The 72089-nt window shown below is 53.0% G+C and overlaps 2 protein-coding genes across 2 annotated transcripts; both read right to left on the bottom strand.

Moving 5' to 3' along the window:
* Positions 1–9362: 9362 nt before the first annotated feature.
* On the bottom strand, positions 9363–10304 carry LOC309446618 (olfactory receptor 14J1-like; the record flags this gene model as incomplete). Its single annotated transcript, XM_082066483.1, has 1 exon — positions 9363–10304. One exon carries the CDS (start codon positions 10302–10304, stop codon positions 9363–9365), a length of 942 nt encoding a protein of 313 aa, XP_081922609.1.
* Positions 10305–20337: 10033 nt separating this feature from the next.
* Positions 20338–33932, bottom strand: LOC309446620 (antigen WC1.1-like; the record flags this gene model as incomplete). The annotated part of the gene is made up of 12 exons (XM_082066484.1): positions 20338–20399; positions 20883–21035; positions 21220–21303; positions 21711–21806; positions 22630–22767; positions 23495–23809; positions 24336–24650; positions 24989–25303; positions 25388–25714; positions 26231–26545; positions 32607–32921; positions 33866–33932. 12 exons carry the CDS (start codon positions 33930–33932, stop codon positions 20338–20340), a joined length of 2502 nt encoding a protein of 833 aa, XP_081922610.1.
* Positions 33933–72089: the final 38157 nt, after the last annotated feature.

Below are 72089 nucleotides of genomic sequence, written 5' to 3' on the forward strand. Positions count from 1 at the left end.
CTCTGTGAGTCTGTGACTCTGTGTCTCTGTGACACAGTGACTGTGCCTCTGTGACTCTGAAACTTTGTGACACTGTGACTGTGACTGAGACTCTTTGAATGTGACACTGAGACTCTGTGACACAGTGACCCTGTGACTGTGACACTGTAACTCTGTGACTCTGTGAACTGTGACACTGTGACACTGTGACGCTGTGACACTGACTGTGACTCTGTGACTCTGACTCTGTGACTCTGTGACTCTGACTCTGTGAATCTGTGACTTTTTGACACTGTGACTGTGACTGAGACTCTTTCACTATGACACTGTGTCTCTATGTCTCTGTGACACTCTGACACAGTGAATGTGACTCTGTGACTCTGACTCTGTGACACTGTGACTCTGTGACTCTGTAACTGTGACTCTGACTCTGTGACTGTGACTCTGATTCTGTGACTGTATCTTTGTGACACTGTGACAGTGACTGAGAGTCTTTGACTGTGACACTGAGACTGTTACACGGTGACCCTGTGACTCTGTGAATCTGTGAATGACACTCTCTGACTGTGAATGTGACTCTGACTCTGTGACTCTGTGACTGTTCGTTTGACTCTGACTCTGTGACTTTGTGACACTTTTACTGTGACTGAGACACTTTGACTGAGACTCTGTGATACAGTGACCCTGTGACTCTGAGACACTGTGACTCTGTGACTTTGTGACACTTTGACTGTGACTGAGACTCTGTGACACAGTGACCCTGTGACTCTGTGACACTGTGACTCTGTGACTATGGGACACTGTCACACTGCGACACTGTGACTGTGACTCTGTGATTCTGACTCTGTGACTCTGGGACTGTGACTCTGGGACTCTGGGACTCTATGACTGTGAAAGTAAATCTGTGATTCTGTGATGCTGTGACTTTGATTCGGTGACTCTGTGACTCTGATTCTGTGACTCTGCGACTTTGTGACACTGTAACTGTGCCTGAGACTCTTTGACTATGACATTGTGTCTCTATGACTCCGTGACACTGTGACACAGTGACTGTGATTCTGTGACTCTGACTCTGTGACTGAGACTATAATTTTGTGACTGTGATACTGCAACTCTGTGACTCTGTGAGTCTGTGATTGTGACTCTGTGACACTGTGACACTGTGACACTGTTTCTGTGACTCTGACACTGTGACTCTGTGACTTTCTGACACTGGGACTGGGACTCTTTGTGACACTGTGTCTCTATGACTCTGTGATTGAGACAGTGACTGTGACACTGTGACTGTGTCTTTGTGACTGACTCTGTGACTGTGTGACGGTTAATGTGACTCTGTGACTGTTATTGTGACTCTGTGAATCTGTGACTTTTGACATGTGACTGTGACTGAGATTCTTTGACTGTGACACTGAGACCCTGTGACCCTGTGACCCTGTGACCCTGTGACCCTGTGACACTGGGACTGTGAACAAGACTGTCACTGTGACACTGTGTCTCTATGACTCTTTGACAGTGTGAAACTGTGACTCTGACTCTGTGACTCTGTGACACTGTGACTGTGACTGAGACTATTTGACTGTGACACTCAGACTCTGTGACACTAAGACTCTGTGACTCTGTGAGTCTGATTCTGTGACCCTGTGACTCTGTGACACTGTGATGCGGTGACTCTGACACTGTGACTCTGTGGCTCTGTGACACTGTGACTGTGACTCTGTGACTGTTACTGTGACTCTGTGACTCTGTGAGTCTGTGACTCTAACTCTGTGACTCTGTTACTCTGTGACTTTGTGACACTGTTACTGTGACTGAGACTCTTTGACTGTGACACTGAGACTCTGTGACACTGAGACTCTGTGACACTGTGACCCTGTGACTGTGACTCTGTGACTCTTACACTGTGACACTGTGACTCTGTGACTCTGTGACTCTGACTCTGTGACTTTGTGACGCTGTGACTGTGACTGAGACTCTGACTGTCACACTGAGACTCTGTGACACAGTTACCCTGTGAGTCTGTGACATTGTGACTCTGTGACTCTGTGACTCTGACACTGTGACTCTGTGACAGTATGACACTGGGACTATGACTCTGTCACTGACTCTGTGACTCTGTGACTGATTCTGTGACTCTGTGACTTTTTGACACTGTGACTCTTTGACTGTGACACTGTGCCTCTATGACTCTGTGACTCTGTGACACAATGACTGTGACTCTGTGTCTTTGTGAGTCTGTGACTGTGACTCTGTGACTGTTGTGTCTCTGTGACTATGTAACTATGACTGAGAGTCTATGACTGTGACTCTGTGACTCTGACTCTGTGACTCTGACTGTTAATGTCACTCTGTGACACTGTGACCCTGTGACCGTGAAACTGAGACTCTGAGACACTGTCACCCTGTGACTCTGTGACTCTGTGACACATGGAGACTGTGATTCTGTAACTGTGTGACTCTGTGACTGAGACTCTATGACTGTGACTCTATGACTGTGACTCTGACTCTGTGACTCTGTGACAGGAATTAGCTGGGCTCATTTGGAGAGCTTTAAACTAGGCTCAAAGGGGGATGGGGTTGAAGCTGGGCTTGTCCCAGTGGGGCAGCATTCTAGAACGGATGAGGACCAGGTGGCCTCCTGTACCCCTAGGGAGAAATCGGTGTGCTCAGCATGCTCCCTGAAATGCCTGTATACCAATGCACGCAGCATGGGGAATAAGCAGGAGGAGTTAGAATCCTGTGTTCGATCAAAGGTTGGGATCTAGTGGCAATTACAGAAACATGGTGGGACAGTTCACATGACTGGAATGTGGTCACGGATGGCTGTGCCCTTTTCAGGAAAGACAGGCCAGCCAGGCATGGTGGTGGAGTTGCTCTCTATGTGAGAGAGCAGCTACAATGTACTAAATTCTGCCCAGGAGCGGATGACGAGCGAGTTGAGAGTGTATGGGTCAGGATCAAGGGGCAGGCTGGCAGGGCTGACACTGTTGTGGGCGTCTATTACAGGCCACCAGATCAGGCTGAGGAAGTTGATGAGGCCTTCTATGGGCAGCTGAGAGTGGCCTCACAGTCACAGGCCCTGGTTGTTGTGGGTGATTTTGACTTCCCTGATGTTTGCTGGAAGGACCATTCAGCCAGCCAGCCACAGGCCAGGAGGTTCCTCCAGCGCATTGATGAGAACTTCCTCATGCAGATGGTGGAGGAGCCGACTAGGAGAGGAGCACTGCTGGATCTCATCCTCACTAACAAGGAGGGTCTGGCCGAAGCAGTAAAGGTTGAGGGCTGCCTGGGTTGCAATGACCACGAGATGGTGGAGTTCAGCATCTTGTGTGGCAGGAACAGAATAGCAAGTAGAATTGCAACCCTGGACTTTAGCAGGGCTGACTTTGGCCTTTTCAAGCAATTGCTGGGGGAAATCCCATGGGCAAGACTGCTTGAAGGAAAAGGGGCCCAAGATAGCTGGGTGGCATTCAGAGATTGCTTCTTCCACACTCAGGATCAGAGCATCCCCACACGTAGGAAGTCAAGGAAGGGAGGCAGGAGGCCTGCGTGGTTGAATAGGGATCTGTTGGGTATGCTCAAGCAGAAGAGGAGAGTTTACAGGTCATGGAAGCAGGGGCTGGCCACTTGGGAGGAACATAAGGCTGCTGTTAGAGGATGTAGGAAGGCAGCTAGGATAGCCAAGGCCTCCTTAGAATGACAGCTGGCAAGAGGGGTCAAGGACAGCAAAAAGAACTTTTTCAAATACATAGCAGATAAAACTAATACCAGAGGCAATGTAGGCCCACTGATGAATGGGGTGGGTGCCCTGGTGGCAGAAGATACAGAGAAGGCAGAATTACTGAACGCCTTCTTTGTCTCTGTCTACTCTGCTGGAGGCTGTCCTGAGGAGCCCTGTACCCCTGAGACCCCGGATGAAGCCAGGTCAATGGAGGAGTTTGCTTTAGTTGATGAGGACTGGGTTAGGGAACAATTAAATAGTCTGGACATCCATAAATCCATGGGTCCAGATGGGATGCACCCGCGGGTGCTGAGGGAGCTGGCTGAAGTCATTGCTGGACCGCTCTCCATCATCTTTGCCAAGTCTTGGGAAACGGGAGAGGTGCCTGAGGACTGGAGGAAAGGAAATGTCACTCCAGTCTTCAAAAAGGGCAAGAAGGAGGACCCGGGTAATTACAGACTGGTCAGCCTCACCTCCGTCCCTGGGAAAGTAATGGAACAGCTTGTCCTTGGTGCCATCTCAAGGCATATCAAGGATAAGAGTGTTATTAGGGGCAGTCAGCATGGCTTTACCAAGGGTAAGTCATGCTTGACCAACCTCATAGCCTTTTATGAGAATGTAACAAGGTGGATGGATGATGGCAGAGTGGTGTATAGGTCTACCTTGACTTCAGTAAAGCCTTTGACACAGTCTCCCACAGCATCCTCACAGCTGAGTTGAGGAGGTGTGGTCTGGATAATAGAATAGTGAGGTGGGTTGCAAACTGGCTTAGGGAGAGAAGCCAGAGAGTGGTAGCCAATGGTGCAGAGTCTAGTTGGAGGCCAGTATCTAGTGGAGTGCCTCAGGGGTCAGTACTGGGGCCAATATTATTCAATATATTCATTAACGATTTAGATGAGGGAATAGAGTGCACTATCAGCAAGTTTGCTGATGACACCAAGCTGGGAGGAGTGGCTGACACGCCAGAAGGCTGTGCTGCCATCCAGCGGGACCTGGACAGGCTGGAGAGTTGGGTGGGGAATAACCTGATGAAATTTAACAAGGGAAAGTGTAGAGTCCTGCATCTGGGCAGGAACAACCCCACGTTCCAGTACAGGTTGGGAAATTACATATTAGAGAGCAGTGTAGGGGAAAGGGACCTGGGGGCCCTGGTGGACGACAGGATGACCATGAGCCAGCACTGTGCCCTTGTGGCCAGGAAGGCCAATGGCATCCTGGGGTGTATTAGAAGCGGGGTGGTTAGTAGATCGAGAGAGGTCCTCCTTCCCCTCTACTCTGCCCTGGTGAGACCACATCTGGAATATTGTGTCCAGTTCTGGGCCCCTCAGTTCAAGAAGGACAGGGAACTGCTGGAAAGGGTCCAGCGTAGGGCAACAAAGATGATTAAGGGAGTGGAGCATCTCCCTTATGAAGAAAGACTGAGGGAGCTGGAGCTCTTTAGTTTGGAGAAGAGGAGACTAAGGGGGGACCTTATTAATGTTTATAAATATATAAAAGGTGAGCGCCACGAGGATGGAGCCAGGCTCTTCTCGGTGGCAAACAATGATAGGACAAGGAGTAATGGGATCAAGCTGGAACACAAGAGGTTCCACTTAAATTTGAGAAGAAACTTCTTCTCAGTAAAGGTGACAGAGCACTGGAACAGGCTGCCCAGGGGGGCTGTGGAGTCTCCTTCTCTGCAGACATTCAAAACCCGCCTGGACATGTTCCTGTGTGACCTCACCTGGGCGTTCCTGCTCCAGCAGGGGGATTGGACTGGATGATCTTTTGAGGTCCCTTCCAGTCCCAAACATACTGTGATACTGTGATACTGTGATCTTCCCCTCCTTCTCCCCTTGTGAGGAAGCTGTATCCACCATGAGGTCTCCTTTGAGTCTTTTCTTCAGCTCTGATGCTCAGAAACCCCTTGGTTTGCTTTCTGAAGCAGAAAGGAGAAGCCATGACCTGCAGGCAATGGGAAGGGGGACCCTGTCCCTCACACGCGGCTCAGAGCTCTTCCTGGGACCATGGGATGTGGGTGTGCAAGGCCCAGGGAAGGACAACACTGGTACAACAACTTCCAGCTTCCCCATGGGGCTGCAAGGAGGCACCGAGGCCCCAGTGCCATGAGGACAACATGTCTTCTCCTGGGCCTCAGTGGCAGAGACAACTGCCATGGCCAAGGGGACACAGACCTGGGTTCTGTGGGTCCCTTCCAGCCTTACAGCGCCCTTTGCCATCTCCACCACAGGCTGTTCTACACGGTCCTACCCCTGCCCCTCTTTCCCTGCAGGCTGCAGACACCCATCTCGCTTCCCCACCTGCTCTCACCCCAGCATTTCTGCACCTTCACTGCTGTGTCTGCACCCTCACTGGCTGCTCTTTGGAACACAAACCATGGGCTGATCCAGCTCCCTCTGGGTGACCTCTTGCCCCACAGCACTGACCTTCCAGTGACATTTCTTACTCCTCATATACTGTCCCCTTCACAGCCACATGATTCTGACTGGATTATGAGTGTCTGAGATGCAACTGACCTCAAAACACCGTACCCCTCTATCATCCGCCGTATGGCCTAGGTCCTGACCAGATAAAAGTAAGCTAGTTTTATTAAATTAAAAAAATATATTTCCTTCTAAATATCTGAGTGGAGAAACTTTCTTTGCAGTAACTGTTATTTTTAATTTGACATCGTTTACTTCTCCTCTTCTGCCTTTTTTTTTTTCTTCAGAGATTCCATGTTCAAAAACATGTCCAGGGGAAAGATCCATTGAATCATAGAGTCAGTCAGGTTTGAAGAGAGCCCTGAACATCTTCTTGTTTCACTCTCCTTCCCAAAGCAGGGTGACCAGGTGAGGTTTTTCAAGGTCTCTGCTCAGCTTTGCATCATCTCCATCACATCACAGAAGGGACAATAAAGACCTTTAGCAGTTTTGGCCCAAATGCTTGTCACTGATGGATGCCACAGGTAACTGCACAGAGGACACTGCATCACAGATGATATTTGTGCTTGATGTTTCAGTGAACTTCTCACCAAGCATCCAGTTCTTCAGCCCAGACAGCACCAATCCGGCTATAAGGACACCATGGGAGACCATGTCCAAGGCCTGGCACAATTTGTCACACACAACATGCTTTTCTCTCCCTGGCCCATTTTGGTTCACAAGTCTCTTTCTTGTCCTTCAAGTGCCTGCAGATGGCTGCAGGAGGACTTGTCCCATCACCTTCCCAGGGACAGAGACAATCTGACCAGCCTGTGATTCTCCCCATTCTCCTTCCTGCCTTTCTTGAAGATGGGTTTGACGGATGCCAGGACCTCCTTGATTGCACTGTCATTTTGAAAACACAATCCAGAATCACAGGGCAACTGAGGTGAATCTCACTGGGTCAGTGGGGTTTGTTCCCAGAGTCACACACAGAAATGTAAGAGTTGTGCCAGGCGTCCATAACTGAGTTGGCTTTGTGGACTCTCATCTGAGGTAGAATCATAGAACCAAAGAATACTCTGATTGGAAGAGACCCTTGGGATCACTGAGTCCAACCATAACCCAGCTCTCGCACTAAACCATGTCCCTGAGAACCTCGTCCAAGCCCCTTTTAAAGCCCTCCAGGGATGGTGACTCCCCCCGCTGCCCTGGGCAGCCTGCTCGAATGCCTGACAATGCTTTCCGGGAAATATTTTGTTCTTAATATCCAATATAAACCTCCTCTGGTGCAACTTGAGGCCATTTCCTCTTGTCCTATCCCTTGTTACTTGGGAGAAGAGACCAACACCCTCCATGTTCCAACCTCCTTTCAGGCAGTTGTGGACAGCGAGCAGGTCTCCCCTCAGCCTCCTGTTCCCCAGGCTGAACAGCCCCAGCTCCCTCAACCGTTCCTCATCACGCTTGTGCTCCAGACACTGAACAGCTTCGTCACCTCCTCTGCAATCTCTCTAGTGCCTCACTGTCCTTCTCAAGATGAAGGACCCAAAACTGAACACAGGATTTGAGGTGCAGCCACACTAGTGCTGAGTGCAGCGGCAAAATCACTTCTTTAGTCCTGCTGGCCACACTATTCCTGATACAAGCCAGGATGCTGTTGGTCTTTTTGGCCACCTGAGAACACGCTGGCTCCTGTTCAGCCACTGTCAGTCAACACCTACAGATCCCTTTCTACCAGGCAGCTTTCCAGGCACTCTTCCCTGAGCCTGTAGCGTTCATAGAGTTGTTGTGACCCAAGTGCAGGACCCAGCACTTGGCCTTGTTAAACCTCAGACATCTGGCCTCAGCCCCATGATCCAGCAGGTCCAGATCTCTAGGCATGGCCATCTTCATGTCCCAAGTCATGAGGAATGGACATGGGGACCTCAGTTCAAGGCAGAACATCCTAGTGCTGCATTCAGGCCTTCATGGAACCTGCAAGAAAAGCTGATGGTGTTTGTACTGAGTCGGGTTCATCTTACGTACATGATATGCATGCTCATATCTCATCCATACAATGGAAACATTGGCTTCTGACCTACTCATTCAGTGTCCTTGTGTTGAGGGATGAACAACCTCTCTCAGCTGGGGTGAAGGGCCAGTGCAGGAAAAGGTGGTTTTGAGGGGCTGGTCTGTGGTGACTGTGCTGGGCCAGTTTCCCCAGGTTGTCCCATGACCATGGGCACACCCCAGCCCCTGCTCTGCTGGTGCTTCAGGGCTCTCCCAGGAGGCCTGGCTGGGAGAGGACACTGCTGTGTGCCAGCCCTGCACACTCACACACTTCAGCCATTCACTGGTATTTTCTTGTCTGGGGCATTTGCCAGTTCAGCCCTCCCACCCCCTCCTGAATTGTGCCACCCCCCTGCCCTCTCCCCAGCCGAGCCCGGCAGAGCAGCCACACTGGAACTGGAACTGGTCCCACAGCAGTGGGGACCAGTGAGAATGAAGGACAGTGAGAATGTTCATCCAGCCAGCATGCTGAGTGGGTCTCCAGCACAGGCAGCTTGCAGACCCAGGTCCAGACTGGCTCCCCAGGACAGCATGAGACATTTGGCCTAGGAGATCCTCAGGAAGGTCCTGCGGCCACAGTGCCAGGGCCACCTGCCCCAAGCTGCCACCTACAGCAAAGGGTTTCTCTTTCCATGTCTTTCCTGCAAACATACAGTGCCCCATTCTTCTCCTGGAACATCCCGTCTCCCCACAGAGCCCTTTCCCAAGAGAGCTGAGCTATGCTGACCTGGCCAGCTGTTCCTGCCCCGCTTCCCACACTCCATACAGCTCCGACCTGGCGGTGCTGCTCTGCAGAGCAAGTGAGCTGTGGTGCCCAGGGCCATGGGGTGAGTCCGCAGATTCACGCTGGTCAGGATGGGAGGAAGACCCAGCTCAGGGTGGCTCCTGCTCACTCCCCCTCCACACACAAACATGGTTCCTGCAGCCCCAGAGGTCTCAGAGGGAGGATTCTGGGCAAACAAGGCACTGCAGTGTCCTTTATTTCATTTATACACACAGAGAGTACAGCTCTTTATTTAGAAAAAGACAACGGGTCACACCAGACATGTAGATACGGACATAGATATAAGATGAAAAACAATTTTACTTGTGGGTAGCATTAATACAACAAAGAATACCCAAAACCAAAGAAAAAAAAAAAAAAAAACAAACGTACAAAACTCAGGTTGAACTAGTAATGCGTTATATTACAAGTGACATGCAGAAGCGGGAGGTCACTTCATTACAGCTTTTGAAAAGCAAAGAGTCATCACTTTCCTTATAGACTCCTTGAGCTCCTGGTTCCTCATGCTGTAGGTGAGGGGGTTCACTGCTGGAGGCACCACCGAGTACAGAACAGACACCACCAGGTCCAGGGATGGGGAGGAAATGGATGAGGTTTTCAGGTAGGCAAACATGGCAGTGCTGATGAACAGAGAGACCACGGCCAGGTGAGGGAGGCAGGTGGAAAAGGCTTTGTGCCGTCCCTGCTCAGAGGGGATCCTCAGCACGGCCCTCAAGATCTGCACATAGAACAGGATGATGAACACAAAAGAGCCAAATGCTAAACAGACACTGACCACAATAAGCCCAAGTTCCCTGAGGTAGGAGTGTGAGCAGGAGAGCTTGAGGATCTGGGGGATTTCACAGAAGAACTGGCCCAGGGCATTGCCCTTGCACAAGGGCAGTGAAAATGTATTGGCCGTGTGCAGCAGAGCAGTGAGAAACCCAGTGGCCCAGGCAGCTGCTGCCATGTGGACACAAGCTCTGCTGCCCAGGAGAGTCCCGTAGTGCAGGGGTTTGCAGATGGCAACGTAGCGGTCGTAGGACATGATGGTGAGCATAGAATACTCCGCTGTGATGAAGGAGACAAACAAAAAGAGCTGTGCAGCACATCCTTCATATGGGATGGCCCTGGTGTCCCACAGGGAATTGACCATGACTTTCGGGACAGTGGTGGAGATGCAGCCCAGGTCGAGGAGGGCGAGGTTGAGCAGGAAGAAGTACATGGGGGTGTGCAGGTGCTGGTCCCAGGCTATGGTGGTGATGATGAGGCCGTTGCCCAGGAAGGCAGCCAGGTAGATGCCCAGGAAGAGACAGAAGTGCAAGAGCTGCAGCTCCCGTGTGTCTGTGAACGGCAGGAGGAGGAACTGGGTGATGGAGCTGCTGTTGGACATTTGCTGCCTCTGGGCATGAGGACCTGTGCAAGGAGGAAAAGACAGTGACAAGTTAGAGGAGAATAAACAGGCTGTTTCTCATGGAAAACCCCCTCCCTGATGATGGGATGTATCTGCTCATTCTCTCTTTCTACCAATTGAGAAAAACAGTTCATCACAGTTTAAAATGCAGCTTGGGCATCTGGTTTCCATGAACACACGTCTGGGGCAAAATCCACTGAACTGGTGTCAGAACAAAAACTGACCCACACTCGCACCCCAACCCCAGAGAGCAAGAGCACCAGGCACAGGTGGAGAAACAGGGAAGGACACTGCAGTGCTATCAGAAAATAAAGCAGGGACAGAAAGGCAGATGGACATGCTGTGGAACCTTCTCCTGACCCGGCTGTGCTGCTGCAGCTCACATAATGACACTGGGGAGCAAGTACTTTTAGCACTTTTTTTGAGTACCCCGTTCCAGGAACCCTTCACCTGGAGGTCCAGCTGCTGAGGTGGAGACTCGTGACCTGGACCCCATGGCTTTGGGGCAGAGGGTCTGCTGGGGAGGAGAGGAGACGAGGGGTTGCACTGGGAAATGTGTCTGAACTGCAGGGAATGGCAGGGGAGCCTGAATCCCGTCTCAAGCATTTCAGGTTGTAGTTACCTCTCCCTGCCTATGTCTGTGCTGCCTGCAGCTGTGTCTCTGTCCCTGGTCTGCTCCCTGTCAGTGTCACAGACCCCGTCCCACCCGCTGTGTGCTCAGCTCTGTCCTGCTCACACCTCTTGGCACTGCCCAGGGGCAGCTCTGTGTGTGCAGGGGCTCAGGAGCAGCTCAGACCAGTCCTAATGAGAACTGGGGTCTCAGTGTCTTCTCCAAAGAGAGAAATAAATCCCCATCGCCCACTGCACACCCAGACAACCAAGAGTGGAAAACTGAAAGCACAGACTCCTTCCCTTGTGGCTGTTGCTGTATGGATGTCGTCGTTCAGAAGGACCCCCTGCCATGTCTGTGGGGGGATCTGGAGCTCTGAGCAGCCCTGACCCACACAGCCCCCTTCAACCCCACAAGCTCCCTGCCTGCCCTGCCGGGGGTCGCTCCTTCCCCCCACAGCTGCTGCCATGGGATCTCCCGGGCAGGCTGAGCGCTGACCCTGGCAGGCGGCAGAGTCCCTGCCCGGCACAGCCCTGGGGTGCAGGGACCCTGCTCTGCAGGACAGCCCTGGGCACCCCTGGGTGCTCACCCGGCTTCACAGCTGTTCAACATGGCCTGACAAGAGCCCCGTCCTTACAGATCCCACAAGCTGTGCCTGTGCCAGTTTTAGGAGATGCCTCCAGGAGCTACAGCTGCACTGCCCTGCACCAGAGACTTACCTTGGCAAAGGCTGCAAAGGTTTCTCCTCCAGTGAGCTCTCAGTCATCCTCCCAGTCCTGACCACCTTTAATCTCTCTCTGCCTTGCTCGTCTCCTGAGATCCCCAGGCAGAGCCCTCAGCCCTGCTGCGTGTGCAGAGGAGCTGCTCCTGGGCAGAGCTGTCTCTCTGCAGCGCTGCCGCTGCCATGAGCTCCCTGTGTCCCAGGAGCCCAGCACAGCTCAGCAGCACAGGAGCAGCCCAAGGCACTTTAATGACCCCTCTGGTGGGTTTGGTGCTGAGTCCATGAACTTCAGACCCTGGAGGAAGGTGATGAAACTTCTCAAGAAGTCAAAGTTAGATTCAAACTCCAAAGTTTCTTGTAATGTTAATGGGTCCCACTGAGGGAACCTTCTGAGAAACAATATCCAGGTTCAGTTAGAGAAGAAAACTGGAGGTCATGAAAAGCACAGTAAAGGTGGCTCTGATGCTGAGTAAACCTGGTTGTGTTTCTTTAACCAAAAGACAAGCCCTGACCCCCAGCCCTGGGAAATCAGATCCTGTCCCTCCGACGTTGCCCAGGGCCCTTCCTGGGACAGGGTGATGTGGGGCTGTGCAAGGCCAAGGGCAGGACTATGGTCCCACACCTCCCAGGTTCCTGGCTGGGGACAAGGAGGCCATGAAGCCCCTGTGCTGCAAGGACAAGGTGTCTCCTCACAGGCATCAGAGGTGCAGACAACAGCCATAGCCAAGGGGAGAAGGAGCTCATGTCTGGTGGGGCTTTCAGCCTCTTTACATCCCTTGATCATCTCCATGACAGCCTGTCCTGTACTGTGGCATCCCCTGCACCTCTATCCCTGCAGGCTGGAGACATCCCCCCTGCTGCCCCACCTTGCTCTTGTCTGAGCATCTTCTTTCCTTTGCTGAGATCTCTCCATCCTCCCCAGCTGGTCCTTGAAGCACAAAGCCTTGGGCTGATGCAGACTCCCTCTGCTGACCTGCTCCACCACAGCACTGCCCTTCCACTCCCATTCCTTTCTGCTCATGTCCAGCCTGGACCTCCCCAGCTGCACTTTGGGCCATTATTTCTTTCTCAAGCTCTTTCCCACTATGCAGAAAACCTCCACCATCTCTGAAACCACCCTTCAAGCACTCTCAGGCTACTCCTGCACTGCTGCAGCCTCCCCAGCGCTGCTGGGCCAAAGCAGCCCAGGTCCCTCAGCACCCCACACCATGTGCACAAGGTGCTGAACCTGCCTTGGCACAGCCCTGCACTCTCCAGTTCCTCCCTGCTTCTCCAAACTGGGAAGTCGCACACTGGCACACACCCGTGTGTGTGGGTCACACCAGTGCTGAACCGAATGGGATGAGAACTGCAGGTGTCTGGGTCCCCACGCTCCTCCTCATGCAGCCCCGTGTGCAGCTGCCTTGTTCATGGTGAGCGTGCACCATGGGCTGGTGTGGGGACCTTGCAGTGCCCAGGCCCTTCTCCTCAGGGTCACTGAGAACTCGTCATTTCACCTTGTCAATATTCAGAGATTTCTGATGGGCGAACACCAGATATTCACAAGGTCTGGACTCTCCCTTGACTGAAGTTCCATTTGCTCAGCTATTAAAGTGTGGAGAGTTTTTGGGCCATGTGCTGTGAACAAGCCAGCGCTTGATGTGGCTGTGATGCAGGCTAGCACCTGCACGGATGTTTTTCCTAGAGACACCAAAGACTGAAAGGAAGTAAACAGAAGCTGGTCTGCCCTCAACCCAGGCTGCAGGAGGGGCTGCCATGGACAGTGCCCTGCAGCTAATCACCATAGTTGCGGGGGGAAGAGTGACTGCAAGTGTAACCAATCGTAGCCTGTGCTTGCTGCATGGCCTTTCAGTATAGAGTATATAAGGGTTGGAAAAACGTGGTCTGGCGAACATTGATATTCAGTGTTGTTAAGAGTACTTTAAAGGGTATTGATGTTAAATTCATATTGAATTAGACTCATTACTCTCGCCAGCCTGCCCGTCGTGCTCAAAGAGGTCCTGCCAGCAATTTTGCATTCTCCACATCGTCTCACGACATTAAAGTTTGCACGCAGATGGCTTATCCTGATGAGGGTGTCTCTCCCAACATAACAGCATGAGGCATTACAGGACACTATAAATATCATCTCCTGGGGAAAAAGTGGGGTCTTGGGTGTCTGATACTCATAATGCCAGAGGTCTGGAGTCAAAGGGATAGCTTCCCTTCATGTGGAATGTGTGGAGCTCTGCCTGGGGACAGACAATGTCAGCTGAACGTTGAGGAGTCAGCATGAGAGGGCAGAACAACATGGGCAGTGTTGTGGTGACTGGACATCAGCTACAGACTCATTGGTGAGGAAGAGGAATGAGATGAGGCCTCCTTCAGACAAATGAAAGAAGCCTCATGTTTCCAGGGCTGTGTCCTCATGGCAGACCTGAGATATCAGAATATCTACAAGGTACCAGCCATCCAGGAGGGTTTTGGAGCCCATTGACAACATTTCCTGACACGGGTGACTGAGGATTCGGTGGGGTGAGGTGCCCTGTGGGACTTCACACTTACAAACCAGAAAGAGTTGGTCAGGATGAAGCTGCAGGGCACAAAGGCAGCACACAGGAGGTGGAAGCAGGGGAAGCTTCAAAGGAGGAATTTAGAAACCTTGGCCATGGATGTGGGGATGATGACAAAGCTGGCCTGGACTTGATACCTGCAGGGGAGGCTGAGGGCAGCAAGATGAGCTGACATTGCTTCCTTACAGTAAAATAGTAGACAAGGTGAACGTGGGTCTGCTGCTGAACTTCATAGGAGTAGAATCAGACAGGACTGAGGTTCTTCATGGCTTCTTTGCCTCCATCTTCACCAGCAAGGTCTCCTGGGACCTTTGTTGCTGAAGTCAGGAGTCTGGAGAACACCCAGCAGTGGATGGGGCTCAAGTCAGGGGTGACCTGAGCAAACTCAGACACCGTTACAGAACAGGAGATGGGTCACTTGACCAGCTCCCTGAACACAAGTATCGCTGTGCTGTGGCACCTGAGATTCCCAGGAACACCCACCTTTTGGTGCAGAGGAGTGTGACTCCTCTTGAGCTATCCTGGCCTGTCTACTGTCTCAAGTGGTGTGTCAGGTACCCACTTTTCTGACATATTTTTTTGTCTACATGAGGAAATACTCCAGATCAATCATAATCGGAGATTGCTGATACCACCTCTTCTGGAAATGTGGAGGAGGGACAGGGGGAAGGAAATATAAGAAATTTGGCTTTATTGCTATTTATGATGGAAATGCTCTCTGTTTGGCTATTCCTGAAATCTCTCTAATCACCCACACCAGACTTGAAGCCTTTAGGAAAATGATGCACAGAGCCTTGGCTTGTAAGAGCATTTTCGATGTTAATGAGCCCTCTGTTGCCATGATCCTGAACTGCAGATACTGAAAGAATGAACAAGCGTCTAATGAAGTGAAAGGCAGAAGCAAACCCCAAGTTCTGAGGGTGTTTTGGACCCCACGAAGGGCCATCACTGACACAGCTGTGAAGGAAACAACCAGTGCAGGTCCCTGTCCCTGGAGAGTGGCGAAGGAAAGACTTGGAGACACTGGTTACAGGTGGTGAGGGCCATGTGGAGGTGGCTCTGATACTGAGGTGCAGAATGACCTTACAACCCTTGAAGTTGTAACGAAGGTATGTATTTTACCTATTTACGATATCAGACACACGGGGAATCATTTCACCTCATATGTGTGTATTTCCAGTAGCTGTGAGGTTGGTTAAATGCAGGAAAATGTTACATATTCATGAAAGTTCTAGGAACACCTGTACATATTCATAGGAGTTAAGGGTTAGCTCTCTGTTAGCTCTTTAAGTCTTTAAGTGTTAGTTCTTTAAGTGTTAATTAGTTAATTGTTAATTCCTTGTATCAGGCTGGTGGAGGTGAAGTCACCCTGCCCAGGGTGGGGAGGATGTGGCTGCCAGCACCTCAGTACCACCCTGGTGTGTACATGGGGACAGGCACAGTGGGGCACAAAAGGTGCTAAGGAGCCACCACTGCCCTGTTGGAGGCTCTGGATCTCAGGGGGATGTGCAACTGCCATGGTGGGGCATTGTGATGTCACAAAGAGCCCCGCACAGGCACCCCTTTAAATACGGGGCAGGGAGGCGGTCACCCCACCGTGGCCTGGTCCCGGTGAAAGAGGTGGCGTGGCCACTCTCACCACCACTGTGTCCCATCCCTGGAAACTGTGAGGCCACTAAGAGCCAAAACTTCCCATTCCTGGACACCTTGGGGCACTCAGGGTAAAATTTCCTGTCCCTGGACCCATTAGGGCACCAAGACCTAAAATGTCCCATCCCTGGACCCCTTGGGCCACCAAGAGCCAGAATGCCCCATGCCAGACCCCAGATATCCTATCTCTGGAGACTTTGGGCCACTAGGACCTAAAATGTCCCATCCCTGGATCCAAGATGTTCCATCCCTAGACACTTTAGGCCACACAGGCCCAGAAGGACCCCATGAAGCCACCAAGACCCAGGTTGACCCATCCTTGGAAACTTTGGGGAAACCAAGTCCTAAGATGTCCCATCCTTGCATCGAAGATTTCTCATGCCTGGAGACTTTGGGCCATCTAGGCCAAAGTGTCCCATCCTTGAACCGTGTGAAGCCACCAACACCCAAGATGTCCCATCCATGGACACTTAGGGCCACCAAGATGCAGGATGTCCCATCCCTGCACCCAAGATGTCCCATCTCCAGCCCCCTTGGGCTACCAAGGTCAAGATGTCCCATCCCTGGACCCTGTGAGGCCACCAAGACCCAGGATGTCTCATCTCTGGACCCCTTAAACCACCAAGACCTAAGCCCATCCCTGGACACTTTGGGCCACACAGACTTATAATGTCCATACTCTGGATCCAAGATGTCCCATTTGCAGCCATCTCGGGCCACCAAGACCTTAAATGTCCCAACCCTTGGATCCCTTAGACCACCCAAGCCATCCCTGAACCCCTTAGGCCACCAAGACCTATAATGTCCCATCTCTGGACCCCTAGGGCTACCGCAAGCCAAGTTGTCCCATGTCAGACCTCCAGTGTCCTATCCCTGGAAACTTTGGGCCACTCAGATCAAGATGTCCCATCTCTGCTCCCAAGATGTCCCATCCCTGGACACTTTGGGCCAACAAGATGTAGGATTTCCCATCTCTGGAATCTTTGGGCCACCAATACCTAAAATGTTCTATCCCTGGACCCCTTAGATCACCAAGAGTTAAGATGTCCCATCCCTGGACACTTTGGGGACACCAAGACCCAGGATGTCCCATCTCTGGACCCAAGATGTCCCATCTCCAGCCCCCTTGGGCCACCAAGACCTAAAGTTCCCCAGCCCATGGACCACCCAGGCCAACATGTCAATTCTGTGGATACTTTGGCCACCAAGACCAAGATGTCCCGTCTCTGGACCCCTTTTGGCTACCAAGACCAGCATGTCCTATATCCAGCCACCTTGGGCCACCAAAACGATGTCCCATCTCTGGACCACTTGGGCCACCGAGAGCCCGGATGTCCCATCTCTGGACATTGTGAGGCCACCAAGACCCCAGATATCTCATCCCTGGAGCCAGATTGTCCCATCTCCAGCCCCCTTAAGCCATCAAGAGCCAAAATTTCTCATCCCTTTATCCCTTGCATTACTCAGGGCAAGATGTCCCATCCCTGGGGCCCTTAGGCCACCAAGACCTAAAATGTTGCATCCATCCAATGGGTTGTGGGGGATCTCCAATGGGTTTAGGGATCTCCAATGGGCTGGGGAATCTCCAATGGGTGGGGGGGATCTCCATGGGGTTGGAGGATCTCCAATGGGTTTGGGAAGATCTCCAGTGGGTTAGGGGGATCTCCAGTGAATTGGAGGACCTGCAATGGGTTTGGGGGGCTCTCCAGTGGGTTTGGGGGGATCTCCAATGGGTTTGGGGATCTCCAGTGGGTTGGGGGGGATCTCCTATGGGTTGGGTTAGGGGATCTCCAATGGGTTTTGGGGGATCTCCAATGGGATCTCCCATGGTTGGATTGAGGGACATCCAGTGGGCTGAGGGGTCTCCCATGGGTTTGGGGGGGATCTCCAATGTGTTTGGGGGAATCTCCAGTGGGTTGGGGGGGATCTCCAATGGGTTGGGGGATCTCCAATGGGTTGGGAGATCTCCAATGGGTTGGGAGATCTCCAAGGGGTTTTGGGGGGATCTCCAGTGCATTCAGGGATTTCCAAAGGGTTGGGTTGGGGGATCTCCAATGCATTGGGGGGATCTCCCATGCGTTTGGGGGGTCTCCATTGGGTTGGGGAATCTCCAATGGGATTGGGGGGATATCCAGTGGGTTGGGGGATCTCCAATGGGTTTGGGAGGACCTCCAGTGGGTTAGGGGGATCTCCAGTGAATTGGAGGACCTGCAATGGGTTTGGGGGGAGCTCCAATGGGTTTGGGGAACTCCAATGGGTTTGGGGGGCTCTCCAGTGGGTTTGGGGGGATCTCCAATGGGTTTGGGGATCTCCAGTGGGTTGGGGGTGATCTCTCTATGGGTTGGGTTAGGGGATCTCCAATGGGTTTGGGGGGATCTCCCATGGTTGGATTGAGGGATATCCAGTGGGCCGGGGGGTCTCCCATGGGTTTGGGAGGGATCTCCAATGTGTTTGGGGGGATCTCCAGTGGGTTGGGGGGGATCTCCAATGGGTTGGGGGATCTCCAATGGGTTGAGAGATCTCCAAGGGGTTTGGGGGGATCTCCAGTGGGTTCAGGGATCTCCGAAGGGTTGGGTTAGGGGATCTCCAATGCGTTGGGGGGATCTCCAATGGCTTGGGGGATCACCAATGGGTTGGGGGTATCTCTAGTGGATTGGGGGATCTCCAATGGGTTGAGGGGATATCCAGTGGGTTGTGGGAACTCCCATGGTTTTGGGGGGTCTCCAATGGGTTTGAGGGGATCTCCAATGGGTTGAGGGGTCTCCCATGGTTGGGTTGGGGGGGTCTCCAATGGGTTGGGGGATCGCCAATGGGTTAAGGAATCTCCCATAGTTGGGTTTGGGGGATCTCCAATGGGTTGGGGGGATATCCAATGGGTTGGGGGATCTCCAATGATTTGGGGGATCTCCAGTGGGTTGGGGGATTGTGAGAGTTGGTCTGAAGATGGAGCAGTATTTGCCTGACCATCACCATCAAGAACTGAGAGAACTGAGGCCCTGACTGAAAGAACAGAAGGACAATGACTTGGAGAGAGGCCCGAGGAGAAGCATTGTGTTGAACTGGTTTCTCCAGTACGGGGGGGGCTCCTGCTTACAATGGCTGCTGTGTGGACTTTGCTGCTGCTTCAGCCAAACCAGCCCCCGCCTCCTGAAAGCTATTGTCATGAGGGTCTCTTTGACCCAGGGACAATAGCTGCCATCCAGAAGATGTGTTCTCACCTGCAGCCTCAGTTACACGTGTCCCTCACCTGCTCCCTCAATCAATGGCCAACGAAAAGGAGCATGCCCAGCAGCTCGCCAAGGGTCCTGAGGTCACCCAGTGGACCAGAGAGAGACCCCTGAATGCTGGACATGTTGGCAAAAGAAAGCGTGGATCTTTCGAGCCTGCGCAGTACGAGCCTGGGTTGCGAAATCAAGGCGGAGACTGGCCTAAAACAATAGGAGCAAGGGGGGGTGAAGAAGGATAAAAGGTGACTCCAGAATGGACACTGTTGAAGACCTTCCCACCAGAGGATCCTGAACCACGGCGGAGAACCGGCAGGACCAGAGGGACCAGAGGGACGCTTCTGGAACTGGACTGGTGATAAACGCAACCTCATTTCTCATCTTTACCTTTACTTTTCCCCGTTTCTTTCCCCTTTCTCTTTCTTACTCTCTCTCTATCACGTGCCGCTTTACGGGCAAATTAATAAAGTAACGCTATTTGATTGAATTATAATCCCTTGGTTTTTTGGTCACCTTAATTTTGCACTCTGAGATCAAGTTAGAAGAACCATCACGAGTCCATCATCGAATGGACCGTGACACCCGCCCGCTCCCATCCCTCCCGTACCTGCACACAAGCGCTGCCCCGACACAAACCTGCGCTGACACCCCGGCGAGGCAGCAGGAGGGCAGGGCGGGGGCTGCAAGCAGCAGGAGGACGGGGTCCCAGGGCTGCCGTGGGGCCTCACAGCCCCTGCTCAGGAAGAACACGGCTCTGTGGCTGTGACAAGAGTGCTCGGGGTCTGTGACGGCCCAAGGCAGCAGGAGCAGCCCATGGAGACTGTGGCCCTGGCAGAGCCAGAGGAGAGGGAACCCCAGCCCTGCGTGTCCCAGAAAGTGGCTCCGCACCCTGTGCCGGGCACTGGGGAGCACAGCTGCCTGCTGACCATCGTGGGAGGTGATCTGGGGTGTGATCCCCTCTGGGGCATCTGGAGTTTAAAGGGCACGGTGATGACCTTAGGGCTCACATCTGTGGGGTCACAGCCAGGACTTACCCTGGCACAGCAGCTCTGTCATGGCCTCTGCACTGTGGGACCAGCCTGGCCCAGGCAGGGCCTGGGGAAAGAGCAGCTGGGGAATCTTGGGGTGAAGAGATGGGCACTGGGGAGCATCATGGGACCTGTTAGAGAGTCATTTTGACTAGGAACTGCCTGTGGCAAGCAGGATGGAAACCACCCCAGGGGTGTTTTTTGGTCTCTGCTGCCCCTGATCAAACTCAGGAAGATTTCCTGACGCCTGGGCAGACACAAACCAGCTCCAAGTCAAAGTCCACCAACACTTTCAATAAGAACAAATATGATACACAGTGGAAAAAAGGGGAAAGTAGAGGAAACTCTGTGCTGTTTGTGCTGCCCATGGGCAAAGGGAGGCAGTTCCCAGTGCCACCCAGCTCTGTCACAGCCTTTGTGTGTCACACATGTGCCAGAGAGATCTCTTCAGCGTCATCATAGCCCGTGCTCCCCGGGGACAGGGACGCGGTGTCTCCTTCAGCTCCAGGGACCCCGGCACTTCCCTGGGAGCACAGGCTGCCCCCTGCAAGCAGCAATGCCGGACATTGCAGCTCACCCCATGGGGTCTGTGCATCACCTTCCCCCCTGCTCCTCACCACACTCAGCTCCTTCTCCCACCCTTCAGTCCCTCCACGGGAAACTCCTGGGGCAGGTTCCCCCTTCCCGGGAGGTTTAGGTCTCAGTGCAGCAGCAACCAGGGTGGCAGTGGGATGGCACCCCAGGAACCAGCAGCGCTGAGTTTCCCTCTCACCTCTGGGTGCATCGCTGGGTCCTTCTCCCTCCGCTGGCACCCTGGGCATTTCCTGAGCTCCCTGTCCAGGGTCATCGTCCTCCCCAGGGTGAGAAACCTCCCTGGCATCAACAGAGCCATCCACTGGGTCACCCCCAGGCAGAACAGGAACATCTGAAAAGAGAGGGGAGCTGGTGACAGTGAGAAGATACATCCTGCAGAGCAGAGGATGGGAGGAGCTGGGGTTGGCAGCAGCACAGGAGACCCCCAGGTCTTCCCCTTCTCTGATGGTGACACTCAGTGACACGTCTGTCCTTCACTTGTCTGCAGGCAGATCACCCCCTTCCTACTTCATTACCTGGTGCTGATCCCAGACCATCCTCCTCCTCTCGGTGCCCAGGGTAGGGCTGCAGCTGGGTCAGGGACTGCTCTGAAGAGGAGCCTGGAGAGATGTGCAGTGAGAGTTATGGGGCGAGCCCACTGACCTTGTTCGTGGCCAGTGCTGCTGGGGAAGGGGGGACCCACAGAGCTGGGGCTGCATGGGGAGGAGGGCTGGGAATTCACCCTGCTCCCCTGGGACAAGCCCTGTCTCAAAGGTGCTCCCAGAGCTGCCCCAGGACAGCTCTTCCCTCACTCGTCAACGGGTGCAGGGGCAGGAAGAGTGGGGCTGTGCAGCTGCGATGGGCAAAGCGGGTTGGGAGGCAGCTCCTCTCCCGGGCCCAGGGCTGGGGTGCTCTCCCCACAGACCACACAGCCCCAGCACTGCAGGGACCACGGGCTGGGGGCTTCAGGGGATCAGCCCTGGGGAGGGGCCAGGGGAAAGGGTCCTGCAGATGTGCCCACACCCACCTGAGTGACCAAACCTTGCCTGCTTTTCCCACGCTGGGCTGTGACCGATCTCCTCGTACACGGCCTCGGGGAAGAGCTCCTGGGCTGTCCTGGAGCCTGGGGACAGAGGCAAAGCTGGCATGGAGCAGGCAGAGGGGCAATGGGACCCCACTGTGCTCCCCAAAACTGTTCCTTGTCCCAGCCCAGGACTGCTCCAACAGCACAGCCCCAGGGTGCTGTCCAGGAACAGCTGCCACATCCCCAGTGAGGGCCACATCACTGTGGAGATGATCTGGGGTAGCATCACCCTCACATCTGCCCCTTGGAGACAGCGCTCGAGCCCCTCTGGCCCCTGGGTCACCCCCTTGTCTGACCCCAGAGCAGCTCCCGTGTTTCCCCTCCACCTGGAGCCGACCCCTGTCTGCCCCACGAGTCCGTAGCAGGGCCCCTGTCCTACCAAGGGCAGACAGGGCTGGGCAGAGGGTCAGCCTGGGGCCTGACTCCATGGAGATGGGCCCTGCTGCCCTGTGTTCCTCCTGTCTTCTCCTTTGCCCCAGAGCACCCTCCAGCACTACCCAGAGCACTGCCAGCCTTGGCCATCTCCCCCAGAATAACTTCTCCCCAAGGACGACATCTCCCCCAGTATAACATCTTCCCCAGGATAACTTCTCCCCCAGGATAACTTCTCCTCCAGGATAACATCTCCTACAGTCCTGCTCTGCCATGTCTCTCCTTGCCCCATCTCTTGCTCCCACCACCTCTGGGCTCTCTCCAGCCCTTTGCTGCTGGTGCCCTATGGCCAGAGAGTCAATGGGGTGTGTGGGACAGGTGGCAGCACACAGTCTCCTCCCCTCAGCTCTGCTTATGCCCCTTACTGACCCCCCGCAGCACCCCCAGCCCTTCCAGGAGGCATCACTGGGAGCTCTGTGGAAGGACCCACCTCTGCGCCCAGCCCTGGCCCTGAGCGCTTGCCTGGCCAGCAGGGCCAGGAGCAGGCAGAGAAGGGCCCCCAGGATGATGCAGATGATGACGGGCACTGAGATTCTCTCACTGACAGTCGGACGGCCCCGGGTGGGATCTGCACAGGCAAGAACATGGAAGAACAGCACCAGCCCTGGGAGAGGTGGAGGCAGCACCAGACCTGACCCCCATCACACAAGGCAGCAGAGAGTGGAGGGCCCCAGGGGGGATGATGGAGAAGCTTCCACCCTGCTGACTGAATTTCACCCCCTCCTCAACCCCCACACAACCACTCCCTCCTGGGAGTTTCATGCTCCAGCAAGGAGCCCCTTGCACCCCACTGTGGGTCAGAGCCCGGCCCTGGGATACCCAGCCCTGGGGAGGACGAGTTACCTGCTCGGGGTGGGGATGCTGCTGTCCTGGGTGCAGCTGCAGAGGAGGAAAAGGAGAGCTGGGCTGAGAGGGTGGGAGTGCACGTACCAGGGAGCCTCCCCTGCAACACCCCAGTGTGTGTCTGTAGTGTCCCTGACACATCCCACCCCAATTGCCCCTCCCGTAGTGCTAGAAAGGGACCCAGGACAGGGCCCAGGGCCTCTGCTCTGGGCGGCGGGCAGGGTGGCACAGGCAGCCGGGGATGGATGGTCCTGGAGCTGCAGGGCCCCACGGCAGTGGCCCAAGGACACCCAGTTCCACCGAGGCTGCTCCCTGCTTGGCACCAGGCTGCTGAACCCCACAGGAACGTTCCTGCTCTCGGGAGCTCAGGGGCTGTGCCAGGACCAAGCGGGTGAAAGGCCTTTCCCAGCTCCCTGACAATACCTGACCAAGGGGTCCCAGCCCCCGCTCACCCGAGCAGCGCACGGCAGCGTCTTCCTTATGCCGGCAAGCACGTCCGTCCCCAGGCCGGGCCCAGCAGTCCTGCAGAGACGACTCCGTCCCCCGGCACTCCACCCGCTCCAGCCAGATGGGGCCCTGGCCCACCCCAAAAGCAGCCTCATGCAGGGCAGACACTGCGGGGCCACAGCCCAGCTGCCTGCACACCACCTGGGCATCCTGCATGTCCCAGGAGTCATCGCACACTGTCCCCCAGGAGCCGCGATGCCAGAGCTCCACTCTGCCCGAGCACCCGTCCTCGCCTCCCACGGCACGGATCTTCTCCCTGTCTGGAGAAGGCAAAGAGCTCCCATGGCACTCAGACAGCAGAGGAGCCAGGCAAGAGGAGCACGAGGAGGAGCAGCTCCCTACCTGTGCAGCTGCTGGAGTTGGGGCACGGGGCCAAAGGCTCTGGGGGCATTTCTGGGCGTCCCCCTGAAGAAGGAAACACTGTGGTGAAGGGGCTGGCTCAGGGGATTGTGCAGAAGAGAGCGGGGCTGAGCTCTGCTTGTGCCTGTGTGTGCCATCTTGGTCACAGAGCAGCAGGAGGGTGTCCATGGAGGGGAGACTCCTCTGAACCCTCTCTGGTCTCTGCTGAGACCACTTGGAGATGTCGCTGCTCCCCCAGGCGCTGCTGGGTGGCAACTGCTCCCGGACATGTGGGACACTGAGAACTGTGGTCACATCTGTGCCACCAGCAGCACAAGAGTCTGACATGGCAAGGAAAACCCCTCCAAGCTCTTTCTCTGCATTTGGCCATGCCCAGAGGGGAGCAGAAGCTGGGGTGGCACCGGTGCCCGAGTGGCTCAGAGTTACCATTGCAGGTGATGTGGGTCTCTTCTCGCAGGCTATCGCACGACTGTGGGTCCCAGGGGGTAGATGGACACTGCCAAAAAGAGATGTTTCCCTCTCCACACTGCACGTAATCCAGCCAGGCAGTGCCAGACACCCTGCCATAGGGCAGGCCTGCTTCCAGGGATCCTCCGTCCCCGCAGCCCAGCTCCTTGCACACCAGTGACACTGTGTCAGGAGTCATCGAGTTGGAGCAAACACTCCCCCATGTCCCGTTGTAGAAAACCTGGAGGCGCCCGGAGCAGCCGTCACTGTTCTCCAGCCTCAGGGCCACGAACTCTGGGAGGAAAGGCAGCAAGAGAACAGGCTGGTGTGGGGCTGTGGGAGCCAGGACACCCCTGCGCTCCCCAGGCCCCCAGCCAGGCAGGGCAGGGCCAGCAAGTCCCCCTCGCACCCAGGGCATAGAGAAGTCCCTGATGGACACAGCCCCTGCTCTCCCTGCTCACCCTGGGGGACACTGAGCTCCCCAGGGACCCCGCTGAACTGAGGACACCCGTGCATGGGTGTACGTAGCAGGGCTCAGGCAGGGGCTCAGCCAGAGACAGCCTTGGCCATGCCCGGCTTTCCCTGCGTCCTGGCCCCCCGGGAACCATCCCGGCACAGCTCCCGGCACACACCTGAGCACATGACGCCCGCGTCCTCTTTGTGCCCGCAGTCGTGCTGCCCCCAGGGCCCGGCAGCGCAGTCCCAGAGAGCAGCTTCGGCCCCGGAGCAGTTCACACCGTCCAGCCAGATCCGCCCGGAGCCTTCCCCGAAGCGAGCAGAGCCGGCCGCCTCCACCGCCCCTCCGCAGCCCAGCTGGTGGCAAACGACGGCGGCATCAGACAGGTCCCAGCCATCGTCACAGACGGTCCCCCAGCTGCCCTGGTAGTAGATCTCCACTCTCCCTGCGCAGCGACCGGGCCCGTTCACCAGCCGGACCCGCCGGCTCCCTGCAGTGGGGAGAAAGCCCAGGAGCTGTCAGGGGGTGGCTGCCCCCCACCCCATCATCTGGGGGCTCGTGCAGCGCCGCTCACCCCAGCAAATGACTCCCACGTCCTCCACAACCCCTCCCAGCAGGGCACTCCCGGGCAGGGAGGTGTTGCAGAGGGTCAGGCTGGCCTCGTGCCCTGCGCACCGGACCCCTCGCAGCCCCACGGGGCCCGTCCCTCGCTCAGGCTTTGGGGGGCTGTAGGCTTTTTCTGCCTCTCCACACTGCAGCTGCCGGCACACCACGCTGGCCTCCCGCACGTCCCACTGGTCGTCCAACACTCTGCCCCACGTCCCGCGCTGGAAGATCTCCACTCGCCCGTCGCACCGGCTCCCGCCGCCCACCAGCCGCAGGGACGCAGAGTCGGCCGGGCCTGGCGAGAGCAGAGGAGCCACAGCCATCAGTGGCACCGGGCAGCACGGCAGCCCCTGGGGAGGAGGGCAAGGGGGGTGTCCGACCAAACAGGGCGAGAGCGAGCCCTGTGCTGACAAGAAGCGAGGGCAAAGCCCAGGCCCTGTCTGCAGCTCACACCGGGTCTGCGGCTGCGGGTGGTGGGATGAGGCTCTGCAGGGCTCTCTGTGGGGATGGGATGTGTTTGTCTGCAGCCACAGGGATGGAGCAGAGCCCCACCAGCCTGTCCTGGGCTCATCCTATGGAACCCGGGCTGGGCAGTGGTACCAGGGCCTAAGGCGCTGCCCTGGGGACAGGTGTCTGTGTCTGTTCAGACCTCAGCTCTCCCAGAGCAGAGCGGTCAGTCTGAGCAGGGAAAGCCCCCCAGGGATCCTCCAGGGAGAAATTCAGCCTGGTGCTGCCATGGGACCCCTGCTTGGGGTGGCCGTGTCTCACACAAAGGGAAACAGAGCTAATGCACCGTTTTCCCAGCACTCACCTGAGCAAATGACAGCAGCGTTGTTCCCGGGGGAGCACGGGGAGGCCCCCAGGGTGGCCACTGGGCACTGTCCCAGGTGGGCTTCAGTCCCGTCACAGTGGAATGAGTCTCTCCAGACAGGGCCAGTCTCTCTCCCAAAATGCTCTCCTCCAGGAATGGACTCCGCAAACCCACAGTTGAGTTGACGACACAGAACGTGGGCATCCGAGAGATCCCAGCGGGAGGCACAGAGGGTCCCCCAGCTCCCCAGCACCTGGACCTCCACCCTCCCCGCACACACTGTGCTGCCGTTCACCAGCCTGAACCCTGTGTACTCTGGGGACAGAGGAGGAGAGAATCACAGAATCACATAATGTTAGGGATTGGAAGGGACCTCAAAGCTCATCCAGTCCAACCCTCCCGCTGGAGCAGGAACACCCAGATGAGGTTACACAGGAAGGTGTCCAGGTGGGTTTTGAATGTCTCCGGAGCAGGAGACTCCACAACCACCCTGGGCATCCTGGTCCAGTGTTCTGTTACCCTCACTGCAGACCACGCTCCCTCAGTTTAGCTATGAGGATGCTGTGGGAGACTGTGTCAAATGCCTTATTCAAGTCAAGGTAGACCACATCCACCACTCTGCCATCATCCATCCACCTTGTTATGTCCTCATAACACTCAATGAGGTTGGTGAAGCACGACTTCCCCTTGGTTAAGCCATGTTGACTGCCCCTAATGACCCTCTTATCCTTGATATGCCTTGAGATGACACCAAGGAGAAGTTGTTCCATCAGTTTCCCAGGGACAGAGGTGAGGCTGACCGGTCTATAGTTACCCGGGTCCTCCTTCTTGCCCTTTTTGAAGACTGGAGTGACATTTGCTTTCCTCCAATCCTCGGGCACCTCTCCCGTCTCCCAAGACTTGGCAAAGATGATGGAGAGCGGTCCAGCAATGACCTCAGCCAGCTCCCTCAGCACCCGCGGGTGCATCTCATCCCGATCCATGGATTTATGGATGTCCAGATTGCCTAACTGCTCCCTAACCCAGTCCTCATCAACCCAGGCAAACTCCTCCATTGTCCTGCCTTCCTCTGGGGCCTCAGTGGTGCAGGGCTCCTAGGACAGCCATGGGAGAGTAGACAGAGACAAAGAAGCATTCAGAGAGGGCAGGTTGGTGCTTTTGTACCCTTGGTAGCTGGTAGAAAGGCCAGAGGGACAGAGGCCCTTCTTCTCCTTCTGCATGGTTTTCATGCTGCAGACTGTCCCATGACCCCTCCGGCCCTACACCCACCCAGCACAGTCCTTGCTCTGTCCCCAACCCCCGGCACAGCCCCAGCATTCAGCACCCCACCCCGAGTCCTCACGTGTGCAGCTGACAGCAGCGCTGTTCATCTGGGGGCAGGCCTGGTCCCTGGAGGACCCCGTGGGGCAGGAGGACAGGAGGGACTCATTCCCCACACACTGCAGCTCTCCATCCCACACGGGACCAGCCCCTTCTCCAAAGTGACCTCCTCCAGACACAGGCAGGGCCCCGCCGCACTGCAGCTCCCTGCAGACCAGCTCAGCAGCCTTGGGGCCAAAGCGGGAACCACAAACAGTTTTCCACTGGTTCCCATCACGGATCTGCACACGTCCTGAGCAGCGGCTCTTCCCGTCCACCAGACGGACAAATCCTGGAAAAAAACACCAAAAAACCTGGGAGTTCCCGGAGCCCTCTGGCACTTACTTGCCCACTTCCCACATCATCTCGAAGGAATCCCTGGACAAACCGCACATTGCACATCCCAGCAGAAGCTGTTGGGGGAGTGTTGGTGCCACAAACACGTCCAAGGCTCCTCCGCCCCTTCTCTACAGCACCAGAGCACTCGAGGTGTGTGTCTGCCACACACTCACAGCCACAGGTGTGCTCAGACAAAGGGTCCCACACAAGGTCCTCTGTGCTGCCCGGCACGCTCCCCCAGCACTGCAGCCATGTGAGCCGTTGGGGTCCAGGAGAACTGGCCCAGATGATGACGAAGCTGCAGCTGCTCAGCGCCTGCAGAGCCTGGGCCAGGAAGGACCATCATCACCTGGGTGCCACCAGAGGCTCACTCTGATCCCAGGGTGTTCCTGGGCTGTTGGGAAATTCCTTTTAGGTGGGAGATGTCCCAGAGCACAGAAATGGAGCAGCTGTTATCACAGCTGGTGCTTTCCAGAGCCCTCCCCTGCCTGCTCCAGGGGGATGTTCTCATCCAGGGACACCGTGCTCTGCCCAGGGGTGCACAGGTCCAAGGCCAATGGCCAGGCTGGGGACAGGAGACCCACATGTCCCCCTGGCCTCCCGCTGCCTCAGAGGGTGACAGCAGCACAGACGAGAGTCAGTAAGTGCTGGCAAAGAGCCTGTTTCATGGGTCAGTGGGGGGAGCTGTAGGCAGGCAGGAGGGGCCTGGCAGCAGGTCAGCGCTGCCTGCATGGGGTCCTGTCCCCACAGGGCTGTCACAGCTTTCCCCAGGGACCAGTTACACCAGCAATGACAGTTCCATCTCAGCAGCATGATTGCCATACTGGGCCCTACTCCAGCATGTTTGTTGCTCCCTATGGCACAGCCAGTGCCCTTCCATCATCCCAGCACCAAAGGTAGGGAACAAACTGACCCCTTACCTGAACACGTCACTCCAGCGTCGAAATTGTGCACACAGTTATGTTCACCCCATCCTGCATGTTTACAGTCAGACAGGGCAGATTCGGTGCCATTACAGCCAACATCATCCATCCAAATGGGGCCAGATCCTGGCCCAAAGCGTCCATACTGAGGAGCTCCAATAGCAGATCCACAGCCCAGCTGCTTACAAACCACTGCTGCATCGTTCATGCCCCAGTAGTCACCACACACGGTCCCCCACTGTCCCCGGTGTTTCACCTCCACTCTCCCAGCACAGCGCCTGCCACCATCCGCCAGCCTCACCTCCACAGCACCTTCAAACACTGACACGGGACCAGTCAGATCAGCGTCAAGCCCCAGCACTGTGGGTGTCAGGGTGGGAGCCCCCTCCCGTCCAGGCTGTCCCCAGTATGGTGCAGAGGTCCCTTCTATCCCCATGGACCGTGCAAGGCTGGGGTGAGCAGCTCCAGCCCTGCTGGGTCATTTGTGACTCTAGAGCTTTCAGCACTTCCTTCTACCCTAACAGACCCTTCAACCTGCCCCTGGCCCAGGCCCACCTAGAGCACCCACTCCTCCCCAGCCAGCACCCTGGGAAGAGACCTGTCCCCAGGGATCCCCAAGCACACGCTGCTGCTTCTCCCAGGGCCCCCAGCTCAGCTGGGCCACAGTCTACCCGGGGCAACTCCCAGCTCATCATCTCAGGCCTTTGTGTATCCCCTGTGGAGCAACATGTTGATCCCAGGGAGGCCTACCGGCCCATGTCCCTTTTTTGTCCTTGGGCATCAGCCCAGTCCTGCCCTTGTCTGTGATCCCCAGGAGGGTCACGCCTCTGCCAGCCTGTGGGAAGAGATGCCCCAGTTCCCCTGTCTCCACAATCCCAAACTGTCCCCTCCTCACGCTGGGTTTCATCCCAGCGTTCAGCACCCCACCCCGAGTCCTCACGTGTGCAGCTGACAGCAGCGCTGTTCATCTGGGGGCAGGCCTGGTCCCTGGAGGACCCCGTGGGGCAGGAGGACAGGAGGGACTCATTCCCCACCCGCTGAAGCTCTCCATCCCACATGGGACCAGCCCCTTCTCCAAAGTGACCTCCTCCAGACACAGGCAGGGCCACGCCGCACTGCAGCTCCCTGCAGACCAGCTCAGCAGCCTTGGGGCCAAAGCGGGAACCACAAACAGTTTTCCACTGGTTCCCATCACGGATCTGCACACGTCCTGAGCAGCGGCTCTTCCCGTCCACCAGACGGACAAATCCTGGAAAAAAACACCAAAAAACCTGGGAGTTCCCGGAGCCCTCTGGCACTTACTTGCCCACTTCCCACATCATCTCCAAGGAATCCCTGGACAAACCGCACATTGCACATCCCAGCAGAAGCTGTTGGGGGAGTGTTGGTGCCACAAACACGTCCAAGGCTCCTCCGCCCCTTCTCTACAGCACCAGAGCACTCGAGGTGTGTGTCTGCCACACACTCACAGACACAGGTGTGCTCAGACAAAGGGTCCCACACACGGTCCTCTGTGCTGCCCGGCACGCTCCACCAGCACCGCAGCCGTGTGAGCCGTTGGGGTCCAGGAGAACTGGCCCAGATGATGACGAAGATGCAGCTGCTCAGCCCCTGCAGAGCCCAGGCAGGACCATCATCACCTGGTGCAACCAGAGGCTCACTCTGATCCCAGGGTGTTCCTGGGCTGTTGGGAGGTTCCTTTTAGGTGGGAGATGTCCCAGAGCACAGAAATGGAGCAGCTGTTATCACAGCTGGTGCTTTCCAGAGCCCTCCCCTGCCTGCTCCAGGGGGATGTTCTCATCCAGGGACACCGTGCTCTGCCCAGGGGTGCACAGGTCCAAGGCCAATGGTCAGGCTGGGGACAGGAGACCCGCATGTCCCCCTGGCCTCCCGCTGCCTCAGAGGGTGACAGCAGCACAGACGAGAGTCAGTAAGTGCTGGTATAGACCCTATTTCATGGGTCAGTGTGGGGAGCTGTGGGCAGGCAGGGGGAGCTGTGGGCAGGCAGGAGGGGCTGGGCAGCAAGTCAGCGCTGCTGGCATGGGGTCCTGTCCCCACAGGGCTTTCTCAGCTTTCCCCAAGGACCGGTCACAGCAGCAATGATAGTTCCAGCTCAGCAGCATGACTGGGCACACTGAGCCCAGGTCCAGCATGTTTGTTTTTTTTTCCTGAGGGCGTAGAGATGTCCCTTCCCCAATCCTATCCCCAGAGTTAGGTATTACGCTGACTTCTTACCTGAACATGTTACTCCAGCATCAAAACTGTGACCACAGTCATGTTCACCCCATCCTGCGTGTTTGCAGTCCGACAGGGAAGATTCGGATCCATCACAGCCGACATCATCAATCCAAATGGGGCCAGATCCCGGCCCAAAGTGTCCATACTGAGGAGCTCCAATAGCAGATCCACAGCCCAGCTGCTTACAAACCACTGCTGCATCGTTCATGCTCCAGTAGTCACCACACACAGTCCCCCACTGTCCCCGGTGTTTCACCTCCACTCTCCCGGCACAGCGCCTGCCGCCATCCGCCAGCCTCACCTCTGCAGCACCTTCAAACACTGACACGGCACCAGTCAGATCAGCGTCAAGCCCCAGTACTGTGGGTGTCAGGATAGAGCCCCCTCCCTTCCAGGCTGTTCCCAGTATGGTGCAGAGATCCCTTCTATCCCTATGGACCGTGCAAGGCTGGGGTGAGCAGCTCCAGCCCTGCTGGGTCATTTGTGACTCTAGAGCTTTCAGCACTTCCTTCTACCCTAACAGACCCTTCAACCTGCCCCTGGCCCAGGCCCACCTAGAGCACCCACTCCTCCCCAGCCAGCACCCTGGGAAGAGACCTGTCCCCAGGGATCCCCAAGCACACGCTGCTGCTTCTCCCAGGGCCCCAAGTTCCCCTGGACCACAGTCTGCCCTGAGTACTTCCAGCTCATCATCTCAGGCCTTTGTGTATCCCCTGTGGAGCAACATGTTGATCCCAGGGAGTCCTACCAGCCCATTGCCCGCTTTGTCCTGGGGCATCAGCCCAGCCCTGCCCTTGTCTGTGATCCCCAGGAGGGTCACGTCTCTACCAGTCTGTGGGAACAGATGCCCCAGTTCCCCTGTCTCCACAGCACCAACTGTCCCCTCCTCACGCTGGGTTTCATCCCAGCGTTCAGCACCCCACCCCGAGTCCTCACGTGTGCAGCTGACAGCAGCGCTGTTCATCTGGGGGCAGGCCTGGTCCCTGGAGGACCCCGTGGGGCAGGAGGACAGGAGGGACTCATTCCCCACACACTGCAGCTCTCCATCCCACATGGGACCAGCCCCTTCTCCAAAGTGACCTCCTCCAGACACAGGCAGGGCCACGCCACACTGCAGCTCCCTGCAGACCACCTCAGCAGCCTTGGGGCCAAAGCGGGAACCACAAACAGTTTTCCACTGGTCCCCATCACAGATCTGCACACGTCCTGAGCAGCGGCTCTTCCCGTCCACCAGACGGACAAATCCTGGAAAAAAACACCAAAAAGCAAATCATACAACCCTGTGGTGAGGCAGGAGGGGTTGGGCAGCTGGTCAGCGCTGCCCGCACGGGGTCCTGTGCCCACAGGGCTGTCACAGCATTCCCCAAGGACCAGTTGCACCAGCAATGACTGTCCCAGCTCAGCAGACTTGTTGGCCACATTTGGACCTGCTCCAGCACGTTTGCTGCTTCCTGAGAGCACAGCCGGGTCCTTCCATCATTCCCAACCCCAAAGGTGGGAACAGGCTGACCCCTTACCTGAACACGTCACTCCAGCATCCTCAAAATGAACACAATTGTGTTCACCCCATCCTTCATGTTTGCAGTCAGACAGGGCAGATTCAGTGCCATTACAGCCAACATCATCCATCCAAATGGGGCCAGATCCTGCCCCAAAGTGTCCATACTGAGGAGCTCCAACAGCAGACCCGCAGCCCAGCTGCTTACAAACCACTGCTGCATCGTTCATGCCCCAGTAGTCACCACACACGGTCCCCCACTGTCCCCGGTGTTTCACCTCCACTCTCCCGGCACAGCGCCTGCCACCGTCCGCCAGCCTCACCTCCGCAGCACCTTCAAACACCAACACGGGATGAGTCAGGAGAGCACCGAGCCCAGTCCTGCAGCTCTGGGGGAACCTCCTGCCTGGGCAGAGTCAGAGGCACCATGGTGGGAGCCCCCTCCCCTGCAGGTCCCCAGAGCAGTGTGAGGTCCATCTGTCCCCACAGCTGCACAATGATGGGGGTGCCCATGTCCAGCCCTGCTCGATCATTCTCCATCCCACCACACAAGGCACCTCTTCCCACCCCAATGGCCACGTACCCCCCACCCATGCCCACCCACACACTGCCCAGCTCTGCACAGGGCACCCACTGCCCCCAGCCCAGCACCCCCTGAACAGCCTCGTGTACCCAGGCCTGCAGCTTCCCATGTAAACCACCTGTCCCAGCACCATCCAAACCAACCCCATCCCCAGGGCGTTCCCTGTTCCCACTGAGATGATCCAGAGGATCTCACATTCCCTCCTCTCCCGTGGCATCAGCCCTGGGCCAGCCCCCCCAGGAAGGACATGTCTCTACTGCAGATGTCCCCGTCCTCTCTCTGGGGGGCAGAAACTGCCCTCATGGGGTCAGGTTTCCCTTTGAACAAGGGGCAGTGAGCAGCACACAAACCCTCTGGGGCAGCCCAGAGGTTGGCAGTGCCCTGGGGATCTCTGGGTGCTGCCATTGCCAGTGAGGCCACCACTGGTCCAGAGGCAGAGTGCTGGGAACAAGGGGTCCCCAAAGGTACCCCAGGACAGGGGGCTGTGAATCCAGCCAGGCACAGAACACTGGAGCCCCGGAAAAGGAGATACTGTCTCTCACCCAGACAGGCACAGGGAAAGGCACAGGCTCCGTGGATCTGAGAACCTTCTGCCCCCTGTCTCAACAGCAGCTGCAAAGGAACCCCATTCCCAGACCCATGACCACACTGGTACCCACTGGCCCTGGGCGGTGGGACAATGAGTCAGCACTTACCCCTGCACAGCTGTACCCAGAGGAGCAGCCACAGCGTCTGAGGGGACACGAGTCCCTCTGTGCCCATCCTGAGCCTCCTGCCCTGATGGCACAGCCCTCTGTGCCGCACTCCCTGCCACAGCTCCAGGGACTCGTGGGACCAATGATGACGGGAGGGCAATATATCTCTGCAGATGCCCCCAGTTACAGGAGGAGCCAATCGAAGCAGCAGCACCTTTTTAGACATTATCGGGAGCTATCTCCCCTCCGACACGGCCCAGTCCTCCAATGAACTTCTCCAGCGCCGTTCATGACCATATATGAGGGACGGCTCCGCTGCAGGTGTCACAGCACTGCAATGGTAGAACATCACAGGACAGGGCTGGTTGTAGTGGGGGAAACAGTTTTTCACCCCTTGAGCTCTGAGTGTGGACCAGGAGCACTGAGCATGTGCTGCGATGGGGACATCCAAGAGCCAGAGGTGAGAGTGTCCAGTCACCCCGGTGCCATAAGACCCAGGGGTCTGGGACTGCACCGGGGCTGTGTCAGGAAGGGAAGGAAACAGCCCCTGTGACAGAGCCCGCTGTGCGGGGAGCAGCAGCTGGGAAAGGGCCTTAGCCCAGGGCAGAGCCCCATCCCAGGAGCGCTGGCTCACCCGCCGCTCCCTGGAGAGCCCGCGGAAGGTCCCTCACAGGAGCTGGAGCTGGGACACGTCCCTGTCCTGGCAGCAGACGTGCAGCCCAGAGGCTCAGACGTGTCCCTGACTGTCAGCGAGTCACCGAGGGGCCGTTATTCCCCACGGGTGGATCAGAGCTGCAGCCTGCAGGTGCACAAACCACAGCCCCCGCGCTCCCCCCGTGGCGCCCGGGCAGGAAGTCTGTGGTTTCCTCCTGGCGCCGTGCCCGGCACATCCCTGCGGTGCCCCCGAGACACCCCCAGCCCGACGGCTGCAGCCAGGGCTGCAGGGGCTGCTCCTTCGGCCTCGCAGGCGCGGGGCTGGGCAGCTCCTGTGCCTGCTGGGGACCCTGTGACAGCACATGGACGGTCGGCACCGAGCTCCATGGCCATGGGGTGTCACCAGTGACGTGAGCACTGCTGCTCCTACTGCCACTGCTGTGTGCTCATTGGTTACACTGACAGTGACCTCACACCCTCTACTGCCACTGCTGTGTGCTCATTGGTTACACTGACAATGACCTCACACCCTCTACTGCCACTGCTGTGTGCTCGTTGGTTATACTGACAATGACCTCACACCCTCTACTGCCACTGCTGTGTGCTCATTGGTTATACTGACAGTGACCTCACAGCCTCTACTGCCATCGTTGTGTGCTCATTGGTTATACTGACAGTGACCTCACACCCTCCACTGCCACTGCTGTGTGATCATTGGTTATACTGACAGTGACCTCACAGCCTCTACTGCCACTGCTGTGTGCTCATTGCTTACACTGACAGTGACCTCACACCCTCTACTGCCACTGCTGTGTGCTCATTGGTTACACTGACAGTGACCTCACACCCTCTACTGCCACTGCTGTGTGCTCATTGGTTACACTGACAGTGACCTCACACCCTCTACTGCCACCGCTGTGTGCTCATTGGTTACTCTGACAGTGACCTCACCAGCCCCTCTAAGGACGTGCACCTGGTCCTGGCCTATCAGCCGTTCAGCCAGGAGCAACATCACTGCCCCTTGTGCTACCATTGGTTGTCACCCAGAAGAGCCTGGATCCATCCTCCTGACACTCCCCCTTTCCATATTGATCCCCATGAATGAGTCACCCCTGAGTCTCCTCTTGTCCACCTCCAGAGCCCCAGCTCCCTCAGCCTTTCCTCACATGGGAGATGCTCCACTCCCTTCAGCATCTTGGTGGCTGCGCTGGACTCTCTCCAGCAGTTCCCTGTCCTGCTGGAACTGAGGGGCCACAACTGGACACAGTATTCCAGATGGGGTCTCACTAGGGCAGAGGATAGGGGCAGGAGAACCTCTCTGACCTACTGACCATCCCCTTCTAACCCACCCCAGGTACCATTGGTCTTTATGGTCTCCCATCCAAGCACTGACGGGGCCCAACTCTGCGTAGCTTCACAGATCAGGCGAGATGGGGCGTTCTCAGGGTGCTATGGCTGTATATATATATGGTCTCCCATCCAAGCACTGGGCGGGCCTGACCCTGCTTAGCTTCCCAGAGCAGATGAGATGGGATGTTCTCAGGGTGATGTGGCTGCATATATTATATGTATATATATATTTTCCTCAAGTATATTCTGGTAGTATCCAAACTAAACCCTTTTTTCAAGGGCAGAGTAGAGGGACAGGTGAACCTCTCTGACCTACTGACCACTCCCTACTAATCCCCGCCAGGCACCATTGGCTTCCTGGCCACAAGGTCTCCCATCCAAGTACTAACCGGGCCCGACCCTGCTTAGCTTCCCAGATCAGCCATTCTCAGGGTGATATGGCTGTATATATCATATATATGTATATGATCCCCAAGCATATCCTGATAGTAACTGAACTAAACCCTTTATTAAAGGGCAGAGTAGAGGGGCAGGAGAACCTCTCTGACCTACTGACCACCCCCTTCTAACCCATCCCAGGTCCCACTGGCTTCCTAGACACAAGGACCCAGTACTGGCTCATGGTCACCCTGCTGTCCCCAGGACCCCCAGGTCCCTTTCCCCTATGCTGCTCTCTAATAGGTCATTCCCCAACTTAGATTGGAAACTGGGGTTGTTCCTGCCCAGATACAAGACTCTACTGAGACCCCAGGGACCTCACCAGCACAACCTGTTTGCTCTGTGCACATGTTGGGGTGACCCCATGTGGCAGCACCCACCCAATCACTTGCTCACACCCCACCAGTGGGATTGGGCAGGAACTGGAAGGGCAGAAGCAAGAAAGAAAACCTCATGGGTCAAGATAAAGACCATTTAATAAGTGGAGAAATAGTTACTGACAGCAGGAGATACATATGCCCAGCCTGTCTCTGAGCAAAGGATGTTTTGAAGAACCCACCTGCCTCCTCAGTTTTATTGCTGACCCTGACATCATATGGTGTGGAATATCCCTTTGGTCAGTTGGGGTCAGCTCTCCTGGCTTCGTCCCCTCCAGCCAGGATCTGGGATCCTGTATCTAGGTAGCTGTATCTCAGCATCCTAGATACAATATCCAAGATACAGTATCCCAGATACAACATTCCAGATACAGCATCCTAGATACATCATCCTAGATACAGCATCCCAGATACAGCATCCCAGGTACAGTATCCTAGATACAGTATCCCAGATACAGCATCCCAGATAGAGCATCCTAGGTACAGTTTCCCAGATACATCATCCTAGATACAGCATCCCAGATACAGCATCCTAGAGTCAGCATCCCAGATACAGCATCCCAGATACGGAATCCCAGATACAACATTCCAGATACAGCATCCTAGATACAGCATCCCAAATACAGCATCCCCGATACAGTATCCTAGATACAGCATCCCAGATACAGCATACTAGATACAGCATCCAAGATACAGCATCCCAGATACAGCATCCGAGGTACAGTATCCCAAATAAGCATCCAGATACAGCATCACAGATGCACATCCTTGATACAACATCCCAGATACAGCACACTAGGTACATCATCCTAGATATAGCATCCGAGATACAGCATCCTAAACACAGTATCCTAGATACAACATCTGAGATACAGCATCCCAGATACAGCATCCCTGATACAGCATCCTAGATACAGTATCCCAGATACAGCATCCCAGATACAGCATCCTTGATACAGTATCCCACATACAGTATTCCAGATACAGTATCCCACATACAGTATTCCAGAGACAGTATCCCAGATACAGCAGCCGAGATACAGCATCCAAGATACAGCATCCCAGATACATCATCCCGGACACAGCATCCCGTATACATCATCCTAGATACAGTATCTGCTATGCAGCATCCAAGATACAGCATCCCAGATACAGCATCCTATATACATCATCCTAGGTACAGCATCCTAGATACAGCATCCTAGATACAGCATCCCAGATACAGCATCCTAGATACACCATCCCGTATACAGCATCCAAGATACTACATCCCAAATACAGCATCCTAGATACAGCATCAGGGATACAGCATACCAGATACAGCATTCTAGATATAGCATCCCAGATACAGTATCCCAGATACAGCATCCCAGATACAGCATCCTCAATACACCATCCCAGATACACCATCCCAGATACAGCATCCCAGATAGAGCATCCAAGATACAGCATCCCTGATACATCATCCTAGATACATCATCCTAGATACAGCATCTGAGATACAGCATCCCATATACAGCATCCTAGATACAGCATCCCAGATACAGCATCCCAGATACAGCATCCTAGATACTACATCCCAGATACAGCATCCCAGATAGACCATCCTAGATACAGCATCCCGGATACAGCATACTAAGTACATCATCCTAGATATAGCATGCTAGATACAGAATCTAAGATACAGCATCCTAGATACAGCATCCTAGATACAGCATCCCAGATACAGCATCCTAGATAGAGTATCCAAGATACAGCATCCCAGATACAGCATCCTCATACAGCATCCCAGATACAGCATCCCAGATACACACTCCTGGATACAGCATCCTAGGTAAAGCATCCAAGATACAGCATCCTAGATACAGCATCCTAGACACAGCATCCTAGGTACAGAATCCAAGGTACAGCATCCTAGATACAGTATCCCAGATACAGTATACTAGGCACAGAATCCCAGATACAGTATTCTAGACAGAGTATTCCTGACACAGCATCCCAGATACAGCATCCCAGATACAACATTCTAGATAGAGTATCCCAGATACAGCATCCCAGATACAGCATCCTAGATACAGTATCCTAGATACAGTATCCCAGATACAGCATTTCAGATGCAGCGTCCTGGATAGAGCATCCAAGATACAGCATCCCAGATACGGTATCCCAAACAGAGAATCCAGATACAGCATCCCAGATACAGCATACAAGGTACATCATCCTAGATATAGCATCCTTGATACAGCATCCTAGATACTGCATCCCAGATACAGCATCCCAGATACAGCATCCTCGATACAGCATCCTAGATACAGCCTCCTAGATAGATCATCCTACATACAGTATCCCATATACAGCATCCCAGATACAGCATCCTAGGTACAGCATCCTGGACACAGCATCCCAGATACAGCATCCCGGATACAGCATCCCAGATACAACATCCAAGATACAGCATCCCAGATACAGCATACTAAGTACATCACCCTAGATATAGCATCCTAGATACAGCATCTAAGATACAGCATCCTAGATACAGCATCCCAGATACAGCATCCTAGATACAGTATCCGAGATACAGCATCCAAGATACAGCATCCTCAATACAGCACCCCAGATAGAGCATCCCATATACACCATCTTAGATACAGTATCCTAGATACAGCATCCTAGATCCAGAATCCCAGATACAGTATCCGAGACATAGTATTCGTATTACAGCATCCTAGATACATCATCCTAGATACAGCATCCGAGATACAGCATCCCAGATACAGCAACCTAGATACAGCATCCCAGATACAGCATCCCATATACATCATCCAAGATACAGCATCCTGGATACAGTATCCTAGATACAGCATCCTAGATACAGCCTCCTAGATACATCATCCTAGGTACAGCATCCAAGATAAATCATCCCAGATACTGCGTCCCAGATCCTGCATCCTAGATACAGCATCCTTGATACAGAAGCCCAGATTCAGCATACTGTATACAGCATCTCAGATGCAGCATCCTACATACAGCATCCCAGATACAGTATCCCAAATAGAGCATCCAGATACAGTATCCCAGATACAGCATCCTAGATACAGCATCCTAGATACAGCATCCTAGATACTGTATCTGTCGAGGGTTAAAATTGCAGGGTGACAATAAAACCCTGGCAGATGTATTGTTAACCCCCTCTCCCCCCCCACTTTCCCCCTTTTTGCCCCTCCCTCTTCCCCCTTCCTACTACGGACAGGCGATCGGGTGTGAAAGAAGGACAGAGAGAAGAGAGTTGGAAAAATTAACTATGTTTTACTAATGCTACTAATAAGAATAGAGAAAATAATACAAAATATACAAAACCAATCTTGAAAGTCTCAGCAACTGCAGAGCTGGCACCCAAAGTCCTAGATTAGACTCTGCAGCCAACCGGAGCTGGATTCAGTCTGTCACTAGGCCTCAGTTCGCAGGGACGACCAGCAAGGTCCTCTCCTAATGTCGGCCAGAGCAGAAAGGAAAAAAGCAAAGGCAAAAGGGCAAAAGGGACGAGATCCTCGTGATCTCCCCCTTTTACATGAAGTATTCACGTGAATGGAATGTTATACACAGTTGGTCAGTTTCTTGGTCACCGGTTTCTCGTCGCCCCTCTCACGAGATGTCCATCCATGCTTATCAATAAGTTTGCATTCCATTGCTAGGTTTACCAAAACATGTGTCTGGTTCTCCAGGAAAATGCAGCTAATGTGAAGGCTTTAGCTGACAGGCAAAATCACTAAAAGAGAAACTTGTTTTTAACAAAACCAGGACACTGAGAGAACTGGGTCTGTTTGGCCTGGAGAAGAGAAGCTGACAGGAGATCGTGTTTATGCTGCTAAATATCGCCAGGGTGGGTGTGAAGACGATGGGCCCGACTCTTTTCAGTGGTGCCCAATGACAGGGTGAGAGACAACGGGCACAGAATGACACACAGGAGGTTCTGTCTCGACAGGAGGAGAAACTTCTTTACTGTGAGGGTGCCAGAGCCCTGGAACAGGCTGCCTAGAGAGGATGAAGAGTCTCCTCCTCTGGAAACACTCAGAACACACGTAGATGCCATTCTGTGCCATCTGCTCTGGTGAACCCGGTCTAGCAGGTGGGTTGGACTAGGTGATCTCTAGACGTCCTTCCCAACCCCAACCAGTCTGTGATTCCGTGTTGAGTTTCTCAAGAGACAAGAGGCCCTGCAGAGGCATCTGGACAGACTGGAGCATTGGACAATGACGAATGGGTTGATGTGTAACAAGCCCAAATGCCGGTTCTGCCCCTGGGAGGGGGCAACAGCTGCACAAGTCTAAACGGGGAGAGGAGCGTCTGGAGAGCAGCCCTGCAGAAAGGGATCTGGGGTGCTGGGGGGCAGCAGCTCAGGAGCCAGCAGTGTGCCCGGGCTCGGAGAGGGCAAACGGCGTCTTGGGGACGTCAAACACAGCCCGACCAGCCAGCCAAGAGAAGGGATTGTCCCACTGGGTCCAGGCTTGGTGCAGCCTCACCTGGAGCACTGTGTGTCGGGCTGGGCCCCACCATTTGAGAAGGACTTGAATGTCCTTGCATGCGTCCAGAGGAGAGGAGCAGCTCCCCCTGGCTCCAGCCCGGACGCTTCTGCAAGCTGGGAGCAACCCCGGTCCTGACACCAGCCTGGTGGGGAACAGCTCCAAAGCCCTGCACATGTGTAGGTTCAGAGCCTTGAACAGCAGCACCTACAGCTGCAAAACCTTCTCCCTGATCCTGGCATAAGCCGTTCCCAAGGCTCTCATGGCTCACTCATTGCTGGTGACAGCTTTGCTGTTGGGGACACCGCTCTCCAGCAACTCATGAACCAACCCCACTGGTGCCCAGTGCCATATCTCTGCAAGTGGGACCCCTCTGCGCACAGGGACCCCCTGTCCCCGGGGTGGCCGTGCCAGCACCCCCAGCCACCCCCAGCCCCAGGAACCCAGAGCGAGCGGAAACCACAGCTCTGCAGATACAAGAAAATGACAGAGAGCACAGGTCTGAAAAAACATACATCAATATATTTACCAAAACAAACAAGCACTCAAAGAAACAAAACTATGTACAGAAAAAAAACCTACAGATAAGTACAAAAATCCCTAAAACTCCTGTCTACTGTATAACCCACCCACCAACATTACTGCAGCGGCTGCAGGCAGTGGCTGGGGAGCATGTTCCTATCCGGCTGCTGGTACGTCCATCTGTGATCATCAGCTATGCATCCACATCCATTGCCTCCTCGATCTCTGCATCTACCTCCATTTCTTCCTCTGTCCCTTCGTCCACGTCCATCATCTCTTCCTCCACCATCACATCAACCTCCATCTGTTCTTCCACCATCACATCTACGTCCATCTTCTCCTCCATCTCTCCTTCCTTGATCCCAGCAGCCGGACATGCAGCTCCCCAGCAAGAGCTGGTGTATCCTAAGCCAAAATACAAGCAGAAAAGTGCATTGGTCCTGCCCTCACCAGCCCAGTGCACCTGTGGGACGGGGGTCTCAGCACCCCTGACCCCTCTCACTGCCCAGGGAGAGCTGTGGTGTGACAGGACCCCATGGTACGTCCCCAGCAGTAGCTGCCTGGAGTTTGGGCAGCTCCTGGGCCACCAGCACCCACGGGCCAGCACCTGCAGCCAGTGGATCCTGCGCTTTGTGCCCTTCAGCAGCTTTGGGAGTGACGCAGTCTTGCAGATGTGCGGGAGCAGAGAGGGCAGGGGTGAGCAGCCATGTCCCTGCCCTGTGGGGTGCCCCAGGCACAGACCCCAGCCCCACACCTGCCTCGGGACCCAGAAGCTCCTTACCTTGCACAGGTGGGGTTTTTGCCTCTGCGCTGCTCCCCGGGCAGGGCTGGGCTGCCCTGGCTCCAGCCTGGAAAGGGGCAGAGGAGGCACGGGCTCAGGCTCCGGGCAGCACCAGCTGCTCCCGCTGAGCATCCCTCTGACACGAGCCCGGGGTGCCCTGGGCTCCCATGGGGACGTGTCCCCCAGGCAGGGATGCTCAATTTCAGCAGGGGACGAGCAGCCCAGAAGGGCTTCTCCCAGCCCGTGGCCTCGCAGGGGTGGGTGGAGAGTACGAGCTGAGCTCCTGGCCCTGAGCTCCCCAGAGTGGGGTCCCATGCTACGCCACCCCCCAGGCAGTGGGGGCTGTACCTCCAGCAGCGCAGTTTTCCTCTTCTTCAAGACCTTCATAACAATAAAAAGTGGGAAGGGAAAGACGGGACTGAGTTGGTGGGAGCAGGTGAGAAGGTTGGATTTTGCAGCCAAGGCACGGGGAATGGGATACAAGGGCTGGACTGGGAACAGGGCAAGTGGTAAGAAAGTGAAAAGGGAAGACAGGATGGGCTTTGCTCAGTGCTGGTGGGATTCTCTCTGTTGTGGTCGTTGCCGGGCACCAGCGCTGCGGATGGAACACGGGCCGTGACATCACACCTGGGTGCATGGGCACTCTGGTTTGGCTGCGCAGCAGGGATGGGGATGACACCCCTCAGTGGTGGTTATGGAGGTACTACTCTACCCCCTCCACCGAATTTTTAATCCCAACCAGTTCTACTTCCATGCAGCCTTGAGCGGTTCTTCCCAACCGTCCCGTCATGCCCGGCAGCCATCCTCACCCCTCAGCTCTGCAGATACAAGAAAATGACAGAGAGCACAGGTCTGAAAAAACATAAATCAATATATTTACCAAAACAAACAAACACCCAAAGAAACAAAACTATGTACAGAAAAAAAAACATGAAATACAACAAACCACAAAAGTCCCTCTCTAATGCACAACCCACCCACAAAGCCCAACAACATCATTACACCGTCTGCAGGCAGTGGCTGGGGGAACACAGGGGACCTGGAGGGGACATGAGGATCACGGGGGGGACACATCTCCCACTTTTCCCTCCCTGCGCCACAATTTACCCCCAATTCCCTCCGGTTTTAGAATCCCCGAATAATTTGGGTTGGAAAAGACCCAACCGTTCCCCTGACACCCGAAATCAAAACACCCGATGCTGATTTACCACGAATCCCTTTGGGCCTCAAGCATTTTATTCCCTGCGACCGACCCCTGGATGAAACACTCGGATGCTCAAGTTCTCGCGTTTGCAGCAAAATCCCCATTTTGCCCTGTTTTTGTTTCTCAAACTGGGATGAACTCCCCGGGGGAGTTTCGGGGGTTTCGCTGCCGCTTAATGGGGATAAACTGGGCATTTTTATCAGCGTGAATTTCCTTAATTGAGATCTTCCCCACAATGCGTTTACGTCTGTTGGTTCCAGTGGGAGAATCTTGATCTGACACAATTTATTTAAACAACGTGAAAAGGCGTCTGTGCCGGCCCTGCTCAGAGGGGAGCGTCAACACCATCTGCACGATCAAAACACCCCCAAAAAAGCAAAAAGCAAACGAGACGCAAGCACAAAAATCCTGACTTCACGTCCCTGAGCTTGAGGATCTGGGGGATTTCCCAGAAAAATGGCATCGGGAGAGGCTGGAAATGCCGCCGTCACCTCAGGGCTGAAGGACGCCATGGATCGAGCTCCTTTTCCAGAGTTATTGTCAGAAAATGCAGGTGTTTCGGTGAGAAAAACTGCACTTAAGCTGGGCTTAGCGGCGCCAGCAGCAGAGGGACCACAGGATTGGCCTCTGTCTTGGCTGATTCGTCCTGGTGGTGAGGAGGAGCATGGTCTGAACTGCCAGGGCACGGGTGGAGGGGTCAGGGTCCCGCTCCAGGATCCTGAGGGCTGGAGGGAGAGAAATGGAGCCGAATTGAACCCCCACGTCTGCAGAGACACCCCCGGTGTCCCCCCGAGCCGGCCTGACCGGCCAGGAGAGAGCGGCTGCGCAGGAATGCCCAAAATCAGCCAATTAGCCAACTGTTTTGGGTGGAAAAGCCCCTCAAGGTCATCGAGTCCATTAACCCAACCCCGGCACTAAAACGTCCCCAAGAACCCCGTCTGTTCACCCTCCAGGGATGGTGACTCCAGCACTGCCCTGGGCAGCCTGTTCCAGCGCCCCACAGCCCTTTGGGGAAGAAATCACCCCCAATTTCCACCCTCACCCTCCTTCTCCAGCCCCTCACCAGCTCCGTTCCTTCCTCTCAGCTTGCTCCAGCTTCTCAGGGTTTTCTTGGCGTGAGGTGATCCCAACACCCCTGGGGCCGCCAGTTGAGCCCTGAGGTGATTCTGGTGCCATTTTGAGCCCTGAGGTGATTTTATGCCCCTGGGGCCACCATTTTGTGTTTTGAGGTGATTTTATGCCCCATGGCCACCATTTTGAGCCCTAAGATGATCTTCATGCCACCATTTTGTGCCCTGAGGGGATCCTGATGCCCCTTGGGCAGATTCTTTGTGTTTTGAGGCAATTTTATGCTCCTGGCACTGCTGTTTTTTGTGCTGAGGTGATTTTGTGTGCCTGGGGCCACCTTTTGGAGCCCTGAGGTGACTCTGGTGACATTTTGAGCCCTGAGGTGATTTTGGTGCCATTTTGAGCCCTGAAGTGATTTTGTTTCCTCCATGTTGAGCCCTGAGGTGATTCTGGTGCCCCTGGGGACGCCATTTTGTGTTTGTTTTGAAGTGAGTTTAGTGCCATATTGTGCTTTGAGGTACCGGTGCTGGGGGGCCCTGAGTCCCTTTCCCAAACACACCAGGTGTCCCCTCACCGTGACGTTTTTCAGCAGCTCATAGGAGCGGCAGAAGGTCTCCAGGCCCTTTGGCGTGGTGTCGTTCTTGCTGAAGTTGCACAGCTCGCAGACGTTGTCGAGGAACCTCAGCTTCTCCTCCACGCTGTTTGCTGGGCTCTCGATGAACTTCACAATGAAGTCCAAGTTGTCTCTCCAGAACTCGTACACCGGTAACCAGCTGGTGTCTGGTAATGGACAGCAGGGAGGGCTGTGGAGAAGCCGCGTCCTGCTGGCCCCGCGGCCTCTGGGCAGGAGCCGTGTCCCCTCTGTCCCCGCTGTCCCCGCTGTCCCCTCTGGCCCCTCACTCACGCGGCAGCAGCCGGAACCTGGTCACCTCGTCAGGCTGCCGTCAGGGTCTGATGGCCTGGGGAACATTCGCCTCCTCCCAGGCCACCCGGGGCGGCTGGGGGGTCTCTGCTCCATCTCATGGGGAACCTTTGGTGAAAAGAAAAAGCTTTGGCAAAAAGAAAAGTCTTCAGGATTTGAGATGCACTCGGGAGCTCCTTGCCAGGGAAAGATGTGAGATGCTCCTGGGAGATCCTCGCCACGAAGAGGCGTGAATTGAGATCAAGAGCTCCTCGCCACGAAAACATGTGAAATGAGCTCGGGAGCTCCTCGCCACAAAAAGACGTGGGATGAGCTCGGGAGCTCCTCACACGAATCTGCCACCGGCAGCTCGAGTCGGGTTGTGGTTGGACTCAATCCGAAGGTCTTGTCCAACCCAAACGAGTCTGTGACTCTAAAGAGACGTGGGCTGCGCTCCGGGCTCGCGCTGGTCCCGTCGCCGTCCTGCCACAAAGTGCAGCCGGGCCCGGCGCCGTGGTGACCACAGGCAGTGTCACCAGTGAGGTGACAAAGGGCCCCATTGTCACCCCACAGGGGACCGCTGGGGATCTCCAGCCAAGCCGAGGATGGAGCAGGTGACACACGGGGGGTCCAGGAGGGTTGGAGGCTCCAAACTGCTCTGGGCTCAAAGGAAAGAATCAAAGAGTCATAGAATCGCGGAATAAAGGAATCGTAGAACCTTGGAGTCATAGAATCTTGAATTGAAGAATCAGGGAATCAAGGCATCATAATATCCCAGAATCAAAGAATTGTAGAATCACATAGTCATAGAATCAGGGAATAACAGAATCATGGAATTACAGAATCACAGGATTGTAGAGTCATAGAATCACAGAAGCAAAAAAAAAAACCCAAACCCATATCACAGAGTCATAGAATGAAATAACTGTAGAATCAAAAAAATCAAAGAATCATAGAATCAAAGAATCGTAGAATCAATCAAAGAATCGTAGAGTCTTAGAATCAAAGAATCATAATTTCCTAGAATCAATAAATTATAGAATCAATAAATTATAGAATCAAAAAAATCAAAGAATAAAAACATCAAAGAATAAAAAAATCAAATAATCACAGAATAATCAAATCACAGAAACACGGAATCATAGAATCACAGAATTATAGAATCAAAGACTCAAAGAATCAAAGAATTCTAGAATTGCAGAAACATAGAATCATGTAATGATAGAATCGCAGAATCACAGAATCAAAGAATCGAAGAATCACAGAAGAATCAAATTGATCAAGAATCACAGAACCATCAAATCTTGTGTCCCCGTCTGCCCCCACCTGGACATGTGGTTGTGGGGAGGACACAGCCCCATTTTGAGGGGGGGCCCCTGTATCGTTGGTAGCACCGAGCTGGGGCGAGGGGGGGGAGGGGCGGGGCTGACCCCCCCAAAACTGAGGGGGCCCCCCCCAAAGTGGGGACCACCCCGGGCTGACACTTTTGTTGCCAAAACCCCTCACATTCCCCCCCAAAAAGAGACACATTTTCCTCGTAATATAGATGTAAATGGACCAGCCCCCCACCTGTGGAAACTGAGGAATGGCGGGGGCCTCCCCCCAAAAAAAACCCTCCCGAGGGTCCCCCCACCCCGGTGGGTCCCCCCCCCCACAAGCACAAGCGCCTCCCCAGCTTGGGGATGCCTCTCTGTGCTGTACAGAGGGATGGGGGGACCCCCAGGAATGAACCCCAAAAATGGAGGGGGGGGCAAAGAGACAAGGACACCCCCCGCTCAGAGCTTGAGGACCCCCGCGGGATCTGGGGACCCTCCCCCAAGTTTTGGGGACCCCCCCAAAGTCTGGGGACTCCTGTTCAATTTGGGAACTCCCCAGTATTTAGCCCCCCCCCATATTTTGGGGACATCCCCCCAGGGCTTCAGGATCCCCCCCCAGGGATCTGGGGAACTCTCCCCAAATTTTGTGGACTTCTCTGGGCTCTGCAACTCCCCCGAATTTGGGGATCCCCTCTATGGTTTGAGGGGACCCCCACAAGGCTTTGGGATCCTCCCTTGGGATCTAGGGAACCCCCCAAGTTGTGGGGATCCCCCCTCAGACTTTGGGGGACCCCCCCAGTATTTACACACACACACATATTTTGGGGATCCCCTCAAGCTCCTGGTCAGGGGGGTCACGGGGTCCGGCCCCCCTCCAGGTTTTGGGGTGTTCCTCCCTTATCCCAGGGCAGGGGGGACACCCCACAACCCACTGGCCACTTGGGAACCCCCACATTTGGGGGGAAGGAGAATTTCCCCCCTCCCCCTTGGATCTTGGGGTCTCTCCCCTCCAGGTTTGGGGGGGCCACTTTCCCCTCCCCCGAAGTCCCCCCCAAAATTCTGCCAAACCAGCTTTGGGTCGAGTGCGTCAAACCAACGAAACTGGAGGAACCCCAGGGGACAACGGGGCCATCAAGGGCCATCAGAGGCCACCATTGGGACAGCCAGATGGCCGTGGCCACCACGGGGACGGTCACCATCAGGGGACACCACGGGGGACAGCCAGGGCCACCAGGGTCACCGCAGGGGTGGCCGTGGCCACTGGGGACGTGAGCAGGGTCACCGTGGGGTCAGGGCCACCACAGGGACAGTCGGGGCCACCGTGGGGTCAAGGCCACCGCGGGGTCAGGGTCACCACGGGGTCAAGGCCACCGTGGGAACGGTTGCGGACGGGAACCAAACAAGGTGACACCAGTTCTTGGCACCGTGTCAGACCCATCAACTCTGTGTGAAGGGGGGACACGGGGAACCTGGAGGGCACATGAGGGTCACAGCGGGGGGCACGTCCCCACTTTTCCCCCCTTTCCCCCCCATGACCCAGAGAGACGTATCAGCTTCTACGTTTACATAACAGACCTCCCTGTCAACACGGCTGTGTCAGGAAGTCAAGGATCCGCAGCACTCTAAGATCTGCAGCCTTTCCCTGTGCGTTTGGGGAGCACTGGACATGGCAGTCATTGCAGCCTCGCTCACTGTCATAGCGCCAAATGTCAGCGAAAGGCACCAGCACGAAGCAGCCGGTGCCTCCTGCAGCCGGCCAAGCCAACAAAGGCGGTTGCCGCCCAGTATAGAAGGTTACGTTTCGAAAGCTCCAACTGCTCCTCCAGCTTTAGTCCAGGAAGGTTCGTTCCGACTTCAGCCGTGAGGTTGAGAATCTTTTTACTCCATCAGCCTCTGAAACCATTTCTACCAAAGCAGAAGTTGCTGGCCGTATTGTAACAAAAGCTGATCGTGCACAGCCCGACATCAACGGTCAGCACGAGGTCAGGAAAAACTCCTGGGGCACTGAGGATGAATTTGGTGCCTCTCACCCTCGTCTCCTCCTCTGCTGTGGCCACCACATGGAGAGGTAACACAGCCAGACAGAGTGACAGCACAGGTGGCCAATCAGAGAGAGCGTCACCTCAGGGGAGGGCAGGCCCAGGCAGAGTGCCAGCCTAGGCAGCCAATCAGAGGTCACATCTCAGTTGAGGGGCGGGTACTGCAGTGCAGGAGTCTGAGCAGCCAGTGACCAATCAGAGCCAGCATCACCTCAGGGAAAGGGTGGCCCAAACCAGGGCAGAGTGACAGCCCGGGTGACCAATCAGAGAGAGCGTCACTTCAGGTGAACTGCATCTGAGCAGCCTGACCAGCTGGGGCCAATCAGAGGCCGCTCTCAGGGAAGGGCGGGCCCCAAACAGGGCAGAGTGATGGCCCAGGGGACCAATGCGAGGCAGCGTCACCTCATGGGGGAGACGTCCCTTGCAGACAGGACTGCGAGACCCGCTCCTGCCAGGTGGGACTTTGCCTCCAAACGTGGCGCAGCCTCTTCCATTGTGACATCACCCACTGCCGTTGTGTCACAAAGCAGCGTCAGCGCTGAGGTCGGCACAGCAGGGGATGAGACCAGGGTCTCCCTGCGCCTCGGTCACTCTCGATCTTGAGGGAACTGAGAGCGCAGAGTTTTTGGCTCATTCCTGAGCAAGGAAGATGCTTGTTACCTGCACCTCAGCAGGTACCGAGGGACACACAGAGAAGGTTGAACGTCTGAACGGGTATGTTTGAAAACTCCTCCTCCCCTTTCCCCAGGTGTGTTTTCCACCTCGTCAGCTGGGGTGGGTGGAGGGTGGGCAGGAGAGGAACACGAGGGCAGCCTGAGAGCTGGGGGTGGAGGTCAGTTAGGGGCAATGGGAGTCAATGGGGATCAATGGGGATCAATGGGGATCAAAGGGGGTCAACGAGAGTCGATAGGGGGCAATGGGAGTCAATGGAGGTCAATTGGGGCAATGGAAGTCAATGGGGGTCAATGGGGGTCAACGAGAGTCGATAGGGGGCAATGGCAGTCAATGGAGGTCAATTAGGGGCAATGGAAGTCAATGGGGGTCAATGAAAGTCAATGGGGATCAATGGGGGTCAATGGGGGTCAACGAGAGTCGATAGGGGGCAGTGGGATTCAATGGGGATCAATGGTGATCAATGGGGGTCAATGGGGGTCAATGGGGGTCATGAGAGTCGATGGGGGCCGCCTTTCAGTCTCTCCATGAACGCGAGGGCTGGGCCAGAAGCCTTTGATCTCTGCAGAATGAGGGACAGCTCCATTTTGGATGGGACAGAGAGAGTCCCAGGGGTGGCCCAGACACATCCTGCCGTAGTAATTGTGAGAGCTCAGCTCCGTCCTGCATTGTGCTCTGCAGGGTGGGTTCTGTCCCTGAGCCTGCTTGGTTTTCCTCTCCACGGGGACCAGAAGGACACCAGCGTGTCCTCTGTTGGCCGTGGGTCTGACTTGTGTTCCTGAGGTTTCCTGAAGAGGTTTCCTTGGGAAACCTGGTCAGCTCCTCACCAGGGCTCTGCCTTAGGAAAGGGGCTCGAGATCCTCAGAGGGGTGCGAGGAGTTCTCTGGGAGAACAAAAGGGGTTGTTTATTCCTGATGAGTGTTGCTGTGAGCCTGTTGAGAGCCTCCTGGAACAGGCAGGAGGAATTTCCCCTTGCAGAGCGGTGTGTGCTGTGTCTTGGCAGATCAGGCTCAGGGCAGCAGGGCCCAGACACCAGAGGGTTTCTTTGGCGATGCCTTGGTAGCCCATTGCTTGCCAGCATGCATTGACATTCAGCCACCCTCCCTCTTTCCAGTCTGCATTTGTCTGCAGTTCTGCCAAGACAAGGGCCAGAGATAACCCGTCTGCTAAAGAAACGCTGCGAGAGGGGAGACACACGCCCCCCTGGCAGCTGTTGGACTGTAGGGGCACAGGCTGAACCTTCTCTTGAGAGGGTGGAGAACAGGAGCAGCACAAGTGCCGATCGGATGCTGGGCACAGTAGCACCACAACAGTGTGCGTGTCACAAACCCCCCTGGACAGCGTGTGTGTCACAAACCCCCCTGGGCAATGTGTGTTTCACAAACCCCATTGGGCAGCGTGTGTGTGTCACAAACCCCATTGGGCTGCAACTGTGTCACAGACCCCTCCAGACAGCGTGTGTGTCACAAACCCCATTGGAGAGTGTGTGTGTCACAAAACCCCATTGGACAGCATGTGTGTCACAAACCCCCCTGGACAGCGTGTGTGTCACAAACCCCATTGGACAGCGTGTGTGTCACAGACCCCCCCGGATAGTGTGTGTGTCACAAACCCCATTGGACAACGTGTGTGTCACAAACCCTATTGGACAGCATGTGTGTCACAAACCTCATTGGACAACGTGTGTGTCACAAACCCCATTGGACAGCGTGTGTGTCACAAACCCCTATTGGACAGTTTGTGTGTCACAAACCCCCCTGGACAGCGTTTGTGTTACAAACCCCTTTGCACAGCGTGTGTGCCACAAACCCCCCTGGACAGTGTGTGTGTCACAAACCCCATTGGACAGCTTGTGTGTCACAAACCCCCCTGGACAGTGTGTGTGTCACAAACCCCACTTACAGCGTGTGTGCCAACAAACCCCATTGGACAGTGTGTGTGTCACAAACCCCATTGGACAGCGTGCTGTGTGTCACAAACCCCATTGGACAGTGTGTTTGTGACAAACCCCATTGTACAACATGTGTGTCAAAACCCCATTGGACCGCGTGTGTGTCACAAATCCCATTGGACAGTTTGTGTGTCACAAACCCCATTGGACAATGTGTGTGTCACAAACCACATTGGACAGTGTGTGTGTCGCAAAGCTATTGGACAGTTTGTGTGTCACAAACCCCCCTGGACAGCGTGTGTGTCACAAACCCCATTGGACAACGTGTGTGTCACAAACTCCATTGGACAGCATGTGTGTCACAAACGCCATTGGACAACGTGTGTGTCAAAAACCCCATTGGACAGTGTATGTGTGACAACCCCCCCTGGACAGTGTGTGTGTGACAAACCCAATTGGACAACGTGTGTGTCACAAATCCCATTGGACAGCGTGTGTGTCACAAAACCCTCTGGACAGTGAGTGCGTCACAAACCCCACTGGACAGCGTGTGTGACACAAACCCATTGAACAGCTTGTGTGTTACAAAACCCCCTGGACAGCGTGTGTGTCACAAACCCCATTGCACAGCGTGTGTGTCACAAACCCCCCCCGGACAGTGTGGGTGTCAACAAACACCAATGGACAGTTTGTGTGTCAAAAACCCCATTGGACAGCGTGTGTGTCACAAACCCTATTGGACAGCGTGTGTGTCACAAACCCCATTGGACAGTGTGTGTGTCACAAACCCCCCTGGACAGTGTGTGTGTCAGAAACCCCCTTGGACAACGTGTGTGTCACAAACCCCATTGGACATCGTGTGTGTCACAAAACCCTCTAGAAAATGAGTGTGTCACAAACCCCTGTGGACAGTGAGTGTGTCATAAACCCCTCTGGACAGCGTGTGTGTCACAAACACCATTAGGCACCGTGTGTGTGACAAACCCCCCCAAACAGTGTGTATGTCACAAACCCCATTTGACAACGTATGTGTCACAAACCCCATTGGACAGCGTGTGTGTCACAAACCCCATTGGACAGTCTGTGTGTCACAAACCCCCCTGGACAGTGTGTGTTTCACAAACCCCATTGGACTGCGTGTGTGTCACAGACCCCCGCGGACAGTGTGTGTGTCACAAACCCCATTGGACAACGTGTCTGTCACAAACCCCATTGGACAGCGTGTGTGTCACAAACCCCACTGGACAACATGTGTGTCACAAACCCCATTGGACAGCGTGTGTGTCACAATCCCCATTGCACAGTTTGTGTGGCACAAACACCATTGGACAACGTGTGTGTCACAAACCCCATTGGACAACGTGTGTGTCACAAACTCCATTGGACAGTGTGTGTGTCACAAACCTATTGGACAGTTTGTGTGTCACAAACCCCCCTGGACAGCGTGTGTTTTACAAACCCCTTTGCACAGCGTGTGTGTCACAGACCCCCCTGGATATCGTGTGTGTCACAAACCCCATGGGACAGTGTGCGTGTCATAAACCCCCCTGGACAGTATGTGTGTCACAAACACCATTGGGCTGCAACTGTGTCACAGACCCCCCCAGACAGTGTGTGTGTCACAAAGCCCATTGGACAGCTTGTGTGTCACAAACCCCCCTGGACAGAGTGTGTGTCAGAAACCCCACTAACAGCGTGTGTGTCAACAAACACCATTGGACAGTGTGTGTCACAAACCCCATTGTACAACGTGTGTGTCACAAACCCCATTGGACCGCGTGTGTGTCAATAACGCAATGGACAGCATGTGTGTTACAAACCCCATTGGACAACGTGTTTGTCACAAACACCATTGGACAATGTGTGTGTGACAAACCTCCCTGGACAGTGTGTCTGTCAAAAACCCCATTGCACAGCGTGTGTGTCACAAACCCCCCTAGACTGTGTGTGTGTCACAAACACCACTGGACAGTTTGTGTGTCAAAAACCCCCATGGACCGTGTGTGTGTTTCACAAACCCTAATGGACTGTGTGTGTCACAAACCACATTGGAAGGCGTGTGTGTCACAAACCCATTGGACAGCGCGTGTGTCACAAACCCCATTGGGCACCGTGTGTGACACAAACCCCATTGGACAGTTTGTGTGTCACAACCCCCCCGGACAGCTTGTCTTTCACAAACAACATTGGACAGCATGTGTGTCACAGACTCCCCCGGACAGCGTGTGTGTCACAAACCCCATTGCACAGTGTGTGTGTCACAAACCCCATTGGACAGCGTGTGTGTCACAAACCCCATTGCACAGCGTTTGTGTCACAAACCCCATTGGACAGCTTGTGTGTCACAAACCCCATTGCACAACGTGTGTTTCACAAACTCCTCTGGACAGCGTGTGTGTCACACACCCCATTGGACAGTGTGTCTGTCACAGACGCCCCCGGATACTGTGTGTGTCACAAACCCCATTGGACCGGTTGTGTGACACAATCCCCATTGGACAGCGTGTGTGTCACAAACCCCATTGGACAGCATGTGTGTCACAAACCCCATTGGACAGCGTATGTGTGACAAATCCCATTGGACAGACTGTGTGTCACACACCCCATTGCACAGCGTGTGTGTCACAAACGCCATTGGACAGTTTGTGTGTCACAAACCCCCCTGCTCAGTGTGTGTGTCACAAACCCATTGGAAAGCGTGTGTGTAAGAAACCCCATTGCACAGCGTGTGTGTCAAAAACCCCATTGTACATTTTGTGTGTCACAAACCCCTGTGGACAGTGAGTGTGTCACAACCTCCTCTGGACAGCATGTGTGTCACAAAACCCCCTAGACAGCGTGTGTGTCACAAATCCCATTGGACAGCGTGTGTGTCACAAACCCCATTGGACAACGTGTGTGTCACAAACCCCATTGGGCAGCGTGTGTGTCACAAACCCCCCTGGACAGTGTGTGTGTCACAAACCCCATTGGACAGTTTGTGTGTAACAAACCCCCCTGTACAGTGTGTGTGTCACAAAGTCATTTGGACAACGTGTGTGTCACAAACCCCATTGGACAGTGTGTGTGACACAAACCCCATTGGACAGCTTGTGTGTCCCAAACCCCCCTGGACAGCGTGTGTGTCACAAACCCCATTGGACAACGTGTTTGTCACAAACCCCATTGGACAGAGTGTGAGTGACAAACCTCCCTGGACAGTGTTTGTGTCAAAAACCCCATTGCACAGCGTCTGTGTCACAAACCCCCCTAGAGTGTGTGTGTGTCACAAACCCCAGTGGACAGTTTGTGTGTCAAGAACCCCCATGGCAGTGTGTGTGTTTCACAAATCCTAATGGACTGTGTGTGTCACAAACCCATTGGACAGCATGTGTGTCACAAACCCCACTGGGCACCGTGTCTGACAAAACCCCATTGGACAGTTTGTGTGTCACAACCCCCCTAGAGAGCTTGTTTGTCACAAACCCCATTGGACAGCATGTGTGTGACAGACCCCCCCGGACAGCGTGTGTGTCACAAACCCCATTGGACAGCGTGTGTGTCACAAACCCCATTGGATAACATCTGTGTCACAAATGCCATTGGACAGTGTGTGTCTCACAAACCCCATTGGGCACCGTGTGTGTCACAAAACCCTCTGTACAGTGAGTGTGTCAGAAAAACCATTGCACAGTGTGTGTGTCACAAACCCAATTGGACAGCGTGTGTGTCACAAACCCCATTGGACAGTGTGTGTGTCACAGACGCCCCCGGACAGTGTGTGTGTCACAAAACCCTTTGGACAACGTGTGTGTCACAAACCCCATTGGACAGCGTGTGTGACACAATCCCCATTGGACAACATGTGTCACAAACACCATTGGACAGCGTGTGTGTCACAACCCCCATTGGACAGGTTGTGTGACACAATCCCCATTGGACAGCATGTGTGTCACAATCCCCATTGGACAGCGTGTGTGTGACAAATCCCATTGGACAGACTGTGTGTCACTAACCCGATTGTACAGTGTCTGTGTCACAAAGGCCATTGGACATTTTGTGTGTCACAAACCCCCCTGCTCAGTGTGTGTGTCACAAACCCATTGGACAGCGTGTGTATCAGAAACCCCATTGCACAGCGTGTGTGTCAAAAACCCCATTGTACATTGTGTGTGTCACAAACCCCTCTGGACAGTGAGTGTGTCACAACCTCCTCTGGACAGTGTGTCTGTCACAAACCCCATTGGACAGCGTGTGTGTCACAAACCCCATTGCACAGCGTGTGTGTCACAAACCCCATGGGACAGTGTGTGTGTCACAAACTCCATTGGACAACGTGTGTGTCACAAACCTCATTGGACAGCATTTGTGGAACAAACCCCATTGGACAACGTGTGTGTCACAAACCCCATTGCACAGCGTGTGTGTCACAAACCCCATTGGGCACCGTGTGTCTCACAAAACCCATTGTACAGTGTGTGTATCACAAACCACATTGGACAGTTTGTGTGTCAGAAAGCCACCCAGACAGTGTGTGTGTCACAAACCCCACTGGAGAGTGTGTGTGTCACAAACGCCATTGGACAGTTCGTGTGTCACACCCCCGCTGGAGAGTGTGTGTCTCACAAACACCATTGGACAGCGTGTGTGTCACAAACCCCATTGCACAGTGTGTGTGTCACAAACCCCATTATACAGTGCGTGTGTCAGAAACCCTATTGGGCACCGTGTGTGTCTCAAACCCTTTTATTCAGCGTGTGTGTGTCACAAACCCCTCTGGACAGTGAGTGTGCCACAAACTCCTCTGCATAGTGTGTGTGTCACAAACTCCATTGGGCACCGTGTGTATCACAAACCCCATTGGACAGCGTGTGTGTCACAAAACCCTCTGGGCAGCGTGTGTGTAACAAACCCCATTGGACAGCGGGTGTGTCACAAAACCCATTGGACAGGTTGTGTGTCACAAACCCCATTGGACAACGTGTGTGTCACAAACCCCATTGTACCGTGTGTGTGTCACAAACCCCCCTGGACAGTGTGTGTGTCACAAACCCCATTGGACAGGTTGTGTGTCCCAAATCCCCCTGGACAGCGTGTGTGTCACAAACCCCATTGCACAGCATGTTTGTCACAAACCCCATTGGACAATGTGTTTGTCACAAACCCCATGGACAGAGTGTCGTGACAAACCTACCTGGACAGCGTGTGTGTCAAAAACATCATTGCACAGCGTGTGTGTCACAAACCCCCCTAGACTGTGTGTGTGTCACAAACCCCAGTGGAGACTTTGTGTGTCAAGAACCCCCATGGCAGTGTGTGTGTTTCACAAACCCTAATGGACTGTGTCTGTCACAAACCAAATTGGAAAGCGTGTTTGTCACAAACCCATTGGACAGCCTGTGTGTCACAAACCCCACTGGGCACCGTGTGTGACACAAACCCCATTTGTGTGTCACAACCCCCCCAGACAGCTTGTGTGTCACAAACCCCATTGGACAGCATGTGTGTCACAGACCCCCCCGGACCGTGTGTGTGTCACAAACCCCATTGGACAGCGTGTGTGTCACAAACCCCATTGGAAAACGTGTGAGTCACAAACGCCATTGGACAGTGTGTGTGTCACAAACCCCATTGGGCACCATGTGTGTCACAAAACGCTCTGTACAGTGAGTGTGTCAGAAACCCCTTTGCACAACGTGTGTTTCACAAACTCCTCTGGACAGCACGTGTGTCACAAACCCCATTGGAAAACGTGTGTGTCTCAAACCGCATTGGACAGCCTGTGTGTCACAAAACCCTCTGGACAGTGAGTGTGTCACAAACCCTAGTGGACAGTGTGTGTGTCACAAACCCCATTGCACAGCGTTTGTGTCACAAACCCCATTGCACAGTGTGTGTGTCACAAACCCCATTGCACAATGTGTTTTTCAAAACTCCTCTGGACAGCGTGTGTGTCACACACCCCATTGGACAGTGTGTGTGTCACAGACGCCCCCGGATAGTGTGTGTGTCACAAACCCCATTGGACAACGTGTGTGTCACAAACCCCATTGGACAGGTTGTGTGACACAATCCCCATTGGACAGCGTGTGTGTCACAAACCCCATTGGACAGTTTGAGTGTCACAAATCCCATTGGACATCGTATGTGTCACAAACCCCATTGGACAGCCTGTGTGTCACTAACCCCATTGTACAGTGTCTGTGTCACAAACGCCATTGGACAGTTTGTGTGTCACAAACCCATTGGACAGCGTGTGTGTCAGAAACCCCATTGCACAGCGTGTGTGTCAAAAACCCCATTGTACATTGTGTGTGTCACAAACCCCTCTGGACAGTGAGTGTGTCACAACCTCCTCTGGACTGTGTGTGTGTCACAAACCCCATTGGACAGCGTGTGTGTGACAAACCCCCCCAAACACTGTGTATGTAACAAACCCCATTGGAAAACGTGTGTGTCACAAACCTGATAGGACAGCGTGTGTGTCAAAGACGCCCCCGGACAGTGTGTGTGTCACAAACCCCTTTGGACAACGTGTGTGTCACAAACCCCATTGGACAGCGTGTGTGACACAATCCCCATTGGGCAACATGTGTGTCACAAACCCCATTGGACAGAGTGTGTGTCACAAACCCCAATGCACATCATGTGTGTCATCAACCCAATTGCACAGCGTGTGTGTGTCACAAACCCAATGAACACCATGTGTGTCACAAACCCTATTGGACACCGTGTGTGTCACAAACCCCTCTGGACAGCGTGTGTGTCACAGACCCTATTGGGCACTGTGTGTGACACAAACATCATTGTACAGCGTGTGTGTCACAAACCCCATTGCATAGCGTGTGTGTCACAAACCCCATTAGACATCGTGTGTGTCTCAAATCCAATGGACAGTGTGTGTGTCACAAACCCCCCTGGACAGCGTGTGTGTCACAAACCCCATTGCACAGCGCGTGTGTCACAAACCAAGTGGACAGCGTGTGTGTCATAAACCCCATTGCACAACGTGTCTGTCAAAAACCCCCCTGGACAGCCTGTGTGTCACAAACCACATTCGGCAGAATGTGTGTCACAAACCCAATAGACACTGTGTGTGTCACAAGCCCTGCAGGACAGCGTGTGTGTCACAAACCCCTTAGACAACGTGTGTGTGTCACAAACCCCACCCGGAAAGCGTGTGTGTCACAAACCCATTGGACAGTGTGTGTGTCACAATCCCCTTTGGACAGCGTGCGTGTCAAAAACCCCCCTGGACAGCATGTGTGTCGCAAACCCTTTTGGACAGTTTGTGTCTCACAAACGCCCCTGGAGAGCGTGTGTGTCAAAAACACCCCCAGACTGCGTGTGTGTCACAAACCCCTCTGGACAGCGTGTGTGTGTAACAAACCCCATTGGGCACCGTGTGTGTCACAAACCCCATTGGACAGCGTGTGTCTCAAACCCCATTGGACAGCGTGTGTGTCGCAAACCCAGTTGGACAGCGTGTGTGTCATAAACCCCATTGAACAGCGTGTGTGTCACAAACCCTATTGGACAGCGTGTGTGTCACAAACCCCATTGTAGAGTGTGTGTGTCACATACCAATTGGACTGCGTGTGTGTCGAAAACCCCCTTGCACAGCGTGTGTGTCACAAACCCCATTGAACAGCGTGTGTTTCACAAACCTCCCTGAACAGCGTGTGTGTCACAAACACGATGGGCAGCGTTGTGTGTCACTAATCCCATTACACACTGTGTGTGTCTCAAACCCAATGGACAGCGTGTGTGTCACAAACCCCCTTGGACAACGTCTGTGTCACAAACCCCATTGGAGACTGTGTGTTAAAAAAATCCCATTGGACTGTTTGTGTGTCACAAACACCCCTGGACAGCGTGTGTGTCACAAACCGCATTGGACAGCGTGTGTGTCACAAACCCCAATGGACAGCGTGTGTGTCACAAACCCATTGGGCACCGTGTGTTTCAGAAACCCCATTGGACAGCGTGTGTGTCACAAATCCCCTTAACAGCGGGTGTGTCACAAAGCCCATTGGACAGTGTGTGTGTCACAAAACCCCCTGGACTTCGTGTATGTCACAAATCCCCCTGGACAGTTTGTGTGTCACAAAACCCATCGTACAGTGTGTGTGTCAGAAACCCCATTGGACAACGTGTGTGTCACAAACCCCATTGGACAGTTCGTGTGTCACAAATTCACCTGGACAGCCTGTGTGTCACAAACCCCCCTGGACAGCGTGTGTATCACAAACCCCCTTTGACAGCGTGTTTGTCAAAAATCCCGTTGGAAAACGTGTGTGTGCCACAAACCCCACTGGACAGCGTGTGTGTCACAAACCCTCTGGAGAGTGTGTGTTTCACCAACCCCATTGGACAGCATGTGTATCACAAACCCCATTAGAAAACGTGTGTCACAAATCCAATTGGACAGCGTGTGTCTCACAAACCGAATGGACAGCGTGTGTTTTACAAACCCCATTGGACAGTTCGTGTGTCATAAAAACACCCTGGACCCTGTGTGTATTTCAGAAACCGCGTTGGACAGCGTGTGTGTCACAAACCCGCCTGGACAGAGTGTGTGTCACAAATCCCATGGACAGTGCGTGTGTCACAAACCCCATTGGACAGCGTGTGTGTCACAAACCCCCCTGGACAGAGTGTGTGTCACAAACCCCATTGGACGTGTGTGTCACACACCCCATTGGACAACGTGTGTGTCACAAACCCCATTGGAAAGTGTGTGTGTCAAAAGCGCCATTGGGCAGTGTGTGTGTCACAGACCCCCCCCGGAAAGTGTGTGTCTCACAAATCTCCATTGGACAGTTTGTGTGTCAGAAACCCAATGGACAGCATGTGTGTCACAAACCCCGTTGGACAGTTTGTGTGTCACAAACCCCATTGGACAACGTGTGTGTCACAAACCCATTGGACAGCATGTGTGTCACAAACCCCCCCGGACTGCCTGTTTGTCACAAACCCACTGGACAGTGTGTGTGTCACAAACCCGATTGGACAGCATGTCTGTCACAAGCCCCTTGGACAGCGTGTGTGTCACCAACCCAGTGGAAAGTGTGTGCGTGTCACAAACCCCATTGGGCACCATGTGTGTCAGAAACCCCATTGGACAATGTGTGTGTCACAAACCCCATTGGACAGTTTGTGTGTCACAACCCCCCCTGGACAGAGTGTGTGTCACAAACCCCATTGGACAACATTTGTGTAACAAACCCTATTGGACAGCATTTGTGACACAAACCACATTGGACAACGTGTGTGTCACAAACCCCTTTGGACAGCATGAGTGTCACAAAACCAATGGAAAGTGTGTTTTTCATAAAGCCCAGTGGACAATTTGTGTGTCACAGACCCCATTGGACAACGTGTGTGTCACAAATCCCATTGGACAGCGTTTGTGTCATAAACCCATTGGACAGCGTCTGTGTCACAAACCCAATGGACATTGTGTGTGTCACAAAACCCCCTGGAGATAGTGTGTGTCACAAACCCCATTGGACATTGTGTGTCTCACAAACTTCATTGGGCAGCATGTGTGTCACAAACCCCATTGGTCAGTGTGTGTGTCACAAACCCCATTGGACAGTTTGTGTGTCACAAACCGCATTGGGCATAGTGTGTGTCACAAACAACATTGGACAGCGTGTGTGTCACAAACCCAATGGACAGTGTGTGTGTCACAAAACCCCCTGAGAGCGTGTGTGTCACAAACCCCATTGCACAGCGTGTCACAAACCCAATTAACAGTGTGTGTGTTACAAACCCCATTGGAGAGCGTGTGTGTCACAATCCCCGCCAAACAGCGTGTGTGTCACAAACCCCATTGGACAGCATGTATTTCACAAACGAAATGGACAGCGTGTGTGTCAGAAACCCATTGAACAGAGTGTGTGTGTCACAAACCCTATTGGGTACCGTGTGTGTCACAAACCCCATTGGACAGCGTGTGTGTCACAAACCCCCCTGGGCAACGTGTGTGTCACAAATCCCATTGGACAACGTGTGTGTTCACAAACCATATTGGACTGTGTGTGTGTCACAAACCCCATTGGACACTTTGTGTGTCACAAACCCCCCCGGACAGCGTGTGTGTTTCAAACCCCATTGGACAGTTTGTGTGTCACAAACCCCATTGCACAGCGTGTGTGTCACAAACCCCCCTGGGCAGAGTGTGTGTCACATAACCCCATTGGACTGCGTGTGTGTCACAAACCCAACGGACAATGTCTGTGTCACAAACCCCATTGCACAGCGTGTGTTTAAAAATCCAGTGGACAGCGTGTGTGTCACAAACCCATTGGACATTGTGTGTGTCAGAAACCCAATGTACAGCGTGTGTGTCACAAACCCCATTGGACAGCGTGTGTGTCACACACCCCATTGGACAACGTGTGTGTCACAAACCCCATTGGACAGCGTGTGTGTCACAAACCCATGAACAATGTGTCTGTCACAAACCCATTGGACAGCGTGTGTGTCACAAACCCCCTTGGACAGCGTGTGTTTAAAAAACCCAGTGGACAGCGTGTGTTTCACAAACCCAATGGACAGCGTGTGTGTCAGAAACCCAATGGACAGTTTGTGTGTCACAAACCCATTGGACAGCGTGTGTGTCAGAAACCCAGTGTACAGCGTGTGTGTCACAAATCCCATGGGACAGCGTGTGTGTCACAAACCCCCCCGGACAGCATGTGTGTCACAAACCCCATTGGACAGTGTGTGTGTCACAAACCCCATTGGACATCGTGTGTGTCACAAACCCCATTGGAGAGTGTGTGTCACAAACCCCATTGGACAGTGTGTGTGTCACAAACCCAATGGAAAGCGTGTTTGTCACAAACCCATTGCACAGTGTGTGTGTCTCAAACCAAACGCACAGTGTCTGTGTCACAAACCCCATTGCACAGCGTGTGTTTAAAAAACCCAGTGGACAGCGTGTGTGTCACAAACCCACTGGACAGCGTGTGTGTCAGAAACCCAATGGACAGTGTGTGTGTCACAAACCCATTGGACAGCGTGTGTGTCAGAAACCCAATGTACAGCGTGTGTGTCACACACCCCATTGGATAACGTGTGTGTCACAAATTCCATTGGACAGCGTGTGTGTCACAAACCCAATGAACAATGTGTGTGTCTCAAACCAATTGGACAGCGTGTGTGGCACAAACCCAATGGACAGTATGTGTGTCACAAACCCCATGGGACAGCGTGTGTGTCACAAACCCCCCCGGACAGCGTGTGTGTCACAAACCCCACTGGACAGTGTGTGTGTCACAAACCCCATTGGACATCGTGTGTGTCACAAACCCCCCTGGACAGCGTGTGTGTCACAAACCCCATTGGACAGTGTGTGTGTCACAAACCCAATGGAAAGTGTGTTTGTCACAAAGCCATTGCACAGCGTGTGTGTCACAAACCCAGTAGACAGTGTGTGTGTTACAAACTCAATGGACAGTGTGTGTGTCACAAACCCATTGGACAGTGTGTGTGTTCACAAACCCCATTGGACAGCGTGTGTGTCACAAACCCCCTTGGACGTCGTGTGTGTCACAAACCCCATTGGACAGCCTGTGTGTCACAAACCCCATTGATATCGTGTGTGTCACAAACCCAATGGACAGTGTGTGTGTCACGAACCCATTGGACAGAGTGTGTGTAAGAAACCCCTCTGGACAGCGTGTGTGTCACAAACCCCATTGCACAGCGTGTGTGTCACAAACCCAATGAACAGTGTGTGTGTCACAAACTTATTGGACAGTGTGTGTGTCACAAACCCCACTGGACAGCGTGTGTGTCACAAACCCCCTTGGACATCATCTGTGTCACAAACCCCATTGCACAGCATGTGTTTCACAAACCCCATTGGACAGCGTGTGTGGCACAAACCCAATGGACAGTGTGTGTGTCACGAACCCATTGGACAGTGTGTGTGTCACGAACCCATTGGACAGCCTGTGTGTCACAAACCCCATTGCACAGGGTGTGTGTCACAAACCCATTGGACAGCGTGTGTGTCACAAACCTTATTGGACAGCGTGTGTGTCACAAACCCAATGGACAGTGTGTGTGTCACAAACCCCCCTGGAATGCGTGTGTGTCACAAACCCCATTGCACAGCGTGTGTGTTCACAAACGCAGTAGACAGTGTGTGTGTTACAAACCCCATTGGACAGCGTGTGTGTCACAAACCCAACGGACAGCATGTGTGTCACAAACCCAATGGACCGTGTGTGTGTCACAAACCCCTTTGGACAGTGTGTGTGTCACAAACCCCATTGGGCAGCATGTGTGTTACAAACCCCCCTGGACAGTCTGTGTGTTTCACAAACCGCATTGGACAGCATTTGTGTCACAAACCCCATTGGGCACCGTGTGTGTGTCACAAACCCCCCTGGATAGCGTATGTGTCACAAACCCCATAGTACAGCATGTGTGTCACAAACCCCATTGGACAACGTGTGTGTCACAAACCCACTTGGACATCGTCTGTGTCACAAACCCCATTGCACAGCATGTGTTTCACAAACCCCATTGGACAATGTGTGTGTCACAAACCCCAAAGGACAGCGTGTGTGTCACAAACCCAATGGACAGTGTGTGTGTCACAAACCCAATGGACAGTTGTGTGTCACAAACCCCATTGCACAGCGTGTGTGTCACTAACCTAGTGGACAGCGTGTGTGTCACAAACCCAATGGACAGTGTGTGTGTCACGAACCCATTGGACAGCCTGTGTGTCACAAACCCAATGGACAGTGTGTGTGTCACAAACCCCATTGACAGCGTGTGTGTCACAAACCCATTGGACAGCGTGTGTGTCACAAACCCGATTGGACAGCGTGTGTGTCACAAACCCCATTTCACAGTGTGTGTGTCACAAACCCCATTGGACAGCGTGTGTGTCACAAACCCCCCTGGACAGCGTGTGTGTCACAAACCTTATTGGACAGCGTGTGTGTTACAAACCCAATGGACAGTGTGTGTGTCACAAACCCCATTGGGCAGCATGTGTGTCACAAACCCCCCTGGACAGTCTGTGTGTTTCACAAACCGCATTGGACAGCATGTGTGTCACAAACCCCAGTGGGCACCGTGTGTGTCACAAACTCCCCTGGATAGCGTGTGTGTCACAAACCCCATTGGACAGTGTGTGTGTTACAAACCCAATGGACAGTGTGTGTGTCACAAACCCCATTGTGTTAGCAATCAGGACACATAACCACGGGCGTAGTTATATGCGGTGCTTTATTTCAGCGTTTGGAAACCAGGGGTTCACACCCAAAGGTGGCTTCGCTGGTCAGTTTAAGTTACACAGTATTTATACAGTCCATTCACATACATATTCATATATTCATTAAGATATGTAACGGTTACTCAATATTGATTACAACATCGATTGCTACATCTTGGAACTATTTTGATCAAGTGCAGTGTCCTCACTCTATACGTATTTAGGCTAAGATAAAAGCTAGGTTGTTAAGATAAGAGTGTACTCGAACACGATATGCTTGAACATCCTCTCAGGGACAGTTTACAAAACTGATTCACCCTTTCAGGAACATTTTGTAAAACTGGTTCGGTTACTAACATTTCCCCCCTTTGAAAATGCTTTTCTGTTCTTAGACAATGCATTTCACCTCAATCAATTTCTTCGATTACTGATTGGTAATTCCCTTCAGGTGTGATAGTTCCAGTTGTGCCTTTTCATAAGCTGGAGGGTTATCAAATATAGGATTAGCATAATTCCTACTCAGGATACTGAAAATGCGATTATTCCTAGCATTTGTTTGACTAATTATGCGCTTAATACCTACATACAACAAACAATGAAGAACAATGACAATTGCAAGTACAACTACACTTTCTAGTAGTGAATGTACCCATCCTCCCAAATTTAAATCAAATTTATTCAACAGAGCTCCTATCCAGCTCTGTTCTGCATCTTGTCTTTCCTTTTGCAGCTCCACTTGTGTTTGGGTCAGCTTGGAAATGTCTTTCTCAGCCTCTGAAGTTACGTCTGGAATATGGACGCAGCAGTGATCGATTCTGTCTTTCAAATATCCACAGACGCCATTTTCTTTTAATAACATTATGTCGAATGCCATTCTATTCTGCAAGGTCATTTTAGTCGTAGCTTGTAATTGTATATTGAGATCCCAAAAACCTTTTTTAGTTATTCTAGCCAATCGATCCATTTGCCCGATCAATTTATCAATCATTTCTCTGTTCCTATAGGCTGCAATTGGTGCAAAGAAAGATTCTAGTGCCCAGCTAAATTTAACACTGCTTGATGGTTCATGCCACACATCATCCTCGTTTATTTCTCGTTTATGTCTGATCTGTAATAGTTCTTGCCTATTTTTCAAAGGTGACCTTTTCCAAATGGGACATAGTGTTGGCAACCCCGAAGTAATTTCTCTAATTGGTCCTCCCATTGGCAAATGTGTAGTCCAGGTCCCATCACTTAAGGCCCAAACTAAATGTCCCATACTGCCTATAACTCCTTTACAGTCAATTTTGTCTTTATCAATGCCAATTTTAAAGGCTGCCCGTGAGTCTAATTGTTTCCGACAAATGCAGCCCGTAATCACTGCTACTTTGACAATGGACAAAAGTATCTCTTTAATGTCTGTTTGACAAGTTATCACCCGTGAGCAATTCCACCATGGTACTGTCATTCCTTCTGTTACATCGGACCACCGTATGCATCATGGAATTGCTTCACTGTATTGGTATTGTTGTACAATCCTTAATGTCCACATATTGTTTCATAATTCAGTTATGTTTTTGTTATCCTGATCTTTGCATTCCCAGTAGGTCTGTTCAACCTTTTGATTCACTATTTTAGTGGTCCACTTGTCATAGAAGCACCATCCTACATCGTGGAATCGTCCTATTGTAATATACCTTGCTTTAGGTAATTTTAAACAATCTGCCCTGTGTTCTGGCGTTTTCCATTTTTGTCATTCTCTTATCCTTTGTTCAGTTGGGACTTCTTCTATTCTAGTGTGGGATTCACATGCTACCTTACTGATATTTTGTGTTCGTGCAAAGTCTCGGATTAATCCTATCATTAGGTTCTCTGCCTGACTTTGTACACTTTGTACTACCTGTGGTACCTGGGTACTTTCATTACTATCTACTGCTCTTCATGGCCTAATTTGAAATTCCATTCGAATAGTCTCATTTTTGCATTTATAAATTTTCCATGCATCGGGCGAGCTTTCCCACTGTCTATCAGGGGCCTTGTGGAATAGAGTGGCGCTTCCCTCTCCAATTTGCAAAAGCACAAAAACTCAGGGTATAACCAAAACCAAAGCTTGGTGATGCAAACCAGGCATTATTGCGATGTAATCTTGAGTGTGGTTGGACCTAGGATATGTGATGACCACGCTCTTGGAACCTTCTTCACACGGGTGTAATGTATCCAGGGGTCTACTCCGGCAACTTTAACTGCAGTAAACGTGGTCAGGAGTACTTGGTAGGGTCCGTCCCAACATTCTCTCAAAGGCTCTTATATACAGTGTCCCCAGGTTCTATATTATGTACTGGATTTTCAAGTGCCAGTGGTCGACTCCACACTAATGCAGATCGGAGTCGATTCAGTGTCCTGCCAAGAGATAACACATAATTGTACAGGTCCTGATTACCCTTTATGTGGACCTCTGGATTTGGGTTTGGTGCTTCATAGGGTTTGCCATACAGAATTCCGTATGGACTTACTGACATTCCGCCCTTAGGTTTTATCCTGATACACAACAATGCTATTGGTAAGGCCTGCGGCCATTGAATCTTTGCCTCCTGACAGACCTTACTAAGTTGTCTTTTTAAAGTTTGGTTCATTTTCTCTACCTGTCCACTGAACTGGGGCCTCCAGGGAGTATGCAGATCCCACTGAATCCCTAAACATCTGCTAACCTCCTTTACCAGTTGTGCCACAAAATGGGGCCCCCTATCGGATGATGTTCCTATTGGTACCCCAAATCTAGGGATTATTTCTTTTAATAACCATTTTACAGTTTCTTTTGCTTGGTTGGTGCGACAAGGGAAGGCTTCTGGCCATCCAGAAAAGGTATATGTTGGAGAATGGCCAAGAGAGAAAGGGCATGAGACCCTCTCTACGAAGAGGATCTCTTCTAGTTAGGCCTCTTAGCATGAGCTGAGCAAGGGTAAGTGAGAAGGTATTGCCTGAGAAAGGCCTGGACAAAAAAGTCTCAGGAGGCAGCTCCTGAGAAAGGCCTGGATAAACAAGTCTCAGGAGGCAGCTCCGAGATAACGAGGGAACTCACATACCAGGGGGGCCACAGAAGGGGATGGACTCATTATGTATGTTGGGATGGGCTCATTATGTATGCTATCAAATCGGTGTTTGACAAGTAGGCATAATTAATAGAACTGTTATAAAAGCTTGCACTCTGTGTCAATAAAATGAAGCATGTTTATCATCCGCACCGGATGGCCGCATTTCTTCCTCCGTCGCCGTAGGCCCGAACCCATGCCGGGGTCTTAACCCCCGACATTTGGCGCCCGAACCCGGACTTGAAGGCCTAACAGGGACCTGAAGGACTAACGAGGACTTACAAGGATTAACGGGGACCTACAAGGACTAGCAAGGACCACAGAGGTCAGCGCGGGCCCAAAAGAGACGGACATACGACAGAGGACAAGGCGCCGGGTTGCAGCGACCGGCGGGCAAGAGCGACCGAACACTGTGCTGCGGTGTGTCGTCTCCGATGCCTGAACCGATTGAAGTTCGCCATTGAAGGGCTACAGGCTGGGCTGCACATAAGAGGAAACATAAGAGGAACCGAGGTATTTCAATAGATATTATTTTTTTACAAGGAGAAGGAGGAACCTCGGTATTTCAATAGATGTTGTTTTTACAAGGAGGAGGAGGAGGAGGAACCGCGGTATAGATTTAAAAGTAGCCCTAAATCTTTTACGGAGCTTTTTAAAAAAGCGGGGGGCTAATAATAGTTGCATTAAACAGCTAGCTGGTCTAGTAGCAACAGGGAGAACTAAAGGGTGTTTTCAGGATCCTGATTTATTGCTTGATGAGGGAGAGTAGAGAAAACTAGGAGATGTGTTATGTGATATGGTTATAGATGATGATGAATCAACGGAGAACCTCAAAGGACTATTAATTTGGTGCAGAGGCATGGGAACTGTGTTGTGGAAGGCAGTAAGTCACCGTGAAAGATATATTCTCGGCCTTGTAACCGCCTGGAAACTGATAATTACTACAGTGAAGCAATTAAAACCTGAAAAGACTGTTACGAGCATTAGTGACTCAAAACTTGAACTTTGGGACAATATAGAGCAGAGAAAATGGGATAGAGTCAGCAATGGAAATCATGGGACTGTCTTAAAAGACCTTAAGGCTGAACAATCTGCTGCTGCCAGAATTTTTGCAGCGTTGCAGTCCAGGGCGGGGGGAGGAAAAATGCCGAGCGGGTGGCCCAGGGCGGGGGGAGGAAAAATGCCGAGCGGGTGGCCTCCTGTACCATCATTTAACCCTGGTGAGAACAACGAGTCCAGAGGATTGAAGTCAGACAACTTGCTTGAAGGACCTGTGATAGCTGAGAATGCTAAAGTCGTAAACAAGTGTACTATCAGTCCTTTTACCAATTTTACCAGTCTGCTTTTACTGTTTTTCAACCCTCTAACCCCTACGAGAGAGCAGAAGGAGTCGCCGGATAAGAACTGGGCAAAAGAACTCTGTGAAATGTAACAGCTGCAATTTATTGACTATCTTCAAAAGGCCATCAGTAAGCGGGTTGAAAACTTAGACGCTGAGGAAGCACGGGTGTTAAGATTGGCAGTAGAGAATGCTAATGTTTGCTATCAACATTTTATTTGTGAGTTTTACAGTACGTATTATGTGCTCCTGTGTATTGCCTCTTTGAAAATCAAGCAGCTTGTCAGGAATGTGCGTTTCCCCCCCGCTTCCCCCCCTCCTTTCCCTCCCTCCCTCTTTTCAAGGTTTTACTTGCAAGATGGGGTCAGGAATAGTTGCTTTCAGTTGTGTTCCTAGGAGATCAGTGTTGGAAGGTGTTTTAAGGCTTGGGAAAACACTCGGAATTGTGAGGAAGGAAGATCTTGTTAAATGTTGACATCGGTGTTTGTTGCTGTATAAGTTAAATGATTGGGAAAAGTGTCCGGAGGATAGAATCTTGTTGCAATTAATGTTGTTTTTGAGGCCAGCAGAGCAGGACAGAATAAATCCCTACAAGAGGTCGTTAAATCATTTCGGACAGCTGAAAGGGAGTTAACTGATAACACACAGGTCACAGCAACCTTGTTAAAGTCTGCAAGATTCTCTCCTCACTAACCTGTTTTCTTTGAGGGTATCTGTTTAAGTATGTTGTAATTTTGGTAGGTTTGTGCTATATGGTATGATAAGTTCGTACTCTGTTAAATCGTGGGAATCCGTTGACTCAAAATGTGCATTTTGTGATGGTTCGGAAGATCATGAGTGATTTGGTTCCTTGCTGCGTGAATGTGGTCGTAAAAATTTTGCGTGTAGTAGCTGTTGTTTTTCTCTCTAGCGTACTAGCCTTATTCCAATATCCAGACTTGCGCAACTCTGTGACAGGCTGTCTCTCATCTCGGTACACTAAATTTGGCTTTTTCATATGCACATCAAGTAAAGAATCCAGGTTTTGGAATAACAGTTATAGCGCACAGATGAGACACTGGAAACAAAACAAAGCAAAAAGGAAGGCCTTGCCCGGTTCAGCTCATTGCGATGGCGGGGGGGCGAGTACTAATGGGGTCCGGCGGCGCTGACCCGTTTTGTCAGGGAGACCCAGAGGTACCTCCACCTGCCTGAGCAGCGAGCGGCTCAAAGGTGCGATGCAAAATTGAGATATTGTCTTAAATTAGTGTGACTGTGATCTATCTGCATATTTGACCTGGGTATTTGGTTTTCACGTCTGAGCTCAGTATTTTAATTTGCATATTTTAATGGGAACCGGTTCCATTGCTAAAATTCTGCCTTGCTTCACTTTAGGATGCATCCTTACATGTTAGAGTAACTTTGAGGGGAAATATTCAAAAAAAAAAAAAAAAAAAAAAAAAAAAGAGAGAGAGAGACAAACTTGAAATGATACCTTAAATGCTATGATGGATGTGAACTTGCTATTTTGGTATTGTATGAAGTTATGAAGTTGCATTTAAAGGTTGCTGGAATATGAACTGATTTGGATCTAGGACAATACAATAATGGATTGATGTTTATTGTAATGGTTTATACTGGTTTTTTTTAACATCTCTAAATTGTAAAAGGTACATGGAGCTAAGGAATGTGTAACTGAGAAGTTTCCCAGAGCCTCCGACTTCGTACCAGCCATTATGCCAGCTGCGTGACCTTGGTTATCTCTAAACTGCAGCATGAAGAGAAAGAAAAACAAAAATGGAAAAACCTGGCTGCCTGCTTTTAAAGCAGTGAAAGGGGGGTTCTCCCCCCCCACTGCAGCGATGTAATACTGAATGGAGCAGTCCGAGGGTGCAGTTTGAGGTTATGGGAGAAAACAAAAGAAAGGCCATTTTTTGAGACAAATGGAATGCCAAATTTGGAACAAAGTTTTAATACATAAATACTTATAGTTGTCAGAAAATCCTATACCCCTCTTAGGTTAAGATTTGTTAAGTAAATTGTAAGCTCAAATAACGTTTTCTGAGAATTCTGTTTAGTTGCATGGCCTACAAGAAGCTGCTGGGATGGTGCAGATCTGCTTGCTGCAAGTGAGAAATCTCCAAGGAAATTCCGAATGCTGTAGTTCCACTAGCATTAACAGCCAATGTTTCGATAAAGCAAATACTACGCTGAGAAATCTGAAACAGGACTTCGATCTGATAAGGGAAAGCAATATCCAATAACTATGACAGCCAAAATGGAGTTAGGAACTTTGAGGAATGAACTTATGACAACTTCACAGGCTGGCTGCATTTGATTGGACTTGCAGATTTGTCTATTTCTAGCTACCACCTAGAAACAACCTGTGGCTATTGTGGGACAGTATGATGAGACTGCTAGCACACTGATATACTCACTGTTATATGCCAATTGTCACTCTGATCAAGAAAATGCAGGAAATGACTTTAAGTCTTAATAGGCCATATGTACCATTTGTGAAATGTAATTCTGATTTCTTTAGTTTGTGATCTATGTCTTTATAAATTGCACTACCTGGTTTTCTTAACAGCACAGCTTTTGGCATGCATAAATGTAAAATGTAAATTGCTGCAGAACCTGAAAGTCTTTAACATCAGGTCATAGGTCATACTTGTATTTGGTCTGATCTTACATACTTCCAAAGTTTTTGTTGATGATTCTGGGAGGTGTGAAGATAACAATTGGCATCATTCTGTAAAAAATTATTGAAGGCTCAACCCAATTAGCAGAACTTGGCACAGCTTTAAATTACTTAAAGCTTTTTAAGGAGGAACCTCTAAATTTAATTTGTGATTCTGAGTACGTAGTCAAGGTCCAACG

Source organism: Streptopelia decaocto (genome assembly GCF_964273445.1).
Source record: "Streptopelia decaocto genome assembly, chromosome: 15".
Taxonomy (NCBI): Eukaryota; Metazoa; Chordata; class Aves; order Columbiformes; family Columbidae; genus Streptopelia; species Streptopelia decaocto.